This window comes from Diabrotica virgifera, chromosome 6 (assembly GCF_917563875.1).
Source record: "Diabrotica virgifera virgifera chromosome 6, PGI_DIABVI_V3a".
NCBI lineage: Eukaryota > Metazoa > Arthropoda > Insecta > Coleoptera > Chrysomelidae > Diabrotica > Diabrotica virgifera.
The window spans coordinates 138,118,196-138,190,284 of NC_065448.1; the positions used below are offsets into that span (position 1 = coordinate 138,118,196).

A 72,089-nucleotide genomic window follows, 5' to 3' on the forward strand; every position below is an offset into this window, starting at 1 on the left:
TCCGTCAAAGACAACATTCCAAATGAACAACACGGAGTTTATGAAATTCCTTGTGCAGACTGCCCCCGATCTTACATAGGACAAACCAATCGTAGAATCCAAAATAGGATTTATGAACATTCCATATCTGTTCGCAATTCCGATTCAGTTTCAGCCCTAGGCCAACACCATCTTCATACAGGTCACAAAATTGACTTTGAAAACTCCAGAACCATAGCCCCCATCCGCTTCTATAAACAAAGGATTATCCGAGAAGCCATAGAAATCGAAAAACGGCCAAGTTGTCTCAATAAAAGAGATGACGGCATCCGTTTACCTTCGACTTGGAGACCCCTCCTAAAGAAAACATCGTCCGCTCCATCTACAAATACAATTCCCGCCGTCAAAAATCTTCGCGCCACTCCAAATAGTCTTCGCGCTAATTCCCACTCCGCCACGTCATCGACAGCCACGTCAGTCACATCAGTCCACGGTATAAATGACCGCCCCAGCGTCAGCAACAACAGTATTGCAGTGAGTAGTGAAGTAGTGAGTAGTGAGTGTAGTGTCTGGAGCCTCAGGAGACTGAGACCCCGGAAGCCCCGAAGATGACGTCAGAGAGGACGTCGAAAGCTCGGCCTAGAAACCAACGACGCGGTTCAACCCGGAAGCCTGGTGAGTTTAATTTTAATATTAATTCTTTTGTTGATATTGATTTTAGCTTTAAGTTTCATTGTATTAACCGCGGAAACCTTTCCGAACATATATATATATATATATATATATATATATATATATATATATATATATATATATACAGGGTGGGGCATTAGTGTGACAAAGTCCAATTACTCGTTTGTTGTAAGAGATGCGAAAAAAAGTTATTTAGGTAAAAGTTGGGGCACATATAGTGTCATATTTTAAAAATATTTTCAAATATACAGGGGCGTCCGTATTGACAGGGTGACACCAACTTATGTTTTTTTAAATGGAATACCCTGTATATTTTTACATTTTTGGATTCTCCTCTATGTTTCCTTTCTTAAAATATATGGTTTTGTAATATTATACGAGGTAGTTTAAAAGTTAATTACGTTTTTTTGTTAATTTCGTAGCAAAATCTACACCCTGTAGAATTGTAGTGATTTGACATCAAATTTTCTATTTGCATTTAAACGATTTTTAGTATAGTCTACTACTGTTAATCATTAATAGTATAGCGAAATGTTTAATTTTAGTATACAGGGTGGGTCGAAACTCGGAATGAGTATTTTCTGAGTTTTCTTAAATGGAACACCCTGTATTTTAGTATTGTAATAAAATGATATTTTATGGTACTTTTTTATTTCTTAGGCATTCCCTATACCTAAGTGCTTTAATTTGTAAGTTATTCGTCATTTTTTAAGCAAACATTAATTGCAACAAAAATTACGTAAAATTTCATTAGGTAGCCGTGGAAATATCCAATCAAAAGTAATTTTTCGAAAAAAAAAATACATAATAATCTGGCCTGATCCTTAATTTATTAATATTGGATGAGATATCCAAATACATTCGTAGTTAAGGTTGTTGGTGCTTAAAATATGAATCAAACATACAAAATTCTGCCTAGTTGGCTATGACACAAAATTTGCTTAAACATTTGACATTACACTATTTATATAGTTCCAGTTGATTTGATACCATTACTAATATTAATTTTTCTAATGAGGAATGGATTAAAATGGCTTTGTGCTAGGAGAGTATAACAAAAATGAGCTACTTGCAATAAAAATGTATCATCAGCAATTACCTGATAGACGACAAGCAAAAAGAGAAACTTTTGAAAGGATACTAAAACGGTTTCAACAGACAAGATACTTAGATTGTAAGAACGATTTTACTAATATGCAGATCCTCAGTGACACTAAGGATTACATTTAATTGCTGTTTTCTTAACTTACAATAGTTTTTATTCGAGCAGATTTATCATAATCTAAGTGATCAGTCCGTTGAAACCGTTCTAGTATATTTTTAATCGTTTCTCTTCTTAGTTGTCTTCTATCAGGGAATTTCTGATGAAAAATTCTTATTGCTAGTAGCACATTTTGTTATATTCCACTAGCACCAAAATCTTATTAATCAGTTTCTCATAAGAAAAATACATATTAGTAATGGTAACGAAGCAACTGGATCTATAAAAATAGTATAATATCAAATTTTTAAGGAAATTTAGTGTCATAGCCGACTAGGTAGAATATTGTATGTTTTTATTAATATTTTGCGCACCAACAACCTTAACTACGAATTTATTTGAATATTTCATCCAATAGTAACAAATTAAGGATCAGACCAGATTATGATGTATTTTCTTTTCCAAAAATTATTTTTGATTAAATATTTTCACAGCCACCTAATAAAATTTCACGTAATTTTTCTTACAATTAATGTTTGGCTTAAAGAATCACGAATAACTTACAAATTAAAGCACTTAGGTATAGGGAATGCTTAAGAAATAAAAAAGTACCATAAAATATCATTTCCTTAAAATACTTAAATACAGGGTGTTCCATTTAAGAAAACTAAGAAAATACTCATTCCGAGTTTCGACCCACCCTGTATACTAAAATTAAACATTTCGCTATACTGTTAATGTTTAACAATAGTAGACTATATTAAAAATCGTTTGAACATCAAATAAAAATTTGATGTCAAATCACTAAAATTCTACAGGGTGTAGATTTTGCTACGAAATTAACAAAAAAACGTAATTATCTTTTAAACTACCTCGTATAATATTACAAAACCATATATTTTAAGAAAGGAAACATCGAGGAGAATCCAAAAATGTAAAAAATACAGGGTGTTCCATTAAAAAAAAACATAAGTTTGTGTCACCCTGTCAATACGGACGACCCTGTATATTTGAAAATATTTTTAAATTATAGTACTATGTGTGCCCCAACTTTTACCTAAATAACTTTTTTTCGTATCTCTTACGAGAAAGGAGTAATTGGACTTTGTCACACTAATGCCCCACCCTGTATATATATATATATATATATATATATATATATATATATATATATATATATATATATATATATATATATATATGTTCGGAAAGATTTCCGCGGTCAGGTAAATGAAAATTACTAAGTTCTCGGGAAGAACCGCGTTGAGAATTTATAACTCGACGTTTCGGCACCCTTTTTGGAGCCATTATCAAGAGGGGTATGGTTCCGTTCGAGTTCGGGGTCTCAATCTGCCTACTCCCCTCACTCGTGACGTACCAGTAGTGTCTTGTTCTCTAGGAGAACGGTCAAGCGGCACTGAGGTCTCAATCTGCCTACTCCTCAGTGTCGAGTGACGACCTGTCTTCGCCTGTGTAGCTCCTTTTATACTCTCAGTGCGCGCGGGAACTGTATGCGCGGGAGAGGCCTGAGTGGGATCGACTGACGTGGGGATTCGCCGAAGCAGCGGTCGCCATGTTGCCGGCAGTCTTTTGGCGTCATCGCGTGTGTTTAGGCTGTGAGGGCGTTTTTCAATTTCGATGGCTTCACGGATGATTCTCGATTTTAAGGAGCGGACAGGGGCGATGGATATATATATATACAGTATGTGCCTGTAAGTTGTATCCATATGGAAAACTTTTTTTTATTAATTTTACGAAAAAAAGTTATTCTTTATAAAAAGCTCTGCATGGTTCAAAACCTAAGATTTAACCATCAAATATTAAAATTTTTGAATAGTATACGAGGTATGTCAAAAAGTTTGAATTTCACTCAAGAGTAAAGTAGCTTTATTTTTCGTAATATTGGAAATTGATATTATGAAAAGTTGTTTGGACTTAAAAACTATATTCTAATATGCAATTACATCCTTCTAATTGAAAAAAAAATTTTTTTGAAAAATTATCAATAACTACCATTATTTTTTCAGTTATTTCAATTCTGCTAACTCTTTTATTATTAATTTTACGAAAAAAAAGTGATTCTTAATAAAAAGTTCTGGATGGCCTAAAACTTAAAATACAACCATCTTATATCAAATTTTATCAATTTTATACGAGGTATGTCAAAAAAGATAAAGTTAGATCAAAAGTAAAGTATCTTTATAGTTCAGAATATTTCAATTAGAAGGATGTAATTACATACTGAAACATAGTTTTTAATTCTAAATAACTTTTCATAATAACAATTTTCGATATTGTGAAAAATAAACGTATTTTACTCTTGAGCGAAATTCATATTTTTTGACATACCTCGTATAAAATTGATAAAATTTGACATAAGATGGTTGTATTTTAGATGTTAGACCATGCAGAATTTTTTATTAAGTATTACTTTTTTTCGTAAAATTAATAATAAAAGAGTTATCTGAATTAAAATAACTGAAAATAATGTTAGTTATCCATAATTTTTCAAAAAAAAAAATTTTCAATTAGAAGGATGTAACTGCATACTGGAATACAGTTTTTAATTTCAAACAACTTTTCATAATAGCAATTTTCAATATTGTGAAAAATAAAGCTACTTTACTCTTGAGTGAAATTAAAACTTTTTGACATACCTCGTATAATATTCAAAAAATTTAATATTTGATGGTTAAATCTTAGGTTTTGGACCATGCAGAGCTTTTTATAAAGAATAACTTCTTTTCGTAAAATGAATAATAAAAAAGTTTTCCATATGGATACAACTTACAGGGACATACTGTATATATACAGGGTGCGCCAAACCTCTGGTTTTCTTTGTTTACGGCTAAACTATGAGATATACAAAAAAATGTTTATAACAAAACTAATGTGTATCAAAGAGGTCTATAATTTAAAATTATTTTCAATTATACAGGGTGAGTCAGAACGACGGTATGAACTAAAGTTGTATTTTTTTAAATGGAAGACCCTGTATATTAAATCATTTTTGAATATATTATTTAAAAATATGAAAAATTTGTATAAGGTCTTATAGGCCTGAAGTTAATAATTTTCGAAATATTTACATTTTTATTGAGAAAAATGGTAATATTTATAGGGTTGTGGATTATGTTTCCAAGGAAATAAAAATTTAGGTGATAGGTCAAAGTTTTTAAAATATAGTGTTATTTTTAAATAATTTAATATTTTTTACTTTTAGCCATAAAATATACAGTGTGATCACTATTTGCAAATACAAAATTTTCTCATTTTTTTTAAATGGGACACCCTGTATATTAGCTTTGCGTTTTGTAGTAAATATTACAACCTTTCTTTTGGTATAAGGTTGTATGTACCTAGCATGTTTCGTTTTGTAGATATTTAAAAAAAACTATAGATTTTACGTTTTTGCTGATTTTTTATTTAAAAATTTTTTTGCAAAAAAAATAATTATAATCTGGTTTTAGAAACATACACTAAAATATAAAATATGACAATAAAAACGTAATTAAAGATTAAAATAAATCGTATGCTAGTACAATTCAATTGAATTAATAACTTTAATTTATTTTACAAAAAATATTTTACCGTATTAATGAATGCATAAATTAGTTACTAAATTAAATAAACAACCAAATTTTAAATCAACCGTAGTAATTCTTCTACCGCAGCAACTTTCCTGTACCAAATTAATTGTTAGTTATATTGTATTTACGAGTAAGATCAGTTATTAACTTTTTAATTTACCTGCATCTTGAGAACGTATAAAGTATGCTTTGAAACAAATGAACGTTATGGAAGTATATTAAGAAGTAAATAGTATCTATGTACCTACTCGTGTCACAAAAGCTGGTAATAATTTCTAATGGTTTCGCCCAAAACAAATGTCATATCCAAAAATTTTTCGGTTAAAAAATTAAAATTTAAAATCTAAAAAATTGTTACAAAAATTTCAACTACATAAGTATTACCAGCTTTTGTGACACCAGTAAATACTATTTATATTAATAAATAATTTGGCTGATACATTTAACATTCATTTGTTTCAAAGCATACTTTATAATAATTTTTATATTCTCAAGATGTATGTAAGTAAATTTAAAAGGTAAATTAAAAATTTAACTAAATACAATTTAACTAACAATTAATTTGGTACAGGAAAGTTGCTGTAGTAGAAAAATTACTATGGTTGATTTAAAATTTGGTTGTTTATTTAATTTAGTAACTAATTTATGCATTCATTAATATGGTAAAATATTTTTTGTAAAATAAATTAAAGTTATTAAATTCAATTGAATTGTACTAGCATACGATTTATTTTAATCTTTAATTACGTTTTTATTTTCATATTTTATATTTTAGTGTATGTTTCTAAAACCAGATTATAATTATTTTTTTTGAAAAAAAAAATTTTAAATAAAAAATCCACAAAAACGTAAAATCTATAGTTTTTTTAAATATCTACAAAACGAAACATGCTAGGTACATACAACCTTATACCAAAAGAAAGGTTGTAATATTTACTACAAAATGCAAAACTAATATACAGGATGTCCCATTTAAAAAAAATGAGAAAATTTTGTATTTGCAAATAGTGATCACACTGTATATTTTATGGCTAAAAGTAAAAAATATTAAATTATTTAAAAATAACACTATTTTTTAAAAATTTTGACCTATCACTTAAATTTTTATTTCCTTGGAAACATAATCCACAACCCTATAAATATTACCATTTTTTCAATAAAAATTTAAATATTTCAAAAATTATTAACTTTAGGCCTATAAGACCTTATACAAATTTTTCATATTTTTAAATAATATATTCAAAAATGATTTACTATATACAGGGTGTTTCATTTAAAAAAATACAACTTTAGTTCATACCGTCGTTCTGACTCACCCTGTATAATCAAAAATAATTTTAGAATATAGACCTCTTTGATACACATTAGTTTTGTTATAAACATTTTTTTGTATATCTCATAGTTTAGCCGTAATCAAAGAAAACCAGAGGTTTGGCGCACCCTGTAGATATATATATACATATATATATATATATATATATATATATATATATATATATATATATATATATATATATATATATATATATATATATATATAAAGAAAAGAAAGATTAATCTTTGCAGATAAGTTAAACAGTAAAGTTTTGAATATTGGGGAAATCTGCAAACCAAAACTCAATGCGTATCAATTGTACGGCCTAACGTTTTCGTGAATGATTATTCACTTCTTCAGGGCTGAAATAAAGAAAATGTTAATTAGCCATATATATTCCATGCAAAATGTTAGTTTTCATTACCAATACGTAGAATTGTAGAGTTACGTTGTTAAGTAATAAAAAAGACGATATGTATAAAAACATATCTCTTTTTGTTTGAAGTAAAAAGAAAACACAACACTTCAACTTGGAAAACTATGGCTATATGGTTACAATCAATGAATTATTTACTCAAGGAACCAATTACACTAGCATATAACTACATTTTATGTTGGAAGTAACTTTACATGTAGATGAGAACAATGAATGTTTAAATATGTCCTTCTTTTTTTTGAACTTTCCCGTTCGGTGTTAACTATATTGAGCGCATGCTCATGAATAGACATGTAGGTTCATTTGACCTACGCATAGAAGTACCATAGAAGTATATATATATATATATATATATATATATATATATATATATATATATACCGGTATTTTAGGCGTCAACGCCCTTCCGGTAGGGATCCATGGGGGAGTATCACCGAGCCGCAAGCCCTTATCCCTTGTCGTACTGCTCCCTCATAGGCCGATCAGATGCCCGCATATTCCAGTCTAAACGCCAGATTCACATTTAGAATTTTATACTGACGCGTTAGCCTTTTTCGTTTTTCCGATGGCCTGGCTGGTCTTGAACTCACATACCTCACGTCGAAGTGAAGTGTGGGTGAGCCGCTAGTCGCACTGAGCTATCCGATCGACTTTTCTGAACAAAATATTCTTCAAAAATTTCTTTCTAAATACTTTCTGAACAAAAAGTAGACCATTTAAAAGTTTGCTAATTTTTTTACTTATAAACAGACGCTCTACCTATCTAATACACCTTACAGAATTAAAATCGGCTTATTTAAGCAGCCTCAGCAATGTTTTAAAGTTATAAACAATTTTTTGGCTCATAAACAAATTAGTGTTGCCGCCAGGGGGGGGGGTGCAACAGCCTTCTTTATTTAGACGAACTTAGATGATTTAGAATATAGATTAATGAAGTTTTTTATGTATTTTGACCCGTAGAACACGAATTCTTTGTGTAACAGTTGATCTGGATGTCGATAAGATTGTTAGTAAATAAGTATGACATATTTTAAGGGCTAATTCTACATGAAAAAATAATGCTGGTTTGCTCTATAAACATATGTCCGCAAATGTTTCGTCTCCGAGATAAGGGGTGTTGAAATTTTTATTTCAAACTGCCAATTTATTTATTTCTCTAAGACCAGTTGAGCTATGAAAATGAAATTTGGTGAGTTTTAGGAGGTAGTTATTGCGCATTTTTTGACATACAATTAAGAATTTTGTATTTATCATTGGCGCGCATACGGGTGATAAGACCTGCCTTAGGCACCAGATGCTCCGTGGATCGGATCTGATGACGTAAAGCAGCCCCAAAAATATGTGGGTAATCAGTTTACATTAATTTAGTACCGAAAGCTCTCGAATCTCCAAGGCATGACGTGCCTTAGTCACCAGGTACTCCGATGTCTGTTCTGATGGGGTATTCGTGTTGAGCAACTCCAAAACCTATGAGGAATCCGTTTGCATCAATGCAGTACCGAAGACCCTCGAAATTCCAGGAGCCCCTTTCATTGACCTTGGAAACCAGGTGCTTCGGGAGTCGGTTCTGGTGGCATATTCGTGTTTAGCGACCTCAAAAAACCCTCCAGTAATTCATTTACGTCAATAAAATGCCGAAAATCATCGAAACGCTAGATATGACGTCCCTTGCAATGGCCCTGGCTACCAGGTCCTCCGGAGGTCAATTCTGATGTCATATTCGTGTTTAGCGATTCCAAAAACCCATGAGTAATTTGTTTATATCAATTTAATGCTGAAAACCCTCGAAACTCTAGAAGATGACGTCCGTTAAAGGTCAAGGTCTACGTAAAGGTCGCCATTGGATAGCCAGGAAAAAAATCCTAGACTACTAGTACTTTTATTTAATCCAAACTTCTACATGTTGCCAGATAACCAGTAACTCAGGGAATTGGAATACCCAGTAAATCTTATAATTTTCCGAGTTTGTGCCTCTATATCTTGAAAATCCTGCATACGATCGAGATGTGCCCATGAGAACTTTTTATCACAATGCTTCAAAGAGTATTTTCCCAAAGCGTGAACTAAATCCACTGGGACCTAATTTCCATAAGGTTTGTGCGGGGTACTTTTATCGATAATTCAGATTGAGTTACGAAAAATATCAAGAACCCTTATCTATTATAAAAACTGATCTAACAAAACAAAATACAACATTTAATGATTTCACTTTAAAAATCACACTATGCTTTCTTTGAAAACGAATACCATTATTTATTATAATAATTTTCGACACCAAGACATTGAATTCAGCATCTACTAACATCTGCTTACATTCAAATAAAGACAACCTTTGGACCGCGCACGTCCATATTTTTCGATTTGTTCCGTCCGTTGTGGAAGCGCTAACTATACACTGGGTATAGAATCGCTACACTGCACTATAGCGAACGGCAAAAGAATTATCTTCCGAGATATCGGCGCGTTGCGGTGTGAAACGAGGTGCTACAATTCCGTAAAGTAGGCGCTTAGTTATTTGAATACACGAAAATATAAAAATTCCGATCGTCGTGGTCCGTTCCGTAGCGGGCTGTTCTGTATAAGTGGGCGCCGGCCTTAATTGAACACCCTCTTTAAATCACCACGAGCCTCCACTTGTTATATAATCAATAATGATGATGAAGAAGGTTTTTCTTCAGTGTGCAGTTTCATATGTCGATTCAAAGCACTTGACTGAGAAAAATGATTCAAACAAATTTTACACTTGTAAGGTGTACCTCCGGTGTGTGCCATTAAATGTGGTTTCAATTGACCTTTTTGATTAAACTGCTTAAAACAAATTTCACACTTGTATGGTTTTTCTCCAGTATGCAATCTCATATGTCGTTTCAAAGTATATGTGTGAGAAAAATCACTCAAACAAATTTCACACTTGTAAGGTTTTTCTCCATCATGCACACTCATATGTTGTTTCAAACCACATGCTTCGGAAAATTGCTTCAAACAAATTTCACACTGGTAAGGTTTTTCTCCAGTGTGCAACCTCAAATGTCGTTTCAAAGCACCTATCTGGGAATAATGATTCGAACAAATTTCACACTTGTAAGGCTTTTCCCCAGTGTGCACTCTCAAATGTGTTTTCAAATTATTTAATTGCCTAAATTGATTAAAACAAATTTCACACTTGTAAGGTTTTTCTCCAGTGTGTAATCTCGAATGAATTATCAACTGACTTGCTGTAGTAAACTGTTTTAAACAAAGTTCGCACTTGTAAGGCTTTTCTCCAGTATGCAATCTTATATGTGATTTAAAGCACATGGCTGAGAAAACTGATTCAAACAAATTTCGCACTGGTAAGGTTTTTCTCCAGTGTGTGTCAGCAAATGTGGTTTCAATTGACATTTTTGAGCAAACTGCTTAAAACAAATTTCACACTTGTACGGTTTCTCTCCAGTGTGTGATCTCATATGTCGTATCACACTAGCTGCTGCACGAAATTGCTTAAGACAAATGTCACACTTGTAAAGTTTTTCTGTAGAGTGAATTCTGATATGTTCATTTAAACGCTTTTTTTTAGCAAACAGCTTGAAACAAATTTCACATTTGAATGATTTTCCTTCAGCTGGTTGACTCATAGGTTGTCTTTCATTCCATGAATGTATGTCAATTGTTTTCCTACTCTCCAACGTGTTCTCCTCTTGCGGAAAGCCTAAAATAAAAACCGAAATATCAATTTTTAGTAAGGTTCTGAAACCGTTTTTTTTTTGTGGCATGTTTAATTTAACTACATACAATCCCTGGCCAAATTATTAGACACACTATTGGGACCGTGCAAGTTCGGAAGAGCGACACCTAGTGTCATAGCATCAGCAACATTTTTAGCACTTTCAATTATATTGGCCAACTATATTAGTTCTGGTTACTTGATAATTGTCAAGGCCATAGCCCAAAAAAAGAATAAGAAGAAAAAGTAAGATTGAGGTTATGCTATAGTTAAAAGGTAAACATTGTATGTAGTAAATAAAAATAATTATTAAAATAAATAAAATAAATTTCGACCACGAGTCAGGATTCTGTTAACCGAGATACTATAGTATCAAGCGGCGCCGCTAGGAGGAGCTTCTCCAACAATGCGTCTCAGAATACTTTAAGAACACTTGGTCATTTTGTACTCTAAACCGAGTAAAGCATGAAAAAGAAAATAATCGTTTTCGTTTTGATTCAATTCGAGTCTCTTGCCATCCTCTGACACGGTGTTTCTGGATCTTTATCCTTTATCAAAGAGGCTATTGCAAGTAGACTGAATTGAATCAACTCGAGACGAAGAAGAACTGCATCTATTAAAATATCTGCAGTATATTGTGGTTATATTAACCACATATATATTATATAAAGATCCAGAAACACCGTGTCAGAGGATGGCAAGAGACTCGAATTGAATCAAAACGAAAACAATTATTAAAATGCAGTACTACAAGCAAAATACAATTAATAGGGAACTTGCACATTTTTTTTATTACATAATAATGTTCAGTTTTGTTTAAAAATGAGATTTCCAAAATTCCACGCTTCAAAAACTCGTAATAACTTATGTGTGTGTGTGTGTGTTTGAAGAGTTGGCTTGGAAGCTAGTCCTTTAGCCACAGAATGGTAGTAAAGGTTATTGGTTTTTAAATAATATATCCAACTTTAAAAAGAAAGTTACATATTAGCTCAAATATTTCTCTACTGTCTAAAGAAAGTAAATGGGTGATGTTTATGGGAGTCTGAATTTTAAGATCTGTTAATTTTAAATAGAGCTGATCTGTTTCAGACTTATGTTTACCGCACTTGAAAAGAATATGGTTGATGTCACATTGTGATATATTATCACATAAGCATAACCCAGAAGGGATAATATTTAACTTAGCTAAGTGAGCTGGGAATGCGCCGTGATTGGTTTTCAGACGAGTTATTGTCGCTGTAGTCTTCTTCGACATTGCGTATTTAAAAATATAGGAAATATCTTGTGGTAAGGTAGGGTGGATAGTATAGTACTGATTATTTGAGTTCGCTGCTATTTTTTTCCATTTTTCTTTCCATTTTATTAAAGTTGTGTTATTATAATGTAGCTGTAAGTCATCCAGTGTGAATATAGGTAAATATAATCCAGCATGGGTAGCATCCTTAGCAAGCTGGTCAACCATTACATTTCCCTTGATGCCGGTATGACTTTTTACCCAAATAACTGTAATATCTTTATTATATATTTTATTTTTGATGGCACACAGAATACTGTTTCTTTTATGTTGTGTCATATTTGAGTTTAATTCTTTAATGACCGATAATGAATCTGATAATATAACTGCTTTATTTAATTTGTGTGAATTTAACCAATCTAACGCTTTTTCTATTGCTACCGCTTCAGCGGTATATATTGAACAATGTGATGGAAGTTTAATTTTCAAGGATTCGCTTTTATGTGGAATGTAAACTGCACAGCCTGTGGCACCATCCTCTTTTTTGGAACCATCAGTATACATTATAACGTGATCATTATAGTCACTCAATATGGATTTAAGTAAGACAGAATTTATTTCTGTAGATTCTGTGAACTTTGGTATAATGACTTTTGGTTTATTTAACATTACCTGAAAATCACCTCTATATATTGGTAATCTTTTTTCCCTACCATAGATGTTAGAATAATCGTAGGTTTCTAAGAAAGCATCAGCAAGTGGGGGAGAATTTTTTATGCGCCAATAATTATTTGAAAGATTTTCAGTTGATAACTCATACAGTTGTCTAAGTAGATTATTATTGTTTAATCTTAACTTCAAAATATGTTTAATTGCCATCATTTCTCGACGATTTTGAAGAGGCATTTCGTTACTTTCAGCAAGTAGAACAGGGCTAGGAGTAGACTTCATAGTGCCCAAGCATATTCTTAGACATTTGAACTGAATGCGGTCTACAGTCAATAAATGTGTTTTACTGGCAGCACCATACAGAATGCAACCATAGTCTACAATAGATCGCACGTAGGCTCTGTAAAACATCAGTGCAACTTTAGGGTCAGCACCCCATCTACGATTAGTGACACATTTAAGGATATTAATACCTTTTTCACTTCTGCTTTTTATATATTTAACATGTTTTGACCATAAAAGTTTCGGATCAAGAAGAATGCCAAGATATTTGTATTCTTTGACAATAGGTATATCATATCCAGACAGTTTTATTTTGTCAGGCGTACGAATCCTATGTCTAGTGAATATCATTATGGCTGATTTGTCAGGGGAAATGGTCAGCGCATGATTTGTTACCCTATTATTAACCTTATGCATGATGAAGTCCAGAGCCTCCAGGCAATCAGTATACGAGTTACGCTCTGTATAGATGCATATGTCATCGGCGTATTGAATGCAATTAATTGAATTATCAAAAATGCCATGAATACTTGCTGAAAATATGTTGAACAATAGCGGACTTAAAACTGATCCTTGTGGTAGACCTGTATGAGCTATTCTAGGACCATGTAATTGGTTTAAATGATCTTTAATATATATAACACGATTATTATAAAGATGAACAATATTAGAAGCTATATTTTGAGGTAATCCCATATCATAAAGTTTTTTATGCAACATGGTTAAATCAACAGAATCATATGCCCCTTTTAGGTCTAAAAACAAACAAGCAAGATAGTTGTTTCTGGAAAACGTCATTTGAACGTCTGTGACTAAATGTGATATTGCATCAAGTGTTCCAACACCAGACCTAAATCCATATTGTGTACTTGGGAGAATACTATAATGTTCTATAAGCCATTCTAACCTAGTCTTAATCAGTCTTTCGAATGTCTTACATATGCAAGACATTAATGATATCAGTCTATAAGAAGAGGAGAGTGTTTTATCTTTATTAGGTTTGAGAATTAAACAGATCACTATTTCTTTCATATGATCTACATATTTTCCATTGAAAAGCCAATCGTTGAAAACTGTTAGTAGACTTTGTTTACCTATAAGAGGTAATTCATATATAATGTTATAAGTAATTTGATCGCGCCCCGGAGCTGAGGAATTAGAAGACTTGAGTGCAGCCTCAAATTCTTCCATATCAAAACTTTTCTCGAAAATATTGTATTTATAAGTTTGACTGTTATTCTGAATAGGAAGATCAACATATGGTGGAGCAAATTTGTCGAGTAACTGTTCTATTAGTTCATTTGATAGAGGATATCTTCTTGAGTGATAATTTTTATTCGCTAGTTTATTAACAAAATTCCAAATTTTACTGATGGGAGTGTTTTTGTTTAAAGTATTGACAAAGTTAATCCATGAATTTTTTTGTTTGTTTGTAAACAAAAGTTTACTTTTGGCTTGAATATGTTTATATTTAATATAGTTTTCAAAATTCGATACTTTTTTGTAATTTTTGTATGCAAGTTTCCGAGAATTTATCATATCTTTACATTCATTATCCCACCAGACTGGAGTTCTAGTTTTTGGCTGAAAAGAGTTTTTGATATTCATAGAATATGAGGCAGCATCGTCAATTGTCTTTAAAAGGAAGTCAAAACGATCCTCAGAAGTGATATTATCAAATATATTTTCAGCCAGTATTTTTTCTATATGATATTTAAAGATATTCCAGTTTGCCGAAGACTCTTTCCATTTAGAGGAAGGAATTATTGTGCATGGTTGATATTCAAGATCAATATTGATTAGTATAGGTAAGTGAGTTGAACCCAGGGTATCAGGGACAGGATCCCATGTAGTGTATCCAATTAGATTGGATGTAACGAGGGACAGATCCACCATTGATAGAAGTTCATTGGGTCTTGTTACTTTGGTCGGTCTACCGTCGTTTAGCAAAACTAAATTACCGTTATCTAACGCGTCCACTATACACTTACCCTGAGCGGAATCTTTCAAGGAACCCCACCTACTGTGGTGTCCATTGAAATCCCCACCAACAAAAACCTTACCGCTAAATTGACTAAAAAGTTTTTCCCAATCTCTACAAGTAACTATTACTTTAGGAGGTTTATAAATGCAAACAACTACTAGTTTTATTTGTTCTATAAAAACTGCACACGTTTCAATACCTTTATTAAAGTTTTTAGTTACTTTAACCTCAGTAAAACAAAGATTATTTGATATGAGGATGGCTACACCACCAAAACCATCAGGTCTATCAGTTCTGACAATGTAATAACCTGTTAAAGCAAAATTTTTATTTTGAGAAAGCCATGTTTCATTAAGTAAAATGACATCAACTACATTGTTTTCAAGATAACTAAGTAAACTAGGTTTATGTTTATTTACAGATTGACAGTTCCACTGAAGTATGCTAAACGTCCTATTATTCCCCATCACTTTCAGTATTTATTAGGTTGCCTAACATTTTTTCAATTTCTTCCTTTGTATTTTTTTGTAAATTAGGTAAAAATATTTTAGGGTTAATTTTCTTGATAATATTTTCTATCAAAGCTGCGTAATAACTTAGAAATACATATTTAAAGTCTTCTGCGGTATAAAATAGTTCAAATGACCCGTGATGTCGCATAGTTTTACATTAGTTACTATTATGGTTATATTTCGCTGTGTCTAGGTACACGCTAACGTGTACCCAAATGAAAAAGTTAGGTACACGCGAATTAAACTTCACCAAGCCAGTGACGTCATTATTTAGCGTGCGCAGTGACTGTATATAATATTTTGGTACAAGCTATTTTGATATGTTTAGTGTTTGTTTGATAGAAAAATATTTGTTAAGGGAAGGGAAGCAGAACTATTCAGATGTTTCAAACTTAATTGTAATAAATCAATGTATACATAAAAGTATATATTTAGGTTAGCAAAATAAATATATGTATTTAGTTGACATGACACGTACAAAATATTGTTAAAATAATTTTTATACGTAAGTTAACTCTTATAATCAACTATTCTAAATGGGAAATAAGCCACAATTTAACTAAAAAAATGATTTTATTAACGTTTCGACATCCAAATCGTATGTCATTGTCAAAATACAAAAATTAGTCAAATTAAATAAATTATTAGAAAAAATTTTTTAGTAAGCAACAAGATTTTTGTTTAATTTAATAATATTTTTTATTTTAACAACGACGTCTGATTCAGACGTCGAAACGTTAATAAAATCATATTTTTTTTAGTTAAATTGTGGCTTAGTTCCCATTTAGAATAGTTGATTACAAAAATGCCACAAGGAAATAGCTTTAGAACAAGTTAAATATTGTGAAAGCTTTAGGTCTTCCTTTTATTTTAATTTTGGACGGTAATACTATTTCACTTATAACTAAAAAAATATATATTAATTTATAGTTTCGTAACTTTTTCATACTGTTTTAAAATGTTGTTAAACTCATTAAAACAACTAAATAATTGTCCACACTGCATAGTTAATTTAAAAACAAACACTAAGCAAATAAAAAATAAGAAATCTCTTTACTAACCAATATTAACATTAAAACGTAAACACAACGCGATTAAACAAATTCCAACACTCCAACACCGACACTCTAACTTTTTTATTTGCGTACACGTTAGCGTGTACCTAGACACAGCGTTATATTTAGGTATATTCTTCTTCTCCTTCTTTAGTTTATTGGCCACCACCTACTTGGGTATTTGGCAAGCTCGTCGTCGAGGAATAAAGGAAAAATATGTATATTCTAATGACATTTATCGTATGTGGTTGTAATAATATATACCAGTTTGTTGAGATTAAAGTTTGATACAGTTTTTGAAGGAAAGGAAAGAAGGTTTAGTATTGAAAATAAAACCATTTTGTAGAAGTACAAATTTTTTATGAATAGTTCAAACGATCAAAATCACTAAAACGTCACATAACTGTATCTTTTACTGACGTTTATAATGTCTAATTTAAAATTATATATACAAATGGTGTAGAATGTAAACGTACAACGGTGTGACGTCACGGCGCATTTTGGAGTGGCTGGTATAAGTTGAATTTTTAGTCGTCTTTAGGGGCCAAACGAAAGACAAACAAAACTTTTTTATCTTTGATACAGGTTCTAAATTATGTTCTGTTGTGATTTATAACATTTTTTTCGAATTTAAAATTTTATGCAAGTTCCCTATTAAATTCACTTTAATAATTGCATACACATAGTTTCAAAAGTTATCCATCACCCCTCGTATTCACGATATTTACGCTTTTATAAATCCGTATCTTTATCATATATTTAATGGGCCTTTTTTATAAAAAATATACCTTTTTTGGATTTTTATTTTATTTGAATACCCATTTAATTGACCTGGTTTTGCCAAGGTGTAAACATTTGAAAAATTGACTAGTTGTACAGCTCTTGTCGACTCTCACCACACGGTGAGAGTCGTCGTCGGTGAGACGACTTAACGCCTTTGAAATGTGGACCTATAGAAGAATTATGAGGGTTTCCTGGGTAGATAGAGTTACGAACAACGAAGTACTAAGAAGAATAGGTAAAGAGAAGTAAGTTGAACTTGCAATTAAAGAAAAAAACTACAGTATCTCGGACATGTGATACGGGGCGAAAAGTATGGCATCCTGCGACTCATAATGCAAGGAAAGACAAAATCGAATATTTCAATGTGAAATAACCAAAAAACGGAGCACTTTTCGGGGAAAATTCATAACAACTTTTTAAAAGTGTTTAAAAAAGGTTTATTTTTGTTTTTTTTTTAAACTTCTAACATTAAAAGTAAGTGAGTTGCGCTCAAAATATTGTTGGTCCATTTTATTTTTCGGTAAAAAAATGGCGAAAATCACCCCTTAATTAGCTTCTCAAATAAAATTAATCGTTAACGCTTTACAAGTTACTTTACTTATGTATTGCTTATATTATCTATAAGTTTTATTGGTTCAAAGTGCTCAGTTTTGAAAAAAAATTGAGTTTAAAATAAAACATTTTTTTTAATCTTGAAAAAAATCGTAATTGTTATGGAATTATCTTAAAAACAATTAGGAATACCAACATCTCAAAGAGTAATAAAATGTACGTTTTTCTTTTCTGAATATTTTTGATTTTTTGTTTCCTTGTTAGACAAAAATTGGTTATAGTCGGAGAGATAGAAGCGGATTTTGTGCGTGATAAGTAATATGGAAAAACTGTACGGGGATATGTTTAATTAGTTGTGTACATGACTTTCACCAACGACCGGAAACCAGAGTTGGGGCCGAGGGTAGTTATAAGGGGTCAAAGTCGCGGAATTTATTATTTTTTATGACGCTCATGATCGAGATAGGCCACCAAAATTTGGGAATAAGTAGGTCATGACGTAACTAAGTAAAATCTCTAGGGGCGCAACGCTGCGTGGCCGACAAAGGGGTGGGGGTAGGGGTGAATATAAAAAATATAAAGGGTTTTTTGCGACGTTCGTGATTGAGATAGTGGACCAAAATTTGGAAATAAGTAGACCATCACAGAACTAAGTAAAATCCTCAGAGTCGGAAACCAGAGTTGGGCATGAGGGTAGTTATAAGGGGTCAAACTCGACGTTTTTATTATTTTTTTTGTGACGCTCATGATCGAGAGAGTGCACCAAAATTTGGGAATAAGTAGGTCATGACGTAACTAAGTAAAATCTCCAGGGGTGGTACGCTGCGTGGCCGACAAAGGGGTGGGGCAGGGGTGAATACAAAAAATATAAGGGGTTTTTGCGACGTTTGAGATTGAGAGAGTGCACCAAAATTTGGAAATAAGTAGACCATGACATAACTAAGTAAAATCCTCAGAGCCAGAAACCAGAGTTGGGCATGAGGGTAGTTATAAGGGGTCAAAATCGCCGTTTTTATTATTTTTTTTTGTGACGCTCATGATCGAGATAGTGCACCAAAATTTGGGAATAAGTAGGTCATGAGGTAACTAAGTACAATCTCCAGTGGTGGAACGCTGCGTGGCCGATAAAGGGTTGGGGGTAGGTGTGAATATAAAAAATATAAGGGATTTTCTGCGACGTGCTAGATTGAGATGGTGCACCAAAATTTGGGAATAAGTAGACCATGACGTAGCTAAGTAAAATCCCCAAAGCCGGAAACCAGAGTTGGGGATGAGGGTAGTTTTAAGGGGTTTAAGTCGCAGTGTGTATTCTTTTTTTTTTGACCCGGCACAACATTTGTCCGCCACGCAGCGTTCCGCCCCTGGAGATTTTACTTAGTAATGTCATGATCTACTTATTCCCAAATTTTGGTGCACTATCTCGATCACGGGCGGCAAAAAAACCCCATATATTTTTATACTCACCCCTGCCTACCACCCCTTTGTACCCCACGCAGCGTTCCGCCCCTAAAGATTTTACTTAGTTACGTCATAACCTACTTACTTCCAAATTTTGGTGCACTATCTCCATCATGAGCGCGACAAAAAAAATAATAAAAACCGCGACTTTTACCCCTTATAACTACCCTCGTCCGCCACTCTGGTTTCCGACTCTGGGGATATTACTTAGTTATGTCATGGTCTACTTATTCCCAAATTTTGGTGCACGATCTCAATCACGAACGTCGCAAAAAAACCTTACATTTTTTTATATCCACCCCTGCCCCACCCCTTTGTCGGCCACGCAGCGTTCCACTCCTGGAGATTTTACTTAGTTACGTCATGACCTAATTATTCACAAATTTTGGCGCGCTATCTCGATCATGAGCGTCACAAAAAAAATAATAAAAAACGGAACTTTGACCCCTTATAACTATCTTCCTTCCCCACTCTGGTTTCCGGCTCTGGGGATTTTAATTATCTATGTCATGGTCTACTTATACCCAAATTTTGGTGCACTATCTCAATCACGAACGTCGCAAAAAACCCCTTATATATTTTATATTCACCCCTACCCCCACCCCTTTGTCGGCCACGCCTCGTTGAGCCCCTAGAGATTTTACTTAGGTACGTCATGACCTACTTATTCCCAAATTTTGGTGAACTATCTCGATCATGAGCGTCATAAAAAAAATAATAAAAACCGCCACTTTGACCCCTTAAAACTACCCTCGGCCCCAACTCTGGTTTCCGGCCGTTGGTGAAAGTCATGTACACAACTAATTCAACATATCCCCGTATAGATTTTCCATATTACTTATCACGCACAAAATCCGCTCCCAGCTCTTAGACTATTATGCTATGGCTGTTCAAAATATGCCTAAACTCGTGATCAGTTACTCGTTCAAGCCATTTTAACTACAGCTTTTTCAAAACGAAGCACTTTAATAATAAACCGACTTTTATTTCAAAAAAAAATAATAAGTATAACAAACTGTACATTATCTAAAGTAGAGGGCGAAGTTTATTTTGCTGTGTTCTAAGACACAACAAAAATATTCTTCCACTTAACCCCAGTGTAATAGTAGTTTTATGGCTCTAACTAAACAGTAGTAAAGAATATAATACTGAACAGTAAGATAGTAAAAAATGCATCTCACTGACCCACTTACTTTTTTGTTACTATGAGAAAGAGAAAAAAAATCACGGCACCTAATTCTGAATGTTTAGAAGATGGCGTTTAAGCAAGAATTTAAATTTTGGTATGTTACATGTTTTTAATGTAGATGGAATCTTATTATATAAACTGCTGATTTGATAACTATAAGAGCGTCGATAAAGCTCACTTGAAAAAGGAGGAATAGTCAACAATCCCCTATTTCTTATATTTATATTGTGAACATCAGAGCGATATTTTATTTTTCGATGTAGGTAAGATGGTTTTTTATTTACAATTACTTTATGACAAAGAGTGAAAAAATGATTTTTTCTTCTATTCTCCATATTTAGCCATTTAATTTCTTTTAATTTATGCGATACTCTTTGTCGCCTTCTTATACCAAAAATTAAACGAAGACAGGAATTTTGAACTTTTTGGATCTTATTTTTATATACTAGAGTTAAGTTTGGTCCATAAAATACATCCGCGTAATTAAATAATGATAATACAAGTGTTTCACAAAGCTGTTTTTTCATATGAATTGAAAATAAATGGCGATTTCCATAAATCATTTTAATATTACAGTAAGCGCGTTGTATCAATATATTTACATGTTTCTGAAACCTTAATTCGGAGTCAAGAGTAACACCTAAGTTTTTTGCAGCATTTACAGCTTCAAGTTTTTCATTGTTTATATAAATGTTAATTGAATTTATCAAATATTGCTGATGATGCTTATTACCAAATAACATTACTTTTGATTTCGTTGGATTAATAATCAGGCAGTGCTCAGTTGCATACTCAATAAATGCTTTTAGATTGTCATTAATAATTTTGCAGGCATTTTCCACATCATCTGGCTTAAAATTTAAATACAATTGGGTATCATCAGCATATAAGTGCACGTTGCAATTCCGAATTTTGGTTAAAAGTTGAGAAGTATATATAGAAAACAATAAAGGTCCAAGGATGGAACCTTGTGGAACACCTGATGTAAGTAATAGAAAGTTTGAATTTACACCATTGATATAAACTTGCTGTTCTCTGAATTTGAGATACTGTTCAAGTAAAGTACTGGCATTATTAGAAAATCCTATATATTTTAACATGCTAATCATAAGATCGTAATGTATGGTATCGAATGCACGACTGAAATCTAATAACACTAACACTATGCACTCACCTTGATCTACTCCTTTTAAAATATCAGTAATATGAAGTAAAGCAGTAGTACAACTATATCCTTTACGGAAACCTGACTGAATAGAAGGAAGTAATGAATTAACATGTAAATAATCTTTAATTTGTGTTTCCAAAGCTCTTTCTAAAACTTACGACAGAGTAGGCAACATACTTATTGGTCGCAAATCCTTAAACTCAACAGGATTTTGCTTTTTAGGCAAAACCTTAATAATTGCTTTTTTCCAGGAAGTTGGAACGACACAGTTAGTTATGCAAAAATTAACAATATGAGTAATATAGGAAATTATATGTGGACAACATAGTTTAATCAAATTTACATTTAAACCATCACATCCCACAGAATTAGTTTTTATGTCACATGTTCCCTTTGAACCGATGAAACTTACAGATCATATAAATAATACATAGACAAAGTAACTTGTGAAGTGGTAATGTTAAAATGTATATGTGATGCTAATTAGGGGGTGATTTTCGCGATTTTTTTACCAAAAAATAAAAGGGACCAACTATATTTGGAGCGTAATTCACTTACTTTTAATATTACAAGTTTTTTTTAAAACAAAAATAAACCTTTTTTATACACTTTAAAAAAGTTAATGAATTTTCCCCTAAAAGTGCTCCGTTTTTGGGTTATTTCACATTGAAATATTCGATTTGGAATTTGACGAAGAACCTACTTTTCATTAGCTGCAACTCTGCTTCTACTGGGTCTACTGACCTCATGTATACACCATTTTTTGTAAAATGGAGGGGATGTAGAATTGTAAACTTTTTCTTATATAATAATAGACAATTTGAACTACCTATTCCCAAATTTTCATCCTTCCTTTATTTTTTTGGGGTCAGATTGTTCTTTGATCGGGCTAAAAGAGAGAAAACGGAGGTAACCGCTTTAACATGTCTGTGTATGGTGGGTTCAGCAGCTTTAAGCTCCCAACAGCACGTCGACTGCATTTTTACTGCCGAATGACTCGAAAGCTACAGGTATGGCGAACATACAATTTTGTTTAGAAACTGCAGTTCGCCCAGCGACGACCGCTTCAAGCTGCCAATACCGACTGCTTTGTGCTGCTTATGTACGGTTGAGCTGCCCATATACGAAGGCACTAACTCTGTGTCTTAGATTTTTTTATTACTAGCATGTATTTCAGCTTCCCTTCATTTATTCGAAGGCCCAGACTACCTGTTTCTTCCTCGAGTTGTAAAAACACCTCTCTCGCGTCTCTTGTAGAATGAGCGACTGCACATATATCATCAGCAAAGGCCAACAATAGTTTTGATCCTGGATTCGAAAATCCTCCTGTCAGCTCAGATGATATTATACTTATTACATATTCTAAGGCCAAATTGGATAGCAACCGTGATAAGGGGTCTCCTTGTCCAAGTCCTGATGTTACACTTAGTCTTTTATATTCGTTGTCAGTAACTTAAAACATTATGAAGCATAAAAATTAAAAGTAATTCAGGTACATTTATTGAGAGACACAAATAATCCTACAAAGAGTGTGGCTCGCGAGCCACAGTTTGGCCACCACTGATAGTCATTGATTATGTTCAAATAAGACGGCTAAAAGGAACTACAACGTTTAAAGCATTTTATTGTTTCATATGGTCGATGGACCTCTGGCTCTAAATATGAAAAAACTGCGGAATGCTGCCATTTAAAGGGGTGAATTAACCCCTATGCACTAAGGTGCATAGGGTAAGTTCTATGCAGTTTTTGTACATATACATCTACAGAAAAATTGTCCTAAATTAAATGTACCATCGAAATATCAGCTTTTAAAGTCAAAAATATTTGTTTTACAAAACTACATATATTCAAAAAACGAAGCAACAAAAAATACGAAAAAAGGATTTTGTTTTGTGTCCCATAACTTTCTTCCACGGAGATATAGGTATAGGCATTGCTTCAAAACAAAAAAACTTCCATCCTTCCTCTTCAAAATGACTTTTCGTAGAAGTCTTTAGGATTTGCAGTTTCCGAAATATGATTTTTCAAAGTTCGCCACTCACAGCATTTTTGGGCAATTCTCCCTATTATTTCGCAAAAATTGTTCTGTAATAGTCTAAGAGCTAGGAGCGGATTTTGTGCGTGATAAGTAATATGGAAAAACTCTACGGGGATATGTTGAATTAGTTGTGTACATGACTTTCCCCAACGGCCGGAAACCAGAGTGGGGGACGAGGGTAGTTATAAGGGGTCAAAGTCGCGGTTTTTACTATTTTTTTTGTGACGCTGATGATAGAGATAGTGCACCAAAATTTGGGAAAAGGTATGTCACGACGTAACTAAGTAAAATATCTAGGGTCAATACACTGCATGGCCGACAAAGGGGTGGGGGTAGGGGTGAATATAAAAAATATAAGGGTTTTTTTTGCGACGTTCTTGATTGAGATAGTGCACCAAAATTTGGGAATAAATAGATCATTACATTACTAAGTAAAATCTCCAGGGACGGAACGCTGCGTGGGGGACAAATGTTGTGCTGCGTCACAAAAAAAATAATACAAACTGCGACTCTGACCCCTTAAAACTACCCTCATCCCCAACTCTGGTTTCTGCCCCTGGAGATTTTGCTTAGTTACGTCATGATCTACTTATTCCCAAATTTTGGTTCCCTATCTCGATCACGAACGTCACAAAAAATCCCATATAATTTTTATATTAACCCCTGCCCCACCCCTTTGTCGGCCACACAGCGTTCTACCCTTGGAGATTGTACTTAGTTACGTCATGACCTACTTATTCCCAAATTTCTTAGTTACGTCATGACCTACTTATTCCCAAATTTCTTAGTTACGTCATGACCTACTTATTTCCAAATTTTGGTGCACTTTTTCGATCATGAGAGTCACAAAAAAATAATAAAAACCGCGACTTTAACCCCTTATAACTACCCTCGTCCCCCACTCTGGTTTCCGGCTCTGGGGATTTTACTTAGCTATGCCATGGTCTACTTATTCCCAAATTTTGGTGCACTACCTCAATCACGAACGTCGTAAAAAACCCTTTATATTTTTTATACTCACCCCTACCCCCAGCCCTTTGTTGTCCACGCAGCGTTCCGCCCCTAGAGATTTTACTTAGTTACGTCATGACCTACTTATTCCCAAATTTTGTTGCACTATCTCGATCATGAGCGTCACAAAAAAATCATAAAAACCGCCACTCTGGTTTCCGGCCGTTGGAGAAAGTCATGTACACAACTAATTCAACATATCCCCGTATAGTTTTTCCATATTACATATCACGCACAAAATCCGCTTCTATCTCTCCGACTATAACTTTTTTCTACGTAATTTTAGGCATGTGCATATTTGTTTCTCTCCGAAAAACCAACAACCAAACTTCGGGCGGCCAGCATCGATTCACAACGAAATAACCTGATGGTATGGATGTCGTAGCGACATCTGCTAAAGACAAAAGCGTAAGTTTTACTTTTAATAAAGTTAACAATAATATTTTCATTCTTTAAACAATGTTCCGGACCTTTTTGAGTGGGAGGATAACTCAATTATTATTAAGTGAGTACATTGAACTGAGATAGGTACAAAAAAACGCTTGGAGATGTTTTCAGATTTTAAGTACAATTTTTGACGATTCTGGTTTGTTTACTTTTGTGCCTGTCAGTCTGTTGAATTTTTATAGTGAAGTTTTTTATAGTACAAAAACAGTTTTTTTCACAACTAATTTTATATTGGAGTTTGAAATTTTATGGTAAGTGTATTTTATTTTGTCATTAATTTTTACAACATACAAAGCAAACCTCATTCACACAGTTAAGGAATGGTCGTGTGTTTAAGTTTCCGCCAAAGTGAATAAAATGACAAAAAGAAAATATATGTTATTGAATTTTTTTATAAATTGTTTATTTATTAATCACTAATGATATTAAAATAATTTATTAAGCTACTTCAAATGTAGGTAATTCATTTATTTTTTTAACGTCAAATTTTATAATATAACCCGTGATCGGAGCAGTAGCCACTTTCTGTCGTATTTAGTTTTTTTTTTAATTTTTATTAGCCAATCTGTTATAACATATAACAATAGGCACATTTTATCTGTAAAATAATGACATGAAGAGATTGTGACCAGCGCCACACATCTCTATACTGATATTAAATTACTGTATATACACATATTAACTTAGGTAGCTATTGTAACAATATTAATGTCTGTGCGGTAAATCTAATGGTGTCTGTCTCTTTAACCGTTTTGTTTCCTGATTGTTGTCTAACAAATTAATTGCAAGCACATTCGCGTGGCTTTCAAGACATACGATGTATTTTGCACTTAACTCCACTATCACTTCACTGACGGTTTTCGTTTCCAGATCATTGTAAATATCCCTGTTAGTAACAAACCACGGAGCATGGATTATTGAACGTAACACCTTGGACTGGAATCTCTCAATTATGGATACATTCGACTTAGATGATGTTCCCCAGAACTGCAGACCATATGCCCAGACCGATTTGAATATTGTGTTGTAGACTAGCAGTTTATTTCTTGTCGTGGTTGTGTTTAGTAAATTTCCGACCTATTTTGTATGCTTTAAATGATAACGCACGGGTAAAAAACCCTGGACTCAACTGTATACAGCTTCACGCTAGTCTACAGCACTACATTTTTTTCCAGGGTACACTCTCAAAGGACGTTTCAAACGGTGTGCTCGAGAGAACTCCATAGCAATTGAAGGTTGCCCAGTGTGCACTCTCAAATGTTTTTTCAAATCATTTACTTGACTAAACTGCTTCAAACAAATTTCACACTTGTATGGTTTTTCTCCAGTGTGCAATTTTATATGTCGTTTAAGATTGTTAACTCGAGAAAATTGCTTTAAACAAATTTCACACTTATACGGTTTTTCGCCAGTGTGTACTCTCAAATGCTCTTTCAAATAACTTGCTGAAGTAAACTGTTTAAAACAAATTTCACACTTGTAAGGGTTTTCTCCAGTGTGCACTCTCAAATGTCTTTTCCAATTACCTTCTATAGAAAACTCTGTAAAACAAATTTCACACTTGTAAGTTTGTGCTCCAGTGTGCATTGCTATATGGCGTTTCAAAGCGTTTGCATGAAAAAAACGCTTAGAACAAATTTCACACTTGTATAATTTTTCCCCAGTGTGAATAATCATGTGTACATTCAAATACTTTTTTTTAGCAAACTGCTTAGCACAAATTTCACATTTTGATGATTTTTCTTCAGCAGGTCTACTCATAGGTTGTTTCTTATTGCTCCAATGTACATGTATAAATGTGTTCTCTTCTTGTGGAAACCCTAAAATAAAATTTCTATTATAAGCCATTATCTATAATTTAATCTCGCATCATCAATTTTTATTTCAATAACATCCAGGGTTCTCTTAGTTTATACACAGAAAGTCAGATGGCAAATATAATGGTTTAAAAAGATACATCAAAGACATAAAAATATGTTATTCAGGGTATTCTGAACTTTGACAGTTGATTACTTATTCAGTCTCTTTTGCCATTCCCTTGGAAGGACATAATGCACATCATCATTCAACCCGGATCGCCCCACTGCTAAATATAGGTCTCCCTCAGTCGTTTCCATGCATTTCTGTTTTGTGCTGTTTGCATCTAATTTTTGTCGATCTGTTTTATGTCGTTAGACCATCTGGTTGGCGGACGACCTCTACTTCGATATGCTTCTTGTCTTGGTCTCCAGTGTATTATTCGCTGTGTTCATCTGTTATCCGACATTCTAGATATGTGTTCAGGCAAGTTCCACTTTAGGGTCATAATTCTTTCTATGGCATCCGTCACTACTGTTCTCCATCTTATCTCCCTGTTCGTAATTCGATCCCTACGAGAAATGCCTAACATTGAGCGTTCCATGGCTCTTTGGGTAACACAAATTTTATTTGTATTGGCAAGTATTGGCAACACACACTGATCAAAGACTCTTTTGAGACACATAGGCAGTTCTGACTTAACGACATAGCTCAGCTTGCCGAATGCCACCCAAGTGAGTCCTATGTGACGGCTTAGTTCGCACGTTTGATGATCTCTTCCTATGCGTATATCATGTCCTAAGTACTTATATGAGGTGGGTTCTTCAATAGGCATGTCATTTACTGAAATCTTTTCGCTTAACACAATATTTGCCATGATTTGTGTTTTTGTATGGTTGATTTTTAATCCAACTTGTAAGGAGGCTAGGTATAGTTTCTCCAGTTGCGATACTGCATCATCGATGCTGTCAGCAAATTTTCTGCTGACACATAATGTACAACAAGTGAAAATTTATAAAAATGGTTGTTCTGTTCACGCAACACTCCACTCGCTTGGTTCATTTTAAGGGCACTATATTGAATGATATTCGCAGTGTTGTTGGTAGTTTAAAAAATTTATTTCATGTTTATTTTTTTCGAAATTTTTCATTTTTGTCCTCTTAGGTCTCACTCATGTGTTTGTGAAATTTTATTTCGCTGTCCGCTGGAGTATTAATGGTTAATGATACGTTTTCAAAAGCTCTGAGATTGTTGGGTATTATTAAATGATTTTAACATTTATTCAGTTCCACTTTCATATTTGATGTGTGCAAGTACTTAGAGGGGATACGAGAAACGACCGTGCACGAGTAGCGAAGAAATCTTGTAACTTTCTTCACATATTTCTTAAATGATTCATGTTGTCAACTGAAATTGTCATATTGACATATTTCATACCTACTGTCATTGAAGAAAATGGGATTTCGCAAATGCTGTGTTATAAATTGTAAAAATACAACAAAAATTGTCAATTTAAGTTCTATTCGTTTTCAACTTCTAAGCACAAATTAAGACAAAGTGGATTTCCATCACAATAAAGCAGAAGTAAGTAACAATTAGTTATTTACGACATACAATGTCTACCTTTTAATAACAACCTCAATCTTACTTTTCTTATTAATTTTTGGGCTATGGCCTTGACAATTATCCAGTAACCAGGATAATACAGGGTGTTTCATTGGGAAACGGAAATACTTTAATGGTGAATAGAGGTCACCGAGCCGGTTCTAGATATACTACATTTTTTGCCCTACCGACTTTTATAACCAAGTTACAGGGTGTTTTATCGATTTTCCCCATTTCTTTCCTAAGCCATAACTTTAGAACCACCCTGTACATTTTTTTTAATATTTGGTACGCGTATGTCTCATTCAAAACCCAAACGACCGACATACTAACCATAAGAAAAATCCAGGTCCGGATTAACAAAAAATTATAAAGTAATTGTGACCTTAAAAGAACACCCTGTATATTCAAATTTTGAAAATCTGCTTGCATATTTGAAAAGAGCACAAAAAACTAAGTTTAGTGGTTTGCTTCAATTTTTCGGCCAGACAATTTTATGACTTTAATTTTGATATTATATTGAATTTTTTAAGAACTCTGACATTAAAAAGCAGGTATTACTAACTTTTAGTTATAAATTATTAAAGTTAATGAATAAATACTCATTTTAAAAATAATCAATACTTATTTACCACATTGGAGCGACCCAATTACTAATGACAAGAAAAATCCAGGTCCGGATTACCAAAAAAATATAAAGTAATTGTGAGCTTGAACCAACACCCTGTATATTGAAATTTTGAAAATTTGTCTGCGTATTTTAAAAGAGCATCAAAAACTGCGTTAAAAGGTGCATGTCAAATTTTTGCGCAGATAATTTAATTACGGCAATTTTGAAATCATATTGATTAATTCTGTCAAGGTCACGAGAAGCTGCCAGAAAAATGAAAAACAATTCCAATGTAATAAGAAAATCGATTCGAAATCTTTTAAAACGAGCAAGCAAATGCAACGAACAAAATGTCGGACATTTTGAGCAACTGTTATTTCTAGTTCAAATATTTTTAATTAATGTTAAATTGTTGAAATGTTTAAACAATTTTTTTTTATTAGATATAACTGTTTTTTTTTAGTTCTTTACTAAATCATTAAAATATCCCAATTCACGCAATTCTAATTTTTAATGATGTGCATACAGCTACAAATACAGAGAATCCATGAAACCAGCGTACTAAATAAGTATTAAGTATTTTTAAAATAAGTATTGATTCATTAACATTAAATTATTAAAAGTTAATAATATATATCTGGTTTTTAATCTCAGAGTTCTTTAAAATTTCAATATAATTTCAAAATTGATGTAATTAAAACAACGGCGAAAAAATTAAAATGAACGTTTAATCAGTTTTTTATTCTCTTTTAAAATGCGCAGACAAATTTTCAAAATTATAATATACAGGGTGTTGGTTCAAGCTCACAATTACTTTATATTTTTTTGTTAATCCGGACCTGGATTTTTCTTGTCATTAGTAATTGGGTCGTTAAAATGTGGTAAATAAGTATTGATTATTTGTAAAATGAGTATTTATTCATTAACTTTAATAATTTATAACTAAAAGTTAATAATAGCTGCTTTTTAATATCAGAGTTCTTAAAAAATTCAATATAATTTCAAAATTAAAGTCATAAAATTGTCTGGCCGAAAAATTTGTGCTCTTTTCAAATATGCAAACAGATTTTCAAAATTTGAATATACAGGGTGTTGTTTTAAGGTCACAATTACTTTATAATTTTTTGTTAATCCGGACCTGGATTTTTCTTATGAATAGTATGTCGGTCGTTTGGGTTTTGAATGAGACATATGTGTACCAAATATCAAAAAAATATACAGGGTGGTTCTAAAGTTATGGCTTAGGAAAGAAATGGGCAAAATCGATGAAACACCCTGTAACTCGGTTATAAAAGTCGGCAGGGCAAAAAATGTAGTATGTCTTGAACCGGCTCGGTGACCTCTATTCACCGTTTTCCGTTTCCCAATGAAACACCCTGTATAGTTGGCCAATATAATAGGGAACCTGCATAAAATTTTAAATTCGAAAAAAATGCTCTAAATCACAACAGACCATAATTTAAAACATACATATATCAAAAAAATATTTTTTTGTCTTTCGTTTGGCCCTCATTAAAATCGAGAAAAAATTAAAATAATAGCAGGCAGTCCAAAACGCGCCCTCATTGGCTGTGACGTAATATCATTATATTATTTGATGTCCTCGCCATTAATTCATTAAGTTTGACATTCGTTATGACACTCAGTTTTATAACTATTTTTGACTAATATTTGAGTTAGTCCTGTCGCCAGGGGGGGTACAACGGCCTCTTGTATTCAGATGGACTTACCCAAGTTTTTTTTATGTATTTTGACCTGTAGAACACGAATTTTTTGGGTAACAGTTGATCCGGATGTCGATAAGATTGTTATAAACCAAGAAGTTGAGGAATCACATAACAGCGATTTCTCGCAAAACAAAACAGTTTTTTGTATTTTTTGGGCCATTCTAACCAAAAAATGTTCCTACAAATTTTTTCGTAGGATGCATAGTTTTCGAGATAAACGCGGTTGAACTTTCAAAAAATCGAAAAATTGCAATTTTTGAACCCGAATAACTTTTGATTAAAAAATAAAATAGCAATTCTGCTTACCGCATTTGAAAGCTCAAGTCAAATTATATCGGTTTTAATTATTTGTATTGCTAAAAATTTATTATTTTATTGTTAAAAAAAGCTATAAACATCTAGTGCTTGAGTGATGTTTTCAATGATTTCTCATTTAAAATCGAACGAGTAGGTAGAAGAGGTAAAAGTGCAAGCGGGGCTATTTCTACGTAGCATGCATTAAAACGCATGTATTAGGCACGGGAAACACTATGTGTTCATAGCTTTTTTTAACAATCAAAAAATAAATTTTTAGCAAGGCAAATATTCAAAACAGATATAATTTGACTCAAACTTTTAAAGGCGGTAAGCAGAATTGCTATTTTATTTTTTATTCAAAGGTTATTCGGGTTCAAAAATTGCAATTTTTCGATTTTTTGAAAGTTCAACCGCGTTTATCTCGAAAACTATGCATCCTACGAAAAAACTTGTAGGAACATTTTTTGGTTAGAATGACCCAAAAAATACAAAAAAATGTTTTGTTTTGCGAGAAATCGCTGTTATGTAATTCCTCAACTTCTTTGTTTATAACAATCTTATCGACATCCGGATCAACTGTTACCCAAAAAATTCGTGTTCTACGGGCCAAAATACATAAAAAAACTTGGGTAGGTCCATCTGAATTAAGAAGGCCGTTGTACCCCCCTGGCGACAGGACTAAGTGTTTTTGTTAAGACATATATATTATTATAATGACATACGATGATAAATGTCATTATAAAATATAATTATGTAACGCTACAAGTGTTCGCGTGCTTTTTGGGTCGTTTGAAATGGTTTAAATACACAGATTTGAAATTTGTCCTTTTAAGGTTAATGTGAACCCTTAATTAATTTGTTTCTGATCCTAGAGATGGCTCTACTGCGGCATGCTGCTGTGGTAACATTTTCAACTTAATTGTAGATTTCTACATGATGAATCAGTAATATGTAGAAACCCGTACACATTTATATCGCTCCACCCATTAGCTGTGTTGCCAAATTGTTTAGATAGTAATTTTATCAAAGACCAAATAACAATGAGTAATGTTAGCAATCTTGTTGAAATCTGTTGAATTTTTACTCAAAAGATTGCGATTAATGTCCGGTAATTCACAATCAACATTTACAAAATCAACAATTGGAAGTTTTTCACACTTACTAAGCTGGTTGCCACCCATATTAACACCCAACACAACATACTAGACCACATATTCTTTTAAGGTGCTAATACAGTCGGAAAAATGAAAGAATACCCATGAACGATCACATTAATCACTTATTTTGTGTGTGCTGTCTTTTTCTATAAATAACAAACGTTTGTTATAGAAAAAGACAGAAAATACAAAATAAGTGATTGATGTGATTGTTCATGGGTATTTTTTCATTTTTCCGACTGTATGTGAATTTTACCAATTTTTTGAGTATTTTGCGCTACCGCAAATTAAAAGATATTGGCCGTATCAAATTTATTTCCTATTTTTTAAACTATTAACTAAACAGTTTTCATTATAGCACGTTCAAATATTATTGGCTAAAGATTGTTAAAATTAATGGAAATTTTTTTTTTCTGATTTCTGAAAAAAAACTAAATTTTAAGTATGATGCGCTAGCTGGGGGTTCAATATATAACTTTATTTTACTTTGCATTTTACTTATATACCCGAAGGCAAGTTTTCTGCGGTATAGCGATTAAAAATGAAACATTATTTTTTTTCGATCCACCCTATTATATAGTATGGTGATACAACCTACAGTACTGTATAGTAGTGAGTGTTGGGTTCTGAATAAGAGAGAAGAAAATGCATTAGAAAGATGGGAACGGGGTGTGCTGAGGAAAATTTTCGGTGGTGTGAAAGTGGGAGAGAACGAATGGAGAAGACGGACGAATGCGGAAGTTTAAGAAATGGTTGGGAAGCCAGTAATCAGCCTTATGGTTAAAACTGGAAGACTTCGCTGGCTGGGACATGTGGAAAGCATGTCAGGAGACCGATGGGCGAAGAGTATATTGTTAAGAGGTGAGGGAAGAAGAAGGAGAGGTCGACCGCGGAAAAAGTGGCTGGAAACAGCCAAAGAGGATCTACAAAGAGCAGGCGTTGTAAACAAGACAGCTACCCTAGACAGAGTAAAGTGGAGAAAGACAGTTGAAAAATTTCAAGCCATGGGCCCCTGAGGCCTGCACTGCTGTTAAATTTTTTTCAGTTTTTCATCATTCTGAACAAAAAAGGTTTGTTGTAATTATTTTTCTCTAAAATTGATCGTTTTCAAATTATAAACAATTTAAAACAGAAAAAAAACGAAAAATGACGATTTTTAAGCCTCAAAAACACACAATTATATTTGAATTCACCAAGTTCCTAAATTTAAGTTCAAACCTTGTTCTATCAGTTTCTGATAGGTACTTCAGTAGTTTGGGCTTATTTGATTTTAAAACATTGTTTTTAGTAGTTTGAGGCACTTATCACAACCTAAAAAATGGATTTATATAAGACTGTTTAATAAATTAGGCCACTTTTTGTATGGGCGACCTCTTGAACATTATTCTGCGATATCTTATGAAAGTGATTATGCAAAACATATTTTGTTGAATTTAAAATCAAAATTCTATTATTTTTCTATCATACATTGATTTGCTATTTATTTATTTGCCCTCTAGATTTTTTTAGTTCTTAAAAGGTTTATTTATAAGCCAAATTAGTGCAATGTAAATATTTTACATTTTTACACAGCAATTTTTATCGCCAGGCAGACGGAAGTAGTAAAATTTAAGTACATCTCTCAGTCTGAGATAAAATAAATGGGACGACTAACTGGAATGTTTAAAAGATTAGAGAAACATAATATGTCATGTTTATTGGAAATACTCGATATCATGTAAGATATACCTACTTTATCACACGTGCAAATCCTCCCCTGTCGCCTAATTTCCTATGAAGTTAAATGGTGAATGTTTTTAGGGTCCATTTATTTTTTCGGGCATGCGTATCTACGAAGTTCACGATGTTTTGAAACATGTCTACTAGGTTTTGTGGAAATAATTCAAATCGTACTACTTTTCGGGTTTTGTTTAGTTGTAATATCAGCTATGCCCCTTACCAATTTTCAAAGCAATTCTGATTATAAACAACGATAACTATGATGAAAAAGTTTTTTCGAAATAGTTGGATTAGTGCTCTACATGCACTTACCGGTTTTTCCAAGTACCTACCTTATAATTTATTTCATTAATTCGTTATCGTATAATACCTTTTCGTACCTAATATAATACCTTTTTTTGCATCTACTAAAATATGTAATAATATTCTGTAAATTTACATTATCAGGTACCTACCAATATCTAAACACTTAATGGACAAGGCGAAAACGGCGGGTTCGTTGGAAAAAATATTCCCATGAGATTTTTTTGCATAATCACATTCGTGAGACACCCCAGAATAAGGTTCAAGAAGTCGCCCACGCGAAAAGTGGTCCAATTTTTTTTTTAATCAAATTGCAAAAATCAATATTTTCGGCCCGGAAATTTTTTTTTTAGATTTTTCGGACCATTCTGGACAGAAAAGCTCTCTTGTAATTTTTCTCTAAAGTTTATCGTGTTTGAGTTATGGTAGGGGAGCCCAAGCGGGGATTTTTGCAGTTACTCGAGCGCGTCAGATTAGCATATAGGAGAAACCTGGTACCCTGCAGATGTACCTCTACCATATATTGGCTCTTAACACAGGAGAGTTCGTTAAGGGGGGCCCGAAAAAAAAATCTATCCTTAAAAATATTCGAAATTGTCAGATTAAGATAAGGTAAGTTAAGTACATGCAAAAGAGTGTATATTTCAAAAATCTGACGATTTGAGCCGGGCGTAAGGAAATGGGCGAGTCCCAAAGTTTCACAAGAAAAAAGCGAATATTTCGCGAAATAAATGACAGATAGAAAAACTAAAAAATATGTGCTCAATATATTTTAAAAATCTATCGAATGATACCAACACGACTTCCCACGGAGAGGGGTGGGGGGTAAATTTAATATTTTAAATACGAATCCCGCGATATTTCGCGAAATGAACATCAGATCGAAAAACTGTAAAATACACTTATTCGTTACTTTTAAAATCTATCGAATGGCACCAAACACGACTCCACAAGGACGTGGGGGGGGGGGGGGTTACTTTAAAATCTTAAATAGAAGCCCCCATTTTTTATTGCAGATTTGGATTGCTTACGTAAAAATAAGTAACTTTTATTCGAAATATTTTTTCGAATTAGGATAGATGACTTTATAATCGGAAAAAAAGATTATTGGAAATGGAAAATTAAATTAAAAAATGGCAAGCGCCCACTAAAATGGAAAATTTTACTTAACTTTTTTTGGTTTTAGGACCTACTCTTCACAACCCAATATAAGCAATTATCCCCTACCATTATAAGCAATTTAAAATTTGAAAAACGCGAAAATGGCCATTTTTAAGACTTAATAACTCGGTTAATGTAATTATTATTATATTTAATATAATATAATATAGATAATATTATTATGAAAGTCAGAAAGTGACTAAATCAAATTTAAAGCCCCCCCTTCCTGATCCTGAAGAAATTTGTGTCATTAATTTATTACTAAGCTGTTATTTTTATTTATTAATAATTAGCGGTAAGATCGTATTGACGCGGCTGTAAATGTGAGTGCGAGTGAGATTCGCCATTGGACTGCCTGAATGGTATCTCTTTTGCACTCATCATGGACGGCCGCCTAATACGTGCATGGCGCTCATTATTTTTACTTAAAAAATAACAGCTTAGTAATAAAATAATGAGAAAAATTTCTTTAGGATCTTGTAGGGGGGCTTTAAACTTTGATTTAGTCACTTTCTGACTTTCATAGTAATAACTTTTTAGTCCAGAAAGCCACTGCGCATCCGCTAGGAAAAATATTCTAATTCGGATTTTTTGCACAATCTTACTCAAAAAGGACCCCTTTTAACAAATTTGCATGTTGCCAGGACCAAAAGTTGGTCAAAAATTTTTTAAACGTTTTTTTTTTGTTTTTTTCCTAAAATTATTTTTTTTGCATGGAACAAATTTTTTTTAAGTTTTTTGGATCATTCCAAACAGAAAAGGTATTTAGTGACTTTTCTCTAAAGTTGATAGTTTTTGACATATAAGCGATTAAAAATTGAAAAATTGCGAAATCGGCCATTTTTAACCCTCAAAAACTATGTGAAAAACTGAAAATTTGAATGTTGCCAAGGTAGGTAGATATTCTTTAAACATCGATTGATGAAATCCCGAAGAGTTTTTTGCAATACAATATCAAAAACCCCTTTGTTTTTTAATTGCCAATCAAGCGAGCGCGACACTATTTTCCGTATTAAATATAAATGAATAAATTCGTTATTTCGTAAACCGGTGATTTTAAGGAAAAATCCCAAAACAGGTCGGTTTTTATTTTTAAGTTATGATATTGTGGCATATATAGTATACTAGTGACGTCATCCATCTCGGCGTGATGACGTAATCGATTATTTTTTTAAATGAGAATATGGGTCGTGTGCTGGCTCATTTGAAAGGTTCTTCAATTCTCTATTAAGTAATATAAACATGTACATAATTATTTATACAGGGTGTCAAAAATTTTTTTATTAAATTAAATCATTTGGCAAATTGACAAAAAAATTAAATTATTGGACACCCTGTACAAATAATTATGTAAATGTTTACATTACTGAATAGAGAATTGAAGAACCTTTCAAATGAGCTAGCACACGACCCCTATTCTCATAAAAAAAAATCATCGATTACGTTATCACGCCCAGATGGATGACGTCACTAGTATACCATATGTCACAATATCATAACTTAAAAATAAAAATCGACCTGTTTCGGGATTTTCCCTTAAAGTCGCCGGTTTACGAAATAACGAATGTATTCCTTTCATTTGCACCATACTGCATACACATGCAACGGTGGAAAATAGTGTCGCGCACGCTTGATTAACAATTAAGAAACAAAGGAGTTTTGAATATTGTATTGCAAAAAACTCTTCGGGATTTCATCAATCGATGTTTAAAGAATATCTACCTACCTTGGTAACATTAAAATTTTCACTTTTTCACATAGTTTTGGAGGGTTAAAAATGGCCGATTTCGCAATTTTTCAATTTTTAATCGCTTATATGTCAAAAACTATCAACTTTAGAGAAAAGTCACTAAAGACCTTTTCTGTTTGGAATGATCCAGAAAACCTAAAAAAAATTGTTCCATGTAAAAAAAATAATTTTAGGAAAAAAACAAAAAAACGTTTAAAAAATTTTTGACCAACTTTTGGTCCTGGCAACATGCAAATTTGTTAAAAGGGGTCCTTTTTGAGTAAGATTGTGCAAAAAATCCGAATTAGAATACTTAACCGCAGTGGCTTTCTGGACTATTTAACCGAGTTATTAACCCTAGAATACGGGACCGTTTTTGCCAGACGTAAATACGGGACTATCATAAATTTTTACTACTCCATAGAAAAAAGCCTATATTTTTTACTTTGAATTTTTTATTCATTATATAGAAAACAATTAAGATTCTTAGTATAAAAACAAAAGCATAAAATTATGAAAAAATACATATTTGGGTATTTTTAGGAACATACGGTACAAATATATCCTAGGTGTTCTCCGCAAATTGGCTTCTTGCACTCCTTGCAATAGTTGGTCGTCATGCGCCTTTTTTTGCTTGGACAGTAATGACAAGTCTTCCTCTTCTTTTCCTGTGCTATATTCACATCATTTTCTTTAGTTATATTGAAGATATCAGCTATGTCTTAGCGAATATTTCGACGTAAACTTGCAGTGTTGTATCTGGTTAGGTACTGGACTGTTACACTCCCCTTGGATAAGGCGAACAGGAGAAACAGACGAATTGTTTTCTGCATGTCTCGCTATCGGAGCCAGAGGATCCAGCTTCCAAATTGTCCTCTTCCCAGTCACTACCACTATCTTTAAACGGGTCTGGATCACTCTCTTCCCCATTCATAATACGTGCCGCTTCTTCTTCCAGTTGTTTTGCGGACAAAAACTTTGTATTTGACATACTAATAAGAAAAACGCAAATAGTATATTATGTAATGAGAATGAAAAAACAATTTATCTTAATTTTTTGTTACTAAAACACCCAAAATCAAAATATAAACAATAAGAACCAGCTGATTTCTTATATGACGTAAACACGGGACTTTCGTAAAAATTACGAACCAAGCGACGAAAAATGGTGTTAGAATTGGAAATTATCACAACCGTCTTCTACACTATCAAACTCGATACTAATCAGGAATCAGGAAGATACTAAATTGGAGAAATCGTTAAAATAAACGAGTGTGCGAAAATGCCCGATGTATTATGAGCGTCGTCAAATTTACGAATGTCCCGTATTCTAGGGAAATATTTATGTCCATATTCTATGCCTTGAAAATCGCCATTTTTCGTTTTTTTCAATTTTAAAATGCTTTTACCTCGAAAACGATCAACTTTAGAGAAAAATTATAAGAGACCTTTTTTATCCAGAATAGTCCAAAAACCCTAAAAAATTTGTCCGGGCCAAAAATATTGATTTTTGCAATTTGATTAAAAAAAATTGTTAAAAAAATTTGGACCACTTTTCGCGTGGGCGACGTCTTGAATCTTATTCTGGAATGTCTTACAAATGTGATTATGCAAAAAAATCTCATGGGAATATTTTCTCCAAAGAACCCGCCGTTTTCGCCTTGTCTATAAGTAATTGAGAGGTTTCTAAGAACACATCACTTAACAAAAACTAAAAACTGGGAAAATTGAAAAAACCTTTTTCCTTTTTACCCTTTTTTTATAAATATATTATTTGTAGATTGTAGATATTATTACATCGTATTTTCAGAACAATAGTTATTAATTTTGTTGTAATCTGCCAAAGTGTTGTACAAATAATTGATATGGCAACGCTGCTAGGATACAGTTCTGTTTGAGGCGATTCTAAGCAGCAATTACTGCTATCTATCGGAGATAAATATTACCGATGTTCTAGAGGGAGCGATTTCATGGTGGCACAATTTGATAGCAGCAATTCAAGATATAATTCTTGTTTAACGAGATTTTTCATATGTTTAGGAAAAAATATTTAACATTGTATTGGGAATATTTTCCATTGTTACAGTTTTATACAGTAAGCGCCACCGTACTATAGAAACATAGGAAAATTGACCTATTACAGTCCTGGACCCTTCACTTGCTGCAATGTTTATTTTTATGTCTAGTGACATTTAGAACGTCAGAAAATGTATACAAACCAATGAACTGTCAACACGGATGGAATAGGCACGAAGAAAATTAATGCGGCCACGATACAAGAGAGAGGTCCTAGAGAGAGACAGACAATGGGCAGGAAAATTTGACAGGCCGTGTAATTCGAGCTGCCTATATCAACTTAAATCGGGGAAATGGACCTCATATTTTTTTCCTTTATTAACTTAATTTAATTTTTAAATACTGCCTATCAGCCCTAGTTAAATAATATATATTCTTTTTCCCATGATCATCTTTCAGTGCGTCACAGTTTTTCGATTTCTTTCTAACGCATTAAATTGTATGTGACAGAAAAAAAGGCACGTCGGTGATTACATTTCGTCGGTGACATTTACAACATTTATTCTAGTTATTGATAGATGGCGCCATAATAAAAAAAATAATTTTTTTTAATTAGATAATAATATTACAAATATAATCTGTATAATTTATAAGACTATACAAATCAAAGAAAATATTCTTGTTCTCATGATCATTTTTCAGTGCGTCACAGTTTTTCGATTTCTCTCTAATGCATTAAGTTTGATGAGACGGAAAAAGCGGTAGCTCCGTGATTAAACACAAAAATAATGCAGCATTACAATGGTTATATACATAAGATGTCTATTCCTAACCTACTTTTGATTCGTTGATATTTAGAATGCGCGTTTTTTCTAGCCAATCAAATACACGTATTACGAACATTTGACGAAAACTTCGTCCATTTTGGCCATTTTTTAGAAGTGTCAAAGAGTCAAGTGACGGTTATTATTCAGGTCAGTATTTTGTGTACCTGTCATTTTGAAATTTCGAATTCGACTTCCCTTGTGTTTCACAACTTTTTTGTGCATTATTTTGTGTTTTGGTTTAGAATTTAGTTCGTTAAAAGTTAGTTTTGTATTTTGGTTTAGAATTTAATTCGTTAGAAGTTAGTTTATACTCCAGGTCATTATGCAAGAAAAATATCCATAGTAAGGAGACTCATGGCTGAAGAACCTTAGGAACTGATTTGGATGTAATAACAATGAATTATTTAGAGCCGCGGTTTCAGAAATAAAGATCGCTATGATGATTACCAACTTTTTAAGCGGAGACAGCACCTAGAGAAGAAGATAAAAACACAGTTTATGGATAGTTTTGTGTCATTTTTTAATGTTTCCATATTTATAAATTTAATTAACAATATTGTTTACTTTTTAATTTTATTCCCCTTTATATACCTACATGTTAACATATTGTGTAAAAATCAAATCTACAAAATTACTAATTAGTTTATTCCACAAGATTTTCATCTAAAGTACGATTCTGGCATCTGTCAGATTCGTCAATAATTACATGAAATAAGTCTCGACACACCCAATACAGTATATGACGTCATAATTAATGACGCACTGAAAAATGATCATGAGAACAAGAATACCATTTTATAAATGCAAGAAACACATTTGATTTGTTTTTATTCCAAATTGAAAATAAAATGTGACAACTGTCAGATTTAACTAAAATGTCATGTTAGAATAAATGTCATAAATGTGTATTATCACGGACTTACCTTTTTTCCTATCATTTGTTACGCACTGAAAAATGCTCATGAAAAGGACAATAATAAGTTAAAAAAATATGAGGTCCATTTCCCCGATATAAGTTTATATAAGCAACTCAAATTACACGGCCTGTCAAATATTCCTGCCCATTCTCTGTCTCTCTCTAGGACCTCTCTCTTGTATGTTGGTGGCAATGCGTTCACAAACTGAACTATTCAAAGTTTGAAACTATTCAAAAAATAGTTTTTCCATACAAAATATACATTAATTAATAGTATTATTACTCTGCTTTAAAATAAATTTATTCAAACAACAAGAATATTACAATACTTTAAAACTTTTACAACTTTAACAAAATGACAACTATAAACGTCAAAATTAGATCAGCTGTATTTAATACTGCTGATCGATTGTTTGTCAACTTTCCATGTTAATGTTCCGTTTGTATCAATGAACTGTCAACACGGATGGAATGGCCCCGTCCCATTCAAATAGTGAAGCGAGCTCGCTTCACTATTTGAATGGGACGGGGCCATTCCATCCGTGTTGACAGTTCATTGATACAAACGCTTCACTATTTGAATGGGACGGGGCCATTCCATCCGTGTTGACAGTTCATTGATACAAACGGAACATTAACATAGAAAGTTGACAAATAATCGATCAGCAGTATTAAATACAGCTGATCTAATTTTGGCATTTATAGTTGTCATTTTGTTACAAGTTGTAAAAGTTTTAAAGTATTGTAATATTCTTGTTGTTTGAATAAATTTATTTTAAAGCAGAGTATAATACTATTAATTAATGTATATTTTGTATGGAAAAACAATTTTTTGAATAGTTTCTTGACAGTAACATGACAGGGATGAAAGCACATCTGAGAACAGACCGAATTAGCCCATAAGCATAGCAATTAGGTACCTACCTATAGTATTTTTACTACAAAAACGTTATTACGTAGGTCAAAATTTTTGACGTAAGAGAACTGTCAAAACATTAGAATGTGACTTTTCATTATTGCCGTGTTTATAATAAACATAGAAATAATGAAAAGTCACATTCTAATGTTTTGACAGTTCTCTTACGTCAAAAATTTTGACCTACGTAGTAACGTTTTTGTAGTAAAAATACTATATGTGTCTAGTACAGTGGAGTTCACTGTATATGTTGTTATTAAAATTTTATCCAATTTCTTACCCGTAGCTTTATTATAAGCCGAAAAAGATTATTTTTCCTACTGTGGCAAAACTGTATATTCAAAAATTTAAAAAAAATTACAAAGTATTTCATAGGATTATATCTTTATGCTGTAAGAAAATTAACTAAATTGTATGTTTGGTTTTCCCGCTTTATACTTGGAAATGAGGAGTTTTTTTGAGTTTTTTCTAAAACGAAAACATGAAGTTTGCTCAAAATTTGTCAAAATACTTCTAGTGATAACATATTATTATACCTTCTCAATTTTTTTCAAATTTTTTGAATGTGTAGTTTATTTTTGGGGGGGTTCAGATCCACCTTAAGTTATTATGAGTTTTTAAGGCATGAAATTTTGGAAATCTCAGTTTTAAACAAAACTAAACATTATTATGTAATAAAAAAATGTGCAAGTTCCCTATTAAAAGTGCTACAAATATTGCTGAGCTATGACACTAGGTGTCACTCTTTCGAACTTGCACTCTTCCAATATTGTAACCTGGTTAGGGCCGGTTTCACCAACAACAAATAAATCAGTGAATAGTTATACATAGAATAAAAATTATTAGTCAATTATATTTTTATTGTGTTTCAATACAATTTTGATAATGTAAAGTTAAACTGACGAATTTTCTTTGTTATAGATATTTAAAGCGAGATTAACTTGTCAATTTATTCGAAGAGTAAATATTTATTTGATTAATAAATAAAATAAGTCTTGAATACGTTAGGGTACAAAGAATCTACTATTCACAATATTATTGAAGGTGTTTATTAAAGCAGTTTGTGAGCGACCAGTTTCAGCATTCACAATATATATGCCATCGTCAGGCCCACAAGAAACTGAATAAGCTAAAATTAAATTAAAATGTTAGAATACAGTTGCCCTAGGTTAAATTTTAAGTTTTGAGTTTAGTATTAGTTAATTTAATATTAGTAATAAGTTACGAAAGGTGTTATACAAAAGTGTTCAAATAGACCAGTGCTACTCTGATATTAACTGCTATAGTCAGTATATATGTATGTATATACAGTATTACTAATAACATTATTGGTACTTAAATATCAATACAAGAAATGTGCAGTATAAAATGTGGCGGTAAATTGTAATTTGAAGCTCACATGTATATCTCGATTTCAAACTCATAGTTACATGATAAACACCTATATGAGTTTGAAATCAAGATAGACACATGGGCTTAAAATTACAATTTAGCACCACATTTTATACTACACGTTTCTTGTACTGATATGTAAGTACCAATAATGTTATTACCTATTTATACTGTATACAATGATGAGTGCGCTAATAACCAGCAAAATGAAGCAAAAGATGAAAAAAATAATACATTGTGAAGTAAAAAGAAATGATACTAGTAGTAGAGGTGGAAATTATTGATATACCTAAATGTATAAATTAACATTACATTACATAGTTGTCCACCTTTAGACATATGGGAGGAGTCTGACAATTGTCATTTTGACAGGAAAATTTTATAAAATACTCCTGTCATGGACGTCTAAAGGTAGGAAACTATGTAAGGTAATGTTAATTTATACATTTATATCGATAATTTCCACCTCTACTAGTTTTATCTCTTTTTACTTTACAACATATTATGTTTTCCATCTTTTTCGTTATTTTGCCGGTTATTAATGCTCTCATCACTGTATATCACATACTGAATATAGCGGTTAACATCATATTAGCATTGGTCTATTCGAACACTTTTTTATAACACCTTTTGTAACTTATGAACTAATACTAAACTCAAAACTTAAAATTTAACCTAGGGCAATTGTATTGTAACATTTTAATTTAATTTTAGCTTGTTCAGTTTTTTATGGGCCTGACGATGGCATATAATATATTATGAATGACGAAACTGGGCATACTAACATAATCATAATGTGCTCACACCTGCAACAATTTCATTATATTAAAATAAGTTTTTTTTATGTAATTATGTTTATTTACAATCTACATCATTAAAAGAGTATTAAGAGTAAACAGTAGCGATCAACAGGTAGCAACAAAATATAACTTCGGGAAATAGTATCATAAACTTCGGCAATAGTAATCTTCGACATTATCTAAGATTAATTATTTTGACAATATCATAGTCGCGCTAAATGGAAGTAATAGAAAACGGTTTTATTATTAATAAATATATACAGTAGAGCGTCGATAATCCGAACTAATTGGTACAGAGGTAGTTCGGATTATCAAATTGTTCAGATTATCGAACATAATGTTCAAAATACATACAAAGCTCATAAACATAGTACATTTGTACATACGTTTTAGTTACAAACAAGGAATAAAACATCTGTATAATAAATTGTATGTATTTCTGCATTAAGGGGGGGGGGGTATAATTTGAAATCAACATATCAAGCACATTTTTGTGAATTTTTTTTGAAGCTATGGTACAGTTATTTTATTTTTAAATTAAATAAACACATTAAGTACAATTCAAAGAATATTTAGAAAAAAATTCAATCCAACATATTGAAAAGTAAGCCATTGGTGACAAATTTTGACAGGCAGCTCACAAAAAAATGGATTTTGCGGTGGACATCAGAACTCGTCACTAGATCATACGAAACAAAAAATTCAAAAAGATTTAATTAGCTTATGAGTTTTACGAGGTCACAACGTCGAGTTTTTTTATTTTTAATGATTTTTTAATTTTTGGCATCACTCAGAAATCAAAAAATTGAAATTTTTGGTAAAAATTTTGTGAAAATCAACAGATTTATTATTGTTGTAACAAAAAATAAGCAAAAAAGGAAAAATATCTCGACGTTGTTACCTCATGAAATGTCTCAAGAAAATATGTGCAAAATATCAGGTAGATCGGCCGAGTAGTTTTTCAGTTACAATGTCCACCGCATTTGAAGAAGTAGTTTTGAGAAAAATGCGTTTAAAGTTTTGACAACTGCATCTTCATCTTCTTTTTTGTCTGCCAAATCGTAAAGTGATGCACATTGAAATATATTTTTTGAATCGAGGAGTAATCTACGCAAGAGAAGACGAACAGTTGTTTAACATTTCTCACTACGCTCACGCGTGCTAGCGCGAAGTCGCGGCAAAGCGAGTCGAAGGTAGGAATATTCAAACACGCTGTATCTCTGGTAATTTTACTCCGATTATTTTGAAATTTTCAGAGAGTATTCTTGAAAGTATGCACTTTTATTTGAAATAATAAAAAAAATTTAAATATTTCAAACCATACCCCCCCCTTAACAAAACAAAACTCCGCGGCCATATTTTGCCCATACTGTCATATTAAATCCAAAAATTCGGTCCGTGATCATATTTTTTAATTTTATAATTTTTTTTTGCGTTCGGATTAGCGATCGTTCGGATTACCAGGGTTCGGATTATCGACGCTCTACTGTATTTATAAAAATAAACCAAAATGGGTGAAAATTTTATGTTAAGATAGGTATTTAGAAAGGTATTTGCATGAAATAACTAGTAATAAAACAATAATAAATAATCATTTTTTGTTGTGAAGCGAAACAAATTTCGATTTTCGCATAATTTTGGCACGGTTTTTAGTGGACTTTTTTTTGGAAGGTTCCACTTTATTTTTCGTTTGATTTACTTTTTCCATTTTGTTTAACTATTGATATTATTTTTAGAATAAAAAATCCTCCTAAAACTTTATATACTCTCATTAGAATTCGAAATATTTTTACGTAAAATATACTTACCTACCTACATATAACTAAAACTCACAATTAACAACAATCTATTCTTTCAAAGAGGCCAACAACTTATACAAAAACAAATATATAATAAATTAACTATCAATAATCACTACCTTTCTATGAAGCAACAATAACAAATTCTTAAATTAACACACTACTGCACTGAACAGATATCGATAAAGATGACAGAACAGATTCGAGAAAATCTGACACAGGTTTGTCAAAATGACAGTGATAATTTCCCTATGTTGCCTAATTAGTTATTTAGTTATAATATGTTTGATTTCTTGTTAGAAATAAAAAATTTTAGTAGTTCCAAGATTACACAAAATGTAGGCATGGGATAAAAAAGTTTATTTGAAGAAAGTTTATTTTTTTTCTTCTTAATGGCGGTATAGGCTCCTTTTTCCAATATTTTATTTAGTTATAGAGTAATTTCCACGTACTAACATATTTCTGAAATTGGGCTCTGTACCGCCATTCTTTATTATATTACGAATATGTGTGCCAAATATCTCAACAAAATATTCAAATCTTGCAATCTTGGAACGTGTTTGTTGCTACCTGTTGATCGCTACTGTAGCCTCTTAAGTAAATTTGTTCCATGTTTTTGGGCAGAAGAGACTTCCAATGATGCCTCATCTTGTTCTATTTATGTTTATACCCTATTCCACGAACATAAGCCTGTTTTGGATTACTTTGACAACAAATATTTTACTGTGCAAAATAAGAAGAACGAAAGTAAATTTCAAATTACAGTGTTGTGTATTGGAATAATTATTAGCGCCATTTACTTTCGTACTTATGTTGCACAGTAAAATATTCGTGTTGAAGTAATCCAAAACAGGCATATGTTCGTGGAATAGCCCATAAGTTTTAAAATAGGTCCTGAGGCCAGGTTCTATCTAGTCCTCTTTGTGGCAGGGCCATTATGGAATAATTCCCTTACTAACTCATTGTCATGGTGAATGGTACGCTGATTTTGTGACTCTGTGGCTCAATGGATTTTAAAATAAGTCAAATAACTTTATTCATCTAATATACTACACACACCGGCAAAATTAGCCGAACACGTTAAAAATGGGACATGTTTGATGTCTCGTATTTCACAAACCAGTGGTCCGATTTGAGTGATTCTTTTAGTATGTTATAGCCTTATTATTTAAGAATATCGTTGTAATAATATTGTTGCTAGACAGGTAAATACCATTTTAAACCGGGTGTACCAATCATACTGTGCTTTTTTCTTAAAGTTTGGAACACCCTGTGGAATATTCTAGCATATGTAAAATATTAGAATTAATACTCGATTGTAGACTTAGGCTTGCTTAACATTTTCCTTTTCGATTCATTTACTTATGTGAGATAATAAAAAAGTTATGTGCGTTAACAACTATCCATGTTTTTCATCAATAAATCCTCATAGTAAGGGAGGAAAGTATACTAAATTTGCAGTTACTCGAGCGTTATGGGAACCTATTGGATTGTGAAGAGTATGTGCTAAAATCAGAAAAAGGTTAAGTTAAGTTTTCCATAAAGTGGGGGACTTTTCAGTTTTTAATTTAATTTTCCATTTGAAACAATCATTTTTCTCCGATTATAGCGCTATCTATCCATAACTCGAAAAAATATGTCGAATAAAAGTTGCTTATTTTTACGTAAAGAATCCAAATCTGCAATAAAAATTGGGGGCTCCTATTTAAGATTTTAAATTAAATCCCCCACCCCACCTCCGTGGGGACTCGTGACACCCCACGGAGAGGGGTGGGGGGTAAATTAAAAATTATAAATACAAACCCTGCGATATTTTGCGAAATGAACATCAGATCGTAAAACTGCAAAATACACCTATTCCATATTTTTCAAAAATCTACCGAATGGCACCAAACACGACCCCCCACGGAGGTGGGGTTGGGGGTTACATTAAAATATTAAATAGGAGCCCCCAATTTTTATTGCAGATTTGGATCCTTGACGTAAAATTAAGCAACTTTATTCGCAACATTTTTTTCTATTATGGATAAATAGCGCTATAATCGGAAAAAACGATTGGTAGAAATGGAAAATTAAATTGAAAAAGGAGAGTCCCACACTTCATGGAAAACTTAACTTTTTTTGGTTGTAGAAACCACTCTTCACAATCCACTCCAGGTCACAAGAACGCTCGAGTAATTGCAAATTTAGCATACTTTTCTCCCCTACTATGAGGATTTATTGATAAAAACATGGCTAGTTGTTAAAGCACATAACTTTTTTATTTTCCAACATAAGCAAATGAATCAAAAAAGAAAATGTTAAGAAAGCATAATTCTACAATCGAGTTTTAATTTTAATATTTTATATATGCTGGAATATTCCACAGGGTGTTCCGAACTTTAAGAAAAAAAACACAGTATGCTTGTTACACCCGGTATAAAATGACATTTAACTGTCTAGCAACAATCTTATTACACCGACATTCTTAAATAATAAGGCTATAACTTACTAAAATAATCATTTAAATCGGACCACTGGTTTATGAAATACGAGACATCAAACATGTCCCATTTTTAACGTGTTCGGCTAATTTTGCGGGTGTGTGTACTATTGGTAGTTGGTGAAACCAGCAATTAGACCCACATTAGAATATGACTCTTCGCTATACAAGTTTCATCCACATAATTGAACAAGTACAACATAAATTCAATATCTTATGATTATTTAGCCTTTATATCAAAGTACCACTGAAGCAGAATCTAATGATTACATGTTCTTAGAGCCCCTACTCTGATAATATGCTATCTATAGTGTTTGTCACTCCGAGAAGTCAGTACAGGGCCCAGAGCACGCCAAATAGAATTCTATTTTACTGACGTCACAAAATAGAATTTCATAATGGGAGAATCAATGGTTGTTAGGCAATGTGACGTCACTAAAATAGAATTCTATTTGGGGTACTCTGGGCCCTGGTTCTTATGGGGCGCAACGATGCCAGTTCGCAGCCTCGGCGACAGTAAGCAAGCGCTAGCGAAGCGGAACGGGTTAAATTCTTGCATATATTTAAAAGCGACTTCTGGTACCCGTACTCATTATATGGCAACAGGGTTCCTTTACTTCGCATTTGAAAAGCATTGCCGTATACAAGCTGCACCGGCAACTCGGAGGGACAAACATTACAGTACCATTGTGATTTATACCTTTTTCAATTGTTTGTTTTTGTTCCAATGACAGAAGTTTATGTTCATCTTGGCCTATTTCAATCTTCATGGGAATATTAATATTCTTCAAGTCTACATAATCAAATGTATCACCTTGTATAGTTTCCCTTTTGGGTTCTTGTTCTTCCTTAATTTCAAGTTTAAAGCTATTCAGAACAGCCTCATTTACGTCAGTGTCTATTTCTATTTTACACGCCTCCTCACCAACTTCTTGTTTTACTTCCATTGGATTAAACCTTTGCTAAATATTGGTTTCTATTTCAATAATAATAAAATAACACACAAAATCAATCTCAAAAAGCCATTTTTAAACTTTTACATATTTACAAAATTTACATGTCCGCAGTCCGCACAGCGCCAAGGATTATAACAAGTGTCAAGTGTCACACGTCACGACGTAACACGTCACAGCTAGAGACATATTAACAATAGACCAGGCTAGGGATATGCCACTCAATGCATCGGAACGCCCATAGATATAATAACAAGTAGATAAGGCGAGGTCCGAAAAATAGCGTTACGCGGAGCAGTTCATGTCTATCTAGCTATCTCTACCGGCGCTTAACTTTCTCTCTCTAGCATATGATGGTCGCCGCCAGATAGGGATAGATGTTACCATTAAGGCCGCGTCTCACCATCAAATAATTTGATCAAACAGTTTGAGCAAACTTGACGTAATTGAGGAAGTACGTCAAAGTGACGTCACAATTGCAGTTTTTTGAAATTCTAAAAATCTGTGCTCTCACTATCAGTCTAGTTTGATCAAATTTTTTGTATTGAGTTGTCTAACTTGTTTGTACTTTATTTAAAATTAAAATTTTTCATTATTATCCACAATGAACACTCAGGATGTGACGTCACTAAAGGCCGCGTCTCACCATCAAATAATTTGATCAAACAGTTTGAGCAAACTCCGGAAGTACGTCAAAGTGACGTCACAATTGCAGTTTTTTTGAAATTCTAAAAATCTGTGCTCTCACTATCAGTCTAGTTTGATCAAATTTTTTGTATTGAGTTGTCTAACTTGTTTGTACTTTATTTAAAATTAAAATTTTTCATTATTATCCACAATGAACACTCAGGATGTGACGTCACTAAAGGCCGCGTCTCACCATCAAATAATTTGATCAAACAGTTTGAGCAAACTCCGGAAGTACGTCAAAGTGACGTCACAATTGCAGTTTTTTTGAAATTCTAAAAATCTGTGCTCTCACTATCAGTCTAGTTTGATCAAATTTTTTGTATTGAGTTGTCTAACTTGTTTGTACTCAGGATGTGACGTCACTAACTGTCACTTTCAGTTTGCTCAAACCAGTTTGATCAAATTATTTGATGGTGGGACGCGGCCTTGACTGTCACTTTCAGTTTGCTCAAACCAGTTTGATCAAATTATTTGATCCACAATGAACACTCAGGATGTGACGTCACTAAGGTCCGGTCTTTTCACCTCCGAATAAATATTTATCAGGAAGTTTATCCGGCAGATTACATGTAAATCTGTCAAATAAACCTCCGGATAACTTTTATTCGGAGGTGAAAAGACCGGGCGTAACTGTCAATTTCAGTTTGCTCAAACCAGTTTGATCAAATTATTTGATCAAACTGGTTTGAGCAAACTCAATGAACACTCAGGATGTGACGTCACTAACTGTCACTTTCAGTTTGCTCAAACCAGTTTGATCAAATTATTTGATCAAACTTGGTTGAGCAAACTGAAAGTGACAGTTAGTGACGTCACATCCTGAGTGTTCATTGTGGACAATAATGAAAAATTTTAATTTTAAATAAAGTACAAACAAGTTAGACAACTCAATACAAAATATTTGATCAAACTAGACTGAAGGCCCCGTCTCACCATCAAATAATTGACAGTTATTTGATCAAACTTGACAGTCAAACTTGACTAGTGACACAAACTATACATACTAACTGTCACTTTGTGTCACTAACTGTCAAGTTTGATCAAATAACTGTCAATTATTTGATGGTGAGACGGGGCCTTGATAGTGAGAGCACAGATTTTTAGAATTTCAAAAAAACTGCAATTGTGACGTCACTTTGACTTCCTCAAGTACGTCAAGTTTGCTCAAACTGTTTGATCAAATTATTTGATGGTGAGACGCGGCCTTGATACTATAAATAACAAGATAATATATTGCACATACGGAAGTCGTGACGTAACTGGAGACCGACTAGTTCGTAATGATTCGTAATCATTCGTAATGTCCGATTACTTTGAATTGTTCGCGGTTGTATTTTATATTTTATCTTTGACAGTTATTTTGACTGGAATCTCGACACTAAATTCTTTTCGAATACATTGAAGTTTAATGTTATTTTGCTAATTGAATCATGATACTATAAATAAAGAGATAGTATTTTCCCGTAGCGCAAATACGGCCGAGCTCGCGCATTGATGATGTAACTGGAGACCGGAAGTTGAATTTGAATTCTTGTTAAAGTTAAATGGGATTTGTATGCATTATGTGATAAAATTATTCAATTAGCAAAATAAAATTAAACTTCAATGTATTCGAAAAAAAATTTAGTTTCGAGATTCCAGTCAAAATAACTGTCAAAGATAAAATGTAAAATACAACCGCGAACAATTCAAAGTAATCGGACATTACGAATGATTACGAACCATTACCAACTTGCCGGTCTCCAGTTACGTCACGACTTCCGGATGTGCAATATATTATCTTGTTATTTAAGACCGCGTCCCACCATCAAATAATTTGATCAAACTGGTTTGAGCAAACTGAAAGTGACAGTTAGTGACGTCACATCCTGAGTGTTCATTGTGGATAATAATGAAAAATTTTAATATTAAATAAAGTACAAACAAGTTAGACAACTCAATACAAAAAATTTAATCAAACTAGACTGATAGTGAGAGCACAGATTTTTAGAATTTCAAAAAAACTGCAATTGTGACGTCACTTTGACGTACTTCCTCAAGTACGTCAAGTTTGCTCAAACTGTTTGATCAAATTATTTGATGGTGAGACGCGGCCTTTATAGTATCATGAATTGAATAATTTCATCACATAATGCATACAAATCGCATTTAACTTTAGCAAGAATTCAAATTCAACTTCCGGTCTCCAGTTACGTAATCAATGCGCGAACTCGGACGTATTTGAGCTACGGGAAAATACTATCTCTTTATTTATAGTATCATGGATGTTACAACATAGTTACAACCCATTCCGCGATGTTGCCAAATTTTTAATCAGGATCGAAACCCTAGCAAGCAAGCATAGTGATTTAACCCAGCCTGAGAGACTTGCTCACCCCTAGAGAATGACATTCGGGTGATACAATTCATTGGGTCGAGGAGGATTAACTCCCGTAAGCAGGAATGATTCCACCCCGCTTCAATGCTCCAGACCATCTACTTATCCCCCGATAGCACTCTGATGCGCTATAGGGGATCTCAATCAGCAAAGTGCTTATTATAGGTTTGTTCCAACACGACCGAGAACCGTCACGAAACGGTAACGCTCCTGCGCAGTAAACAAAATCCGTTCCAACAAAAATATGATCGTCATCGGATCGTCCTTCCCACTGTTCGAACAAGAATTGTGATCTGTCGGTGACGGTTTCGTGATGATCATTTCAGTAATCGGGCAAATGCATTATGTGCTGGTTGGACTGACTTCCCCACTAGGATTTAATTCTTTAAATTTTTTGAGCCTTTGATCGACTAAAAGCACACAAGCTGTCACCAACAAAAATGACAAAAATATGATAATGATAGATAAATCAGTTATCAGTCAGATAACCGTTCCAACATCGGTTTCCAAATTACCGTCATGGGACGATAACTGGGCGATACAATTACGAACATGCGCACAAGAAACGGTACAAGTAGTTTCGTGACGGTTTCTGGGCCGTCCAAAAGTTTATGTTGGAACAAACCTTATATGGGAGTCTTGGGTACACTGACTCCCATATGAAATCCTACCCCGATCAATGCAGGCCAGCGTGAGGCGCTCTATTCCCGCTATCTCTAGTGACTTATCTTCGATCTGTTTTGCTTGCTCGGGCTCGAAACCCTAAACCCGGCAGATTTAAAAACATGTCATTACACGTTCTAAAAATTATTCAATATTTTGTCTATAAAGGCCGCGTCCCACCATCAAATAATTTGATCAAACTGGTTTGAGCAAACTGAAAGTGACAGTTACTTACGTCACATCCTGAGTGTTCATTGTGGATAATAATAAAAAATTTTAATTTTAAATAAAGTACAAACAAGTTAGACAACTCAATTGGCTCCGTGCGTCTCCCCTCTACTTACAGTCACGTGATACGCTGTCAGATTTTGTCAGGACGTTTTAACATTGAGTCTTATGGGATTATTTTGTTAAACTTGAATATTTTATTTTGTAGTGATAATAACCGAATACAATTGTTAGAATTCATTAGTTATTAATTTATAATGTAATTTATAGTGCAACAAAATATTTTCTTTTTCGTTAATAAATATTTATTGACATAAACTGCGATAGTGAGGTTATGTATACAAAATCAAACTGATAATCAATATTGGAAAGTGAAGAATTTATTTCACATTAAGTGGGTTTTTATTTTCTGTTTATATTAGGTTTGTTCCAACATGAACTTTTGGACGGTCCAGAAACCGTCACGAAACTACTTGTACCGTTTGTTGTGCGCATGTTCGTAATTGTATCGCCCAGTTATCGTCCCATGACGGTAATCATATATTTGTCATTTTTATTGGTGACAGCTTGTGTGCTTTTAGTCGATCAAAGGCTCAAAAACTTTAAAGAATTAAGTCCTAGTGCGCAAGTCAGTCCAACCAGCACATTATGCATTTGCCCGATTACTGAAATGATCATCACGAAACCGTCACCGAAAGATCACAATTCTTGTTGGAACAGTGGGAAGGACGATACGATGACGATCATATTTTTGTTGGAACGGATTTTGTTTACTGCGCAGGAGCATTACCGTTTCGTGACGGTTCTCGGTCGTGTTGGAACAAACCTATTAATACATAATATCACTAGCGTGACACGGCATTTTTTTTAAATGTCTCATTGGAACATACACAAAGCGTCCTGATAAAATTTCAAAAAACCGCCACCATGAGCAGGTTGGTCGATTTTGCTTTGACACTTTGTTAACGCTCGGAGCGTATACAAAAAATTTGATCAAACTAGACTGATAGTGAGAGCACAGATTTTTAGAATTTAAAAAAAACTGCAATTGTGACGTCACTTTGACGTACTTCCGGAGTTTGCTCAAACTGTTTGATCAAATTATTTGATGGTGGGACGCGGCCTTAATGTCCATATTTAGTGAATAATCCATTGAATTGCTATTGGCTCCGTGCGTCTCCTCTCTACTTACAGTCACGTGACACGCTGTCAGATTTTGTAAGGACGTTTTAACATTGAGTCTTATGGAATTATTTTGTTAAACTTGAATATTTTATTTTGTAGTGATAATAACCAAATACAATTGTTAGAATTCATTAGTTATTAATTTATACTGTAATTTATAGTGCAACAAAAATATTTCCTTTTTCGTTAATAAAGATTTATTGACATAAACTGCGATAGTGAGGTTATGTATACAAAATCAAACTGATAATCAATATTGGAAAGTGAAGAATTTATATCAGATTAAGTGCGTTTTTATTTTCTGTTTATGTTAATACATAGTATCACTAGCGTGACACGGCATTTTTTTTAAATATCTCATTTAAATATACACAAAGCGTCCTTATAAAATTTCAAAAAACCGCCACCATGAGCAGGTCGGTCGATTATGCTTTGACACTTTGTTAACGCTCGGAGCGAATATCCTAATGCAGGGCCGCACATCAAAGAAACATGAAACGTAAATCACGTTTCATGGAAATAAACGCTGTGTCTAGGTACACGCTAACGTATACGCAAATAAAAAAGTTAGGTACACGCTTAAGGCCGCGTCTCACCATCAAATAATTTGATCAAACAGTTTGAGCAAACTCCGGAAGTATGTCAAAGTGACGTCACAATTGCAGTTTTTTTGAAATTCTAAAAATCTGTGCTCTCACTATCAGTCTAGTTTGATCAAATTTTTTGTATTGAGTTGTCTAACTTGTTTGTACTTTATTTAAAATTAAAATTTTTCATTATTATCCACAATGAACACTCAGGATGTGACGTCACTAACTGTCACTTTCAGTTTGCTCAAACCAGTTTGATCAAATTATTTGAAGGTGGCACGCGGCCTTTAAACGTCATTAAGTCAGTGACGTCATTATTTAGCGTGTGCTATGACTGGGTTTTTTGGTACACGCTAATTTGAGCCGCGTGTATGCTGTGGCATGATACTATAAATAAAGAGATAGTAGGGAGTTTTTGTTGCTACGTAACGTACGCATCTCCGTATACGTAAAGCCACTAACGTGTCGTAGAGGATGAACGTTAAAATAGGTAGTTTTTGTGACTGCCTTAACGTAACGTAAAGCAAATCGTAAAGTCATTTTTAAATTCCGTTGACATTTAAAAAAATAAAACAATGTTCACACAATATACAATTAATATACAAATGTAAAAAAAGATAAATGAATGATGAAATTGTATGGTTTTAATTGCTTCTATTTAAATATAAAAATATTATTTTTCCTTAGGTTAAAATTGTTTTATTTTTGTTTATACCTACTTTTTAGTTGTAAATTATTGTATACCTACATCAGAATTCCAGTAGGTATAATGTAAATAGTGTGGTAATATTTATTTGAAAATTTTACTGAAACTAGGTCATTTGTTTATCTAGTTATTAATTGTGGTGATCACTGTATTTCTTAAATTAATACAAGATTTGTTTGTTTTGCTTTATTAATAGACAACTTAAAAACAATAAAATTTTAAATCTATTATGAAGCTCCAATTTCCAATTACAAACACAGAATAATTTTACTCAAATAGACTAAACCAATAACCAATATAACCTTAAAATGTTTATAAACAGGAAGAACGCTGATGAAATGTTCATTTGGTAGGTAATCGGGCAAGATCCTCGTGTGCATTCGGTGACTTTCGGCTCGATAGGGATGCGTATGAACCTAACGTACCAGCCCGTAACCTTAGGTAATACGTATCGCGATACGGGAGTTCAACCATTAATGCGCAAGCGTATATGTCAAAAAGATGCGTTACGTTTACGTATTTGTGTGCACAAAAACTCCCTAGTATTTTCCCGTAGCTCAAATACGTCCTAGTTCGCGCATTGATTACGTAACTGAAGACCGGAAGTTGAATTTGAATTCTTGTTAAAGTTAAATGGCATTTGTATGCATTTTTTTTTTTTTTTTTTTTTTTTTTTTTTATTTAATGGCATAGACATTAGTCATACAGCCAGTTGCAATAAACAAAATACAATCCTAATCCTAATACAAAATTAAACAGAAACAATATAGTAACACAATAAATAATACAATACAATAATAATACAATAAAAACAATAATGGAACTCTGATAAAGTGATAAAATATTTATGACAAAAAAAGAAGATGCAAATCTGAACTTAAATCATAAAAAATCTCATGCCCGCGTACAAATCTTATAGGACCGTGCGTGTATCTGACAAGAAATCTATAATGATATTGTATATTTGTTGTAAGCCTGTAGCCAGCAAAGACTGTATATTGAATGGTGCATGCATATCAAGTTTAATTAAATTTTTATAGAGAGAGTTTGAATGCTGTTGAAACTTAGTACATTCAAAAAAGATATGATCAAGATCACCCTGCTTTCCGCAATGTTTGCAATTATTGTCTTCAATCACATTTATTTTATATAAATGACTTGGATAGCAAGCATGCCCAAAACGTAATCGATTTATAGTTGTTATATATTTACGTGGAGCTTTAAAACTCTTAAACCATGTACTTTGTGGAATCACTGGTTGTAAAGTGGTGTATCTTGTGGGGTTTGTTAAGCAGTAAAGATTCCATTGATCTTTCCATATCGATAGTTGGTTTCTTTTAAAAATAGTAATAACATCTGATACACATAAAGAATATGACAATAAAGTGCCTGATGTTATACTGGATTTGGCTAAGTAGTCTACATACTCATTATCTTTGAGTCCAATATGTGCCTTAACCCAAATAAATTTTATATTGAAGCCAGAGTCTTCTAACTGCTTTAACATATCCTTTATTAAAAATATGTAAGGATTACTAAATGTTTTGGGCAAAAAAGTATTTTTGATATTATGTAAAACTGATAGACAGTCTGAAAGAATTAACGTTTTTTTAGTATAAGAGTTTTTAATATATTTCAACGCTTCGAGTATGGCCAATGATTCCGCAGAGAAAATTGAAAACTCATTGGGAAGTTTGTACTTGAATTCAAAACCTCCTGAGGGTAAAAAATACGCACAGCCAGACCCTTCTCCTGATTTAGATGCATCTGTGTATATAACTGTTGCATCACTGTAGCAGTTCAAAATAGATTTCAGGATATTGTTGCTGATTATGTTGTTTTCGTTGTATGTGGGTATTATTACATCAGTTTTATGGAAGAGAGCAAAGTAGTCTAAGCTTTTGTCTACTGTGTTTAATTCCTTTGAAAAAATAGGATTGTTCTGTAATGCAGTACATAAAGGCGGAGATGGTTTTTTAATCCAATACTTGTGAGTAAGATCTGATTCGTTAAGATGACATATACTGGAAAATAATTCGAAATTTGTAGTGTGTGCTTTAAGTACCCATTTTTCGCTTAGTAAATTTCTTCTAATCTGTAAAGGAGGCTCAGAAGCTTCAACATGTATTGGTTGTATAGGAGTAGATCTCATAGCACCTAAACAGATTCTCAAGGCAGAGTTTTGGAAAACGTCAATTTTTCTTAAAAGGTTTTTGGAAGCAGAACCGTAGAGGGTAGCACCATAATCTATAATGGATCGTATATAAGCTCTATAAAACAATAAAGATGTTTCAACATCGCAGCCCCACCACACTCTAGTTGTCATTCTAAGGAAATTAATACCTTTGCTACATCTATCCAGCATATATTTTATGTGTGGTTTCCAAGTTAGTTTTTTGTCCAGAATGAGTCCCAGATATTTGACATTATTTTTAAATGTAAAAGATTGATCACTAAGTAATACATCTTGGTTTATAGGAAGATTGTGTCTTGTAAAGACAGATACTGCTGATTTTTTAATTGATAAATTTAAGCCGTTCTCTAAGAACCATGGAAAGAGGGAACTACAAACTGTACTTAGGTTTTGCATACCGTTTTCATATTTCTTGCTTTCCATATAGACACAAAAATCGTCTGCATATTGTATGATTTTGAATGGGATGTTGTTTATTTGCATCTTATGTATGTCAGAGGTGTACAGATTAAATAAAATTGGTGATAATACTGAGCCTTGTGGTATACCGTAATAATTATGTCGAGTTCCTATTAGTTTATTATTATGATCTCTGATGTAAATTACCCTATCTGTATAGAAACCGATTATTGTGTTAACGAAAGCAATTGGCATATGAAAAAAATTTACCATTTTATGTTTTAAGGTTGATAAACAAACTGAGTCATATGCTCCTTCAATATCTAAGAATAGTGCTGCTAAGTAGTTATTTTTAGTTAAGTTATTCTGTACATCTACAACAAGTGTTGTTAAAGCGTCTAGAGTTCCAAAACCTCTTTTGTAACCAAACTGGTTTACTGGAAGTAAATTCTCTTTTTGTAACCACCAATCTAATCTAAATTTTATAAGCCTTTCTAAAGTTTTAAAAATACAAGACAGTAAGGATATTGGTCTATATGAACTTACGATGTTTGGGTCTTTTCCGGGTTTAAGGATAGGAACAACTAAGATGTCTTTGAAAGAATCGATAACTATATTTTTTTGGATGATATCATTGAAGACATTTAAAAGAAGTTTTTTAGCAACATCTGGTAGGTTGGTTAACATGGGGTATTTTATATGATCGATACCAGGAGAAGTATTTATGCGGTTTTTAAGGGCAAAATCTAATTCAGTTTCAGTAAATGGTTTTAACAGGAAGTGATTATTTGAATGATGACTTTGTGTAGATCGTGTAGGTGAATTTTGAGCAAAAGGAGGACATACTTTATTAAAAAAGTCGTCTAATAGATTATCATTGAAGGGTTTTATACTAATAGATGCTTTTCGATTCATTTTGTTGGCCTGTGACCATATCTCCTTAGAGGAGGTATTTTTGCTTAAATTAGAACACCATTTAATCCAACTAGCTTTGGCTTTTTGTTTCAACTGCTTTTTAGTATGAGCAGTAACTTTCTGACAATTTAGATAATTATCAAGGCTTGGTGAACGTTTATACAATGCTAATGCTTCTTTTCTGTCATTGATTATCAGATCGCATTCTGGGTCCCACCATGGTGGAGGCGATCGATTTTTAGATTTAAAAATTTTGTATTGAGGAATAGATCTAATTGCAGCATCATTAATGCAATCTAATAGAAAACTATAATTTTGATAAGTATTGAAAGAGCTATTGTAGTTGGAAAACATGTTTTCAATTAAGGATGTATACAGGGACCAATTGGCTTTCTTGATATTCCATTTGCTTTTTGGATAAATTATTTCTTGTGAGGTGTTGGTTATTGAAAAATTCATAGATATAGCAAAATGATTCGAGCCTAAGGTGTCAGATAAAACTGACCAAGTAAATTTACTGGCTATATTAGCTGTGCAGAGTGAAATGTCAATCATAGATTTTTGAGTACCATATCTAGGAAGATATGTAGGTTCTCCATTATTCAAAATTACAAGATCTAGGTCTTCGATACTGCTAACAATTTGGTTACCAACTGGATCATTACGCAGTGAGCCCCATAGTGAGTGATGAGCATTCATATCTCCGCCAATTAAAAAAGGTGATTTGATTTGTGAGAAGATATTTATCCAATCGTTTTTGGATGTACTAATATTTGGAGGTCTATATATAGATAAAAAACTTAATTCTATTGTGTTACATTTAACGATAGCACCGCAAACTAAAATTCCCTCATTAAAATTGTTTCTAATATTTATTTCACGAAATGGTATAGTTGTTTTAATTAAAATTGCAACACCTGCATACCCGTCATATCTATCTTGGCGAATTACATTATAACCTTTAAATGTATAATTTTGATTTGGTTTGAACCAGGTTTCACTTAATAATACAATATCAATATTTTCAGTTATTAAAAAATGAATTAAACTATTTTTATTCGAAACAACGGATCTACCGTTCCATTGCAAAATTTTTAATGATTTAAGTTCTGGGAACATGTTATTTATGAGTGATATCCTCTAAAATCGTTTTTATACCATGGTAAATACTATCTTGACTCATAGTTTTTATATCATCTACAGTTTGAATATTTGTAATCAAATTAAAAATATAATTGGAAATGATAGTTTCCAATACTCGTTGATCTGATTTGTTTTGACAAATTGGGGGTTTTAAATTAGCAGGAAGGGGTTTGGAGGGCCCAAAATTAAAAGGGAACATGGGTGAATTGTTTTGTGTTTGGTTTGGTGATATTTTTCGTTTTTTAGCTATATTATAGTGGCTTGAGGAGGGTTGGGATTGGGATGTATTATTTGAAATGTTTTGATTTTTATGTGTGGTAGTAGAAGGGGATGATTTTTTTGAAGATGTTGGGAGGGGAGGAAAACTGTCTTCGATATTGTCTAGTGTGGAATATCTATTCTGAATAAACAATCCCGAGAAGGACGATTCACAGTAATTTTTTGCCTCGATAAAGGAAATTTTTTGCTCAATCATCACGTTCTTTATCTTCTTTTGATGTTCGTATTTTGGACACTTCTTGGATATGGAAACATGATCTTTACTATCACAATGTATGCATTGAACATCATTATCTTGACATGTATGATCTTCATTTTTGATTTTTCCACATTTTATGCAATGTGCTTGTGGACTGCGACACTGCTTGGAAATATGTCCAAATCTTAAGCAATTGTAACACTGTGTTACTTTGCCAATGTAGGTTTCAACAGGAAAAAATACACTATTTATTGAAATGTAGCTAGGAAGAATATTTCCTTCGAAGGTGACTATCATTGTCCTTTTGGGTACATAGTTAGTTCTTCCATCGGTGTCAACTTTTCTGTAAGTTCTTTTAAAGGCTATTATGGGGGAGGGAGATTTACTATTATCTAACAAATACTTTTCATCGTATTGAGTATCAATATCTCTTATTAGGCCTCTTATTTCTAGTAAATGGTTAGGGACATATGCTACTAAGTTTTGGTCTTTTAATTTTATATTTTTAACTAAATTATTTGCATCTACGATTGACCTTAACAAAACTTTAATTCTGTTTTTTCCAATGGCTTTTATTTCAATAATATTAGGAATGTTCAATTTTTTATGCAAAATGTCCGCAACAGTAAGTGGATGTAAACGGCCAATATCCTGATTGTTTGATTTTTCTATATATACATAAACATTATCAAAATTGTACTTATCTGATGCAACGTTGAACAATTTTTTCTCTACAACTTTTTGCGGAGGTGGAATTTGTTGTGTCGGCACTTTAATAACATCTCTGGTTTTAGTTGTAATTTTCGCAGTAGAATCATCCAAATTTTCTATTAAACTTGATTCAATAATATCCATTTCACTATTCTCACTAGCACCTGAAAAGTTTTCACCTAATGGTGTCCCTGGGGAAAAAGCTTCCCCCATTGGGGGTCGCTTATAGCACTGTTTATCGCACTCAATCAATATCAGGTTTTAAATCACACCAAGTGTCCTTTTTTCTACTAATTAACTCGCTAAATAGTTAATTTTATTAAGAGCAGATTTTAATGGGCACTGTCAGCTTGACGTTTTTTTTGATTTGTATGCATTATGTGATGAAATTATTCAATTAGCAAAATAACATTAAATTTCAATGTATTCGAAAAGAATTTAGTGTCGAGATTCCAGTCAAAATGACTGTCAAAGATAAAATATAAAATACAACCGCGAACAATTCAAAGTAATCGGACATTACGAATGATTACGAATCATTACGAACTTGTCGGTCTCCAGTTACGTCACGACTTCCGGATGTGCAATATATTAAGTGTGTTCGCGGGTGCCTGTCGACGACTAGTCGGATGACAAAGTAGCAGCAAAACGCATGCGCACTTTAAAATGATATAAATAATATCGTTAACAGATAAATACACAAGGTATATTTACCTAGTTTAATTTAATAATTAGTTATAATATTAATTAAAAGTAAATAAACCTTGTATGTTTATCTATTAACGGTATTATTTATATTAAGTGAGGTTAGAAATTGTCGGCGACAATTTGTCAACTGTACCCGCGAAGGCACCTATTGGCTGTGAGTTTCGACGGTAGCGCTATCTCGCGGTTTGAAACTTATACTTTTCTGATAAAATTTATGTATGTGAAATATACAAAACGAGAAAAATAGATACTTATCTAGAAAGACACAAATTATGAACTGAAATATTATTGTAACCTGATTACTAAACGAATACACAGAATTAATAGTAAAATTAATTAGGTTTTTTTATTTTATTCATTATAATTTTAATATTTAATAAATAAGTTCGTGAGACTGGATGACTGCTTACGCAAGAGACCATTGAGAAAAAGAATAAGTTTATATGAATTATTTAACATTTTAAAGGTTACCTCTGTTTATTTTTGTGTGCTTACTGCTTTGCTTATTAAAATTTGTAATTTGTTTGAATTCTATCAAAATGGATATTAAACATTATACTGGATTCAGTCTTATTTCCCATGATATCCAATTTCAATCAGCAACACCAAAAAAGGAAAGGATTTAGTTGATACAGGACATGTACGCAATGTTTCCGAATATAATAACTGCATCCAGTACTGTTATATTCAATATTTTTACATGAATCAATACAACAGCTGCAATATCTTGTTTTCTTTTTTGAAAAATCCATATTACCCGCCATTTCAGTTTGTAAAGTTTATCAAATGCACAAAACAAAACTGCCAACTGCCACTAACACAGCGTTGCCACATTTTATTTAGAAAATCTACTTATCAAAAACTAAATAAAACTTTATTAATATATTTGTATATAATTTATGACTTTTTATAATAAAAATAACAGCTGACTAACTAGAAATTTTTTTTATTTAGCTAATGCCTCGACAACTGATGGGCATTGGCATGGTGATGGTACAGTGGATTTTACCAATTAGGTAGCTAGTGTTAAGTCGACTTTAAGACCGCGTCCCACCATCAAATTAATAATTTGATCAAACTGGTTTGAGCAAACTGAAAGTGACAGTTAGTGACGTCACATCCTGAGTGTTCATTGTGGATAATAATGAAAAATTTTAATTTTAAATAAAGTACAAACAAGTTAGACAACTCAATACAAAAAATTTGATCAAACTAGACTGATAGTGAGAGCACAGATTTTTAGAATTTCAAAAAACTGCAATTGTGACGTCACTTTGACGTACTTCCTCAAGTACGTCAAGTTTGCTCAAACTGTTTGATCAAATTATTTGATGGTGAGACGCGGCCTTTACATTACATGATTTATCATGTGATTTGTTATATGATTTGGTCATGGAGTAAAATTTATATGTTTACACTGTGTGATTTGTCATATGATTTTGCCATAAGCATTGTGTTTTATCATAAGCATTGTCATGCGGCTCGTCATGGGCAAAATCATATGATAAATCACGTGATAAATCATGTAGTGTAAAGTCGACTTTATGTGTAGTGTGTGTTGAGTAAGTGTCTTGTTACTTTGCAAAGTCGATGTCATTGTCTTTGCAGAGACGCTAATTGTATCCGAATGTCTGCGGTCCCTCCGGTGGGTACCGATCCCACAAGGATAGAAACTATTTTCATTTATTAATTTATAATAAACGAAAAATTCTCTACCCTGGTGAGATTCAAACTCACGACCATTCGGACCTTTCGATCCATAGGTAGGCGCTCTTACCACTGAGCCACAGGGGGAGTTTAACTAGAAATTAATATGACTGTAAACAAAAACCAAACTTTTTTATATTTTAACTGGGGAACAAAATGACCAACTATAATTAATTTTTATCAGTTTCATATTTAATATTTGTATATAATATTTTGTCATCCACTGATTTTAACATCTGCATATCTGGATCACATTCTTCAAACAATTATTTCGCATTTTACATTAGAAACACGCAAACACAACATTTGTTGTTTTGCAAAGTTACATATATTATAATTAGGCCCGGTGTTTTCACCTCCGAATAAATATTTATTAGGAAGTTTATCCGGCAGATTACATGTAAATCTGTCAAATAAACCTCCGAATAACTTTTATTCGGAGGTGAAAAGACCGGGCCTTAGATATTTTAGTTTTCCATCGTTAGCTTCTAACAGGCTCACCGCGCGGACCACCGAATACCAGAACTCTTCAATAACACCTGAAATATGTACTGATTGCACTGCTACTTGAAATCTGCAAGTTTGTTACACCAGAATCCAGTTTCATTTCTGTTTAATATTCATCATCTACGTCCTGGGGCTAGATTCCGTGCACTGTAGATATCTACACTTCGCTTTCTATCGATGTCAATTGTCGTGAAAATATTTGAATTTTTAGCTTTAATTGAATTATTTTCTAGTTTTGCTAGTTGATGCTGAAGTGACACTTGTAAAACAAGAAAATATTTGAATTAAAACTGATAAGTTGGGATGTTTTAAGTGTAAACACAGCTTAAAGTGAGTTGGTAGCTTTGAGAGAGATGGCCATCTGGCACTTACTGTTCTGCGGTGATGTTCCATGCGGACTGACAGGTAGAGGGGAGAACAACGGGGCAAGGAAAGTAGTTATAGAAAAACTGAATGTAAAATGTATTGAATAACATATTAGTAATAAATATGAATTATTCCATCGACAGTGGTCTTATTAATTAAACAATGGTTAAGGTACTTAAGGACATATCAATGGCGACGAGGATAAAAGTGGTAACGAAGTAAATACTAATTGTTTTATGTAAACCGATGTCCGGTACCTTTGTTAGTGAATCAAGATGGCGAACAAAAAGTTCGAAGAATTTATTCCAGATTTACAACCGTGGAATATTTACGAAGAAAGATTGGAACAACATTTTGTGGCAAATGGGGTTGAAGAGGAAGCTATTAAAGTGGCGATCCTAATCAGTTCGGTAAGTGCACCCACATACACCTTGTTGAGAGATCTATGTTTTCCAGAAGCTCCCAAAACCAAAACATTTGCAGAATTATCACAGTTATTAGCTACCCATTACGGAGGTCAAGTGAGTACATGGAGAGAGAGATGTACATTTTTTGACCTGCGGCAAGAAACTGAGGAAAAAATAGCGGACTGGTATGCTAGGATAAGAAGTGCTGCAGTTACGTGCAAGTTTGGGGCAGATCTAACCAAAGTGCTGCTAAATAAGTTCGTGAGTGGTATGTGTCCTAGTAAAATTCTCGACAGATTATGCGAAGAGGATGAAAAGGCGACGATGGAGCAGATGGTGAGTTTGGCAATGAAGACAGAAAATGCTATTATGGCTTCAAAAACAAGCTCGAGGTCAACTGTAAATGTTCATGTGATAGATCATCAGCAAGCTTCGTCATCGTCGAGTTCTCGAGTTCGTCGGCAGGGACAGGATGGAGGTTGGCAACATGGGACAAGGCGGACAATGCATGGCAGCTCAAACGTCAATGTAAATTCAAGTGTCAATCAGATGTCAAAATGTAAGATATGTGGAAATAAACACAAAAATAGTTGTAAATATAAAGATTACATTTGTAATATATGTAAAAAAATTGGGCACTTGGCTAGGGTCTGTTTGGCACATAAAGATAGTGTTAATTTTATAGATAGTGAGGCGGAAGAGGACATTTATACATTAGACAGCATAGAATCAAGAATTGTTGATCTGTGCCATGTACAAGTCAAGGTAGACAATCCCTTTAAAATCCAGGTAAAGATTGAAGGCAAAATATATGAGATGATCATTGATAGTGGCGCTGGTATAAGTGCAATCACAAAAGAAACATATATAAATAATTTTTCTCATTTTAGGCTAACCAGTGATGATCTGTTGCTAAAAAGTTATGAAGGTAGTGTCTTTTCACCAGAGGGATATTTTATAATAGATATGGGCTATAAAAGCAAGAAAATACCAGTAAAGCTATACGTTGTTCAAAAAGGTTCTGCAAATATTCTAGGGAGAGACTGGATAAAGGCCTTCAATATTAGGCTTGAAATGATGAATCAAATTGTAAGTAATAGTAAAATTCTAGATCTAATAAACAGTTTTTCAAACGTATTTACTAGTAAGTTAGGAAACTTTAATCATAAGGAAATTTCAATTAAAGTTGTGGAAAATGCTAAACCAGTTTTTTGCAAGCACAGAGCTGTTCCTTTAGCCTATGCGAAAGAGGTAGAGTTAGAGTTAGATAGGTTAGAGAAAGAGGGAGTAATAGAATTAATAGACAATTCAGATTGGGGAACACCTTTAGTCTTTGTTCAAAAATCAAATGGGAAAATACGAATATGTGGGGATTACAAAACAACAATAAATAAACATTTAGAAGATGTGAAATATCCACTTCCAAAAATTGATGAATTATGGAATAAACTAAAAAAAGGTCAACGTTTTTCAAAAATTGATTTACAACTAGCTTATATGCAGTTCTCCTTAAATATTGAATCAAGTAAGTTGTTAGCGTGGAACACTCACAGGGGTTTGTACGCAGTTAAAAGATTACCATTCGGAATAAAATCAGCAAGTAGTATATTTCAACGAGAAATTGAAAATCTCTTTAAGGGCATGAAAAATGTAACAAACTTTTTAGATGATATAATAGTAACGGGGGAAACAGCAGAAGAACATATGACTAACTTGAGGGAAGTTCTTAGCAAACTTGAAAAGGCTGGGCTGACAGTTTGTAAAGAAAAATGTGTATTTTTTAAAGAGGAAGTTGAATACTTGGGGTACAAAATATCAAAAGAAGGCCTTAAGAAAACAGATAGTAAAATTGCTGCAATAATAAATGCACCTAAACCAGAAAATATAACAGAAGTTAGAGCTTTTACAGGGCTAGTAAATTATTACCATAAATTTATACCTCGGGCTGCCCAGATCTTAGAACCAATATACAAGCTTTTAAAAGGTAATGTAAAGTTTTTCTGGTCAAAAGAATGTGAAAGGGCATTCAATATTATAAAAGATATAATAGCATCAGATAATTGTTTAGTTTATTTTGACCCTGACCTTCCAATAATAGTAACAACAGATGCAAGTGACAAGGGTATTTCAGGCATGTTAAGCCAAGTTAAAGAGGGAGAGGAGAGAACAGTAGCATGTGTGTCAAGAACTCTCATGCCAGCAGAAAAAAAATATTCTACAGTTGAAAAAGAGGCTTTAGCAGTTCATTTTACCATAAATAAATTTTACCAGTACCTCTGCTGTAATAAGTTTAAATTAAGGACAGATCAAAAAGCGCTAGTTGCATTATTTGGAGAACACAGGAGCATCCCTAAAATGTCCGCAAACAGGATACAAAGGTGGGCTTTATTTTTGTCATCGTTTGACTACAGTATTGAACATATCAAGGGAATAAACAATCCTGTAGCTGATTATTTATCAAGGTCACCAGTGCAGGTTACGGGAACAGTAGAGGAACCAGCGGAAGGAATGACATATATTCATTTCACGGAGTCTATAGAATACTGGCCAATTAACAACAAAGTACTTAGAGAAGAAACAGACAAAGATGGCATTTTAAGGGCAATAAAGATGTATATTAAAACGGAAAGATGGCCCAAACATTTAAGTGATGAAATAATGCCATTTTACCATAAACGACAAGAGTTGTATTTAGATGAGCACATAATAATGTGGGGACATCGTATTGTGGTACCATCAAGTCTAAGACCACAAATCCTCGATGAGCTCCATGCAGGACATTTTGGAATAGTCAGGTGCAAGTCATTAGCGAGATCATATGTTTACTGGCCTAAAATAGATTCCGACATAGAGCATAGGGTAAAAAGTTGTGGTCCATGTTTAAAGAATAGAGACAACCCTCCATCAGAGTTTTCACCGTGGCCTGAAGTGGACAAGGTATTTGACAGAGTGCATATAGATTTTTTGCAATTAAAAAGCAAGTTGTGCTTAATATTGGTGGATGCTTACAGCAAATGGGTAGAGGTATTTCCTATGAGTAGGGCGACAGCAGCAGAAACGCAAGAAAAACTAAGGGAAGTTTTTGCCAGAATGGGACTACCAAGGTTATGTGTGAGTGACAATGGACCTCAACTAGTTGACAAAACCATGGAAATATTCTTTAAGAAAAATGGGATTAAGCATTTAACAGGGGCACCTTACCATCCATCCAGCAACGGAGCTGCAGAACGGTATGTCAGGACATTTAAAATGAAGCTGAAAACAGCCCTAGATGATCCAAGAAACTCTGGTATTCCACTGTCTACATTAATATCAAGATATTTACTAACATATCGCAACACAAAACACCCAGTAACAGAAAAGTCACCAGCTGAACTTGTATATAATAGATCATTGCGAACAAGAATATCAATGATGGCCGAAAAGCCCAGTAAAGAACAGCAAAATATTTCTATAAAGGAGAAAAGATGTTTTGAAATAGGAGAAAGGGTTATGGTAAGAGACTATAGGGAAACAAACCGAAAGTTGTGGGTGGCAGCTAAAATAATAAATAAAGTAGGTAAGAAAACTTATTATTGCAGATTAGATAGTGGTCAGGTATGGAAGCGTCATACGAATCAGGTAGGCAGGGGTAGCACTGAGTTTGCAAACAACAGGGAAAATGAACTTGACAGTAACAATGACTTTCAATATATAAAACTACCAAACGTAGTACATCCGGTAGGTGAGAGTATAACACAATCTGAATCAAATTTGGAGAAGTTAACGATGGAAACCCAAGGTGAGCCAGTTTTGCTGGACATGGCTACTTCTTCAGACACTGGCAACAGATCATCAACTGATACAGTTTACAGGTCAGATAATGAACAAAACATTATTGTTAATTATCCATCTGATAATATGTCTCAAACAGGTAGAAGCAGACGCGTTACAAATATGCCAAAGAAATACAATGATTTCATTCTAGAGTAAGTAAAAAAAAAAAAAAAAAAAAAAAAAAAATTGTTCAGTTAGGTTTTACATAATCATATTAATCATATTTGGGTAGATATAAATTAAGGGTGAGGGTGATAAGTTGGGATGTTTTAAGTGTAAACACAGCTTAAAGTGAGTTGGTAGCTTTGAGAGAGATGGCCATCTGGCACTTACTGTTCTGCGGTGATGTTCCATGCGGACTGACAGGTAGAGGGGAGAACAACGGGGCAAGGAAAGTAGTTATAGAAAAACTGAATGTAAAATGTATTGAATAACATATTAGTAATAAATATGAATTATTCCATCGACAGTGGTCTTATTAATTAAACAATGGTTAAGGTACTTAAGGACATATCAAAAACTAAAAATTCAAATATATTGACATTGATAGAAAGCGGTCGGCGGTGTTAGCGATTGTACACAGAATCCCACCCCTGAATCTTATTTTCGGTAATGACATTGGGAAATTGTAACAAAATGTCTAAAAATTAATTTAGAAATGGGGTAAATACTATTAAAAAGCAAATTTTATTTTACTCATAAGAAAATGTTGAAATATACCAAAAATCTACTAAAAAATATTGCCTACTAGAATTTTTTAAAAAATATCAAAAATCTACCAAAAAAGTAGAAATCTACTAAATGTGGCAAAGCTGCACTAACAGCTGTGGCGAAAACCGTCAAATCCCCTCTACTCTACCCATGGCGCGCCATTTAAATTTATCAGATAAATGCACAAAACTGCCACTAACAGCGCTGGCGAAAGCTGTCAAATCCCCTCTACCCATCGGCTCATGGCCAATTATCTTGTTATTTATAGTAGCATGTGCTGTGATATTAAGTATCTGTAAGTATTGCGAGTGCGAGTGTCAGAGTGTGCTTAGAATTTGTCTTAATCGCGTTATGTTTACACTTTAATATTAATTTATAAAGAGTTTCCTTATTTTTTACTTGTTTAGTGTTTTTTTAAATTAATTTTGGAGTGTGGACAATTATATTAGTTCTTTTAATGAGTTTAACAACATTCTAAAAGAGTATGAAAAAGATAAGAGACAAAAATTCGTGATTAAGGGTAGCAGAAAAGAAAAAAAAAAAATATACGGGGCAATTGATTAGTGTGATAAAATTCAGTAGATCCGCTAGAGTAATAGATAGCAATAAAAGTTAGTAACAAAAATTTTAGCAAACTTTAAGCTTCATATTACAAAATACTAAAATTAGTTAGACGATAATATAATAGTGGCAGACCAAACTTATGTTTTATAAATGGAACACCCTATATTTTATGTTTGAAATCTTCTTAACTTCCATATCACAAAAATATAAAGGTTTATTATGTTATACAGGGTATTTACAAAATTATAACCAATTTTCTATTAAAATCGTAACAAGTTCTACTCCCTGTCTGTATAAATAAAAATAAACACAACAAAAATAAACACCAATATAAACTGGTATAATTAACTTACGTATAAAAATTATTTTAGGAGTATTTTGTATAATATATCATGTTAACTAATATTTATTTTGCTAACATGAATATATACTTTTATATACATATTGTTTTATTACAAGGACCTCATTGCCTTCTTTATGTATGAATAGAAAACAAAAAAGTTGTGACTGGCTAATTGACACCAAAGTCTATGCCATAAAAAAAGTTTAAAACATCTGAATAGTTTTGCTTTCGTTCCCCTTCTCTTAATAAAAATATTTTTTATCAAACAAACAACAAACACTAAACATATCAAAATAGCGTGTACCAAAATATAAAGTCACTGGACACGCTAAATAATGACGTCACTGGCTTATGACGTTTAATTCGAGTGTACCTAACTTTTTTATTTGCGTACACGTTAGCGTGTACTTAGAGACACAGCGGGAAATAAAACACTGCCAAATAAATAAACGTCCGGCCATTTATGAAACTCTCCGAAAATAAAAATGTTTTATGAGAATGAATCACACTCGTTTCATTGGTAGGCGGACTTCAAGATTTGTTTAGCCGTGTTTTATTTTCATGAAACGTCTTTTACGTTGCATGTTTCGTTGGTGTGCGGCTTGCCTAACACTTGTCTTTTTTAATATCTTCTTCCTAAAAGTGAATCAAATGTATTTTTTCTAACTCGATAATTTATTAGATATGTACATAAAAAATAGGTAAGTATATCAGGTACACATATTATGGTCAGTAAAAAAAATATATACAATAAGAATGAATTATAATTTGTTTAATTATATAAATTAAAACAATATTTGAAATATATGCATGATTATTATAAGCGGATTTTTATACAGGGTGAGTCATAAGGAACTATACATACTCCTACCTCGTATAGAGGCTCCTATGGGGAATAACAAATGACCATTAAAAAGTGTCATCTGCTCCCATTGTTTAATAATATACAGGGCGAGTTTCGCATTTTGACAGAAATTTGTATTCGTCATAATTTTTGAACGGTCAGATCGATGTGTCCGTTATTTTGGTCAATCGTTACACTATTACAACCTAATCAAAATCAGGTCCGGCTTTAAAAAATTAGTTCGTTTGGGTCTTAGAAAAAATTTCACCCTGTATACGCTTTTTGAAAACTCTAATATGAATTTTAAAAATTAGATGAATAGGCAATTAAAA

The 72,089-nt window shown here is 32.9% G+C and overlaps 2 protein-coding genes across 3 annotated transcripts; both read right to left on the reverse strand.

Moving 5' to 3' along the window:
* Window positions 1–9,851: 9,851 nt before the first annotated feature.
* Window positions 9,852–10,484, reverse strand: LOC126886202 (zinc finger protein 678-like; the record flags this gene model as incomplete). The annotated part of the gene is made up of 1 exon (XM_050653061.1): window positions 9,852–10,484. A coding segment is annotated over one exon (633 nt), but the record flags the coding sequence as incomplete, so codon positions are not given.
* LOC126886887 (zinc finger protein 695-like) lies at window positions 10,480–49,875 on the reverse strand. Of its 2 annotated transcripts, none has more exons than XM_050654028.1 (2): window positions 49,253–49,875; window positions 10,480–10,902 (listed from the first exon to the last, which is right to left on the reverse strand). In XM_050654028.1, the coding sequence occupies exons 1-2, from the start codon at window positions 49,497–49,499 to the stop codon at window positions 10,490–10,492; spliced, it is 660 nt and encodes a 219-aa protein (XP_050509985.1). In that variant the 5' UTR covers window positions 49,500–49,875; the 3' UTR covers window positions 10,480–10,489. The 2 variants fall into 2 exon arrangements, with proteins under 2 accessions (XP_050509985.1, XP_050509984.1); XM_050654027.1 differs by lacking the exon at window positions 10,480–10,902 and adding an exon at window positions 25,676–27,119 and having other exon boundaries at window positions 49,253–49,651.
* Window positions 49,876–72,089: the final 22,214 nt, after the last annotated feature.

Excerpts from the sequence above, each read along its gene's own strand:
- LOC126886887 (XM_050654027.1), bottom strand. The coding sequence starts at position 49,499 with ATGGAAGTAAAACAAGAAGTTGGTGAGGAGGCGTGTAAAATAGAAATA. Across the intron at positions 27,120-49,252 it reads AAAACAAACAATTGAAAAAG|GGTTTCCACAAGAAGAGAAC; the intron begins GTATAAATCACA and ends ATTTTATTTTAG.